Below are 72,089 nucleotides of genomic sequence, written 5' to 3'. Positions count from 1 at the left end.
AATAGGATATGTTGGGTTCATCCGCCCTCCAATAGGATATGTTGGGTTCATCCGCCCTCGAATAGGATATGTTGGGTTCATCCGCCCTCAAATGGGATATGTGGGGTTCATCCGCCCTCGAATACGATATTTTGGGTTCATCTGCCCTCCAATAGGATATGTGGGGTTCATCCGTCCTCGAATAGGATATGTTGGGTTCATCCGCCCTCCAATAGGATATGTTGGGTTCATCCGCCCTCCAATAGGATATGTGGGGTTCATCCGCCCTCGAATAGGATATTTTGGGTTCATCTGCCCTCGAATAGGATATGTTGGGTTCACCCGCCCTCGAATAGGATATGTTGGGTTCACCCGCCCTCGAATAGGATATGTTGGGTTCATCCGCCCTCCAATAGGATATGTGGGGTTCATCCGCCCTCGAATAGGATATGTTGGGTTCATCCGCCCTCGAATAGGATATGTTGGGTTCATCCGCCCTCCAATAGGATATGTTGGGTTCATCCTCCCTCCAATAGGATATGTGGGGTTCATCCGCCCTCGAATAGGATATGTTGGGTTCATCCGCCCTCCAATAGGATATGTAGGGTTCATCCGCCCTCGAATAGGATATGTTGCGTTCATCCGCCCTCAAATAGGATATGTGGGGTTCATCCGTCCTCGAATAGGATATGTTGGGTTCATCCGCCCTCCAATAGGATATGTTGGGTTCATCCGCCCTCCAATAGGATATGTGGGGTTCATCCGCCCTCGAATAGGATATTTTGGGTTCATCTGCCCTCGAATAGGATATGTTGGGTTCATCCGCCCTCCAATAGGATATGTAGGGTTCATCCGTCCTCGAATAGGATATGTTGCGTTCATCCGCCCTCAAATAGGATATGTGGGGTTCATCCGTCCTCGAATAGGATATGTTGGGTTCATCTGCCCTCCAATAGGATATGTGGGGTTCATCCGCCCTCGAATAGGATATGTTGGGTTCATCCGCCCTCAAATAGGATATGTGGGGTTCATCTGCCCTCGAATAGGATATGTGGGGTTCATCCGCCCTCGAATAGGATATGTTGGGTTCATCCGCCCTCCAATAGGATATGTGGGGTTCATCCGCCCTCGAATAGGATATTTTGGGTTCATCCGCCCTCGAATAGGATATGTTGGGTTCACCCGCCCTCGAATAGGATATATTGGGTTCATCCGCCCTCAAATAGGATATGTTGGGTTCATCCGCCCTCGAATAGGATAAGTTGGGTTCATCCGCCCTCGAATAGGATATGTTGGGTTCATCCGCCCTCCAATAGGATATGTTGGGTTCATCCACCCTCGAATAGGATATGTTGGGTTCATCCGCCCTCGAATAGGATATGTTGGGTTCACCCGCCCTCGAATAGGATATGTTGGGTTCACCCGCCATCGAATAGGATATGTTGGGTACATCCGCCCTCAAATGGGATATGTGGGGTTCATCCGCCCTCGAATACGATATTTTGGGTTCATCTGCCCTCCAATAGGATATGTGGGGTTCATCCGTCCTCGAATAGGATATGTTGGGTTCATCCGCCCTCCAATAGGATATGTTGGGTTCATCCGCCCTCCAATAGGATATGTGGGGTTCATCCGCCCTCCAATAGGATATGTGGGGTTCATCCGCCCTCGAATAGGATATGTTGGGTTCATCCGCCCTCGAATAGGATATGTTGGGTTCATCCGCCCTCCAATAGGATATGTTGGGTTCATCTGCCCTCCAATAGGATATGTGGGGTTCATCCGCCCTCGAATAGGATATTTTGGGATCATCCGCCCTCCAATAGGATATGTGGGGTTCATCCGCCCTCGAATAGGATATGTTGGGTTCATCCGCCCTCCAATAGGATATGTTGGGTTCATCCGCCCTCCAATAGGATATGTGGGGTTCATCCGCCCTCGAATAGGATATGTTGGGTTCATCCGCCCTCCAATAGGATATGTAGGGTTCATCCTCACTCCAATAGGATATGTGGGGTTCATCCGCCCTCGAATAGGATAGGTTGGGTTCATCCGCCCTCGAATAGGATATGTTGGGTTCATCCGCCCTCGAATAGGATATGTTGGGTTCATCCGCCCTCCAATAGGATATGTTGGGTTCATCCGCCCTCGAATAGGATATGTTGGGTTCATCCGCCCTCAAATGGGATATGTGGGGTTCATCCGCCCTCGAATACGATATTTTGGGTTCATCTGCCCTCCAATAGGATATGTGGGGTTCATCCGTCCTCGAATAGGATATGTTGGGTTCATCCGCCCTCCAATAGGATATGTTGGGTTCATCCGCCCTCCAATAGGATATGTGGGGTTCATCCGCCCTCGAATAGGATATGTTGGGTTCATCCGCCCTCCAATAGGATATGTTGGGTTCATCCGCCCTCGAATAGGATATTTTGGGTTCATCTGCCCTCGAATAGGATATGTTGGGTTCACCCGCCCTCGAATAGGATATGTTGGGTTCACCCGCCCTCGAATAGGATATGTTGGGTTCATCCGCCCTCCAATAGGATATGTGGGGTTCATCCGCAATCGAATAGGATATGTTGGGTTCATCCGCCCTCGAATAGGATATGTTGGGTTCATCCTCCCTCCAATAGGATATGTTGGGTTCATCCTCCCTCCAATAGGATATGTGGGGTTCATCCGCCCTCGAATAGGATATGTTGGGTTCATCCGCCCTCCAATAGGATATGTAGGGCTCATCCGCCCTCGAATAGGATATGTTGCGTTCATCCGCCCTCAAATAGGATATGTGGGGTTCATCCGTCCTCGAATAGGATATGTTGGGTTCATCCGCCCTCCAATAGGATATGTTGGGTTCATCCGCCCTCCAATAGGATATGTGGGGTTCATCCGCCCTCGAATAGGATATTTTGGGTTCATCTGCCCTCGAATAGGATATGTTGGGTTCATCCGCCCTCCAATAGGATATGTAGGGTTCATCCGCCCTCGAATAGGATATGTTGCGTTCATCCGCCCTCAAATAGGATATGTGGGGTTCATCCGTCCTCGAATAGGATATGTTGGGTTCATCTGCCCTCCAATAGGATATGTGGGGTTCATCCGCCCTCGAATAGGATATGTTGGGTTCATCCGCCCTCAAATAGGATATGTGGGGTTCATCTGCCCTCGAATAGGATATGTTGGGTTCATCCGCCCTCCAATAGGATATGTGGGGTTCATCCGCAATCGAATAGGATATGTTGGGTTCATCCGCCCTCGAATAGGATATGTTGGGTTCATCCTCCCTCCAATAGGATATGTTGGGTTCATCCTCCCTCCAATAGGATATGTGGGGTTCATCCGCCCTCGAATAGGATATGTTGGGTTCATCCGCCCTCCAATAGGATATGTAGGGTTCATCCGCCCTCGAATAGGATATGTTGCGTTCATCCGCCCTCAAATAGGATATGTGGGGTTCATCCGTCCTCGAATAGGATATGTTGGGTTCATCCGCCCTCCAATAGGATATGTTGGGTTCATCCGCCCTCCAATAGGATATGTGGGGTTCATCCGCCCTCGAATAGGATATTTTGGGTTCATCTGCCCTCGAATAGGATATGTTGGGTTCATCCGCCCTCCAATAGGATATGTAGGGTTCATCCGCCCTCGAATAGGATATGTTGCGTTCATCCGCCCTCAAATAGGATATGTGGGGTTCATCCGTCCTCGAATAGGATATGTTGGGTTCATCTGCCCTCCAATAGGATATGTGGGGTTCATCCGCCCTCGAATAGGATATGTTGGGTTCATCCGCCCTCAAATAGGATATGTGGGGTTCATCTACCCTCGAATAGGATATGTGGGGTTCATCCGCCCACGAATAGGATATGTTGGGTTCATCCGCCCTCCAATAGGATATGTGGGGTTCATCCGCCCTCGAATAGGATATTTTGGGTTCATCCGCCCTCGAATAGGATATGTTGGGTTCACCCGCCCTCGAATAGGATATATTGGGTTCATCCGCCCTCAAATAGGATATGTTGGGTTCATCCGCCCTCGAATAGGATAGGTTGGGTTCATCCGCCCTCGAATAGGATATGTTGGGTTCATCCGCCCTCCAATAGGATATGTTGGGTTCATCCACCCTCGAATAGGATATGTTGGGTTCATCCGCCCTCGAATAGGATATGTTGGGTTCACCCGCCCTCGAATAGGATATGTTGGGTTCACCCGCCATCGAATAGGATATGTTGGGTACATCCGCCCTCAAATGGGATATGTGGGGTTCATCCGCCCTCGAATACGATATTTTGGGTTCATCTGCCCTCCAATAGGATATGTGGGGTTCATCCGTCCTCGAATAGGATATGTTGGGTTCATCCGCCCTCCAATAGGATATGTTGGGTTCATCCGCCCTCCAATAGGATATGTGGGGTTCATCCGCCCTCTAATAGGATATGTGGGGTTCATCCGCCCTCGAATAGGATATGTTGGGTTCATCCGCCCTCGAATAGGATATGTTGGGTTCATCCGCCCTCCAATAGGATATGTTGGGTTCATCTGCCCTCCAATAGGATATGTGGGGTTCATCCGCCCTCGAATAGGATATTTTGGGATCATCCGCCCTCCAATAGGATATGTGGGGTTCATCCGCCCTCGAATAGGATATGTTGGGTTCATCCGCCCTCCAATAGGATATGTTGGGTTCATCCGCCCTCCAATAGGATATGTGGGGTTCATCCGCCCTCGAATAGGATATGTTGGGTTCATCCGCCCTCCAATAGGATATGTAGGGTTCATCCTCACTCCAATAGGATATGTGGGGTTCATCCGCCCTCGAATAGGATAGGTTGGGTTCATCCGCCCTCGAATAGGATATGTTGGGTTCATCCGCCCTCGAATAGGATATGTTGGGTTCATCCGCCCTCCAATAGGATATGTTGGGTTCATCCGCCCTCGAATAGGATATGTTGGGTTCATCCGCCCTCAAATGGGATATGTGGGGTTCATCCGCCCTCGAATACGATATTTTGGGTTCATCTGCCCTCCAATAGGATATGTGGGGTTCATCCGTCCTCGAATAGGATATGTTGGGTTCATCCGCCCTCCAATAGGATATGTTGGGTTCATCCGCCCTCCAATAGGATATGTGGGGTTCATCCGCCCTCGAATAGGATATGTTGGGTTCATCCGCCCTCCAATAGGATATGTTGGGTTCATCCGCCCTCGAATAGGATATTTTGGGTTCATCTGCCCTCGAATAGGATATGTTGGGTTCACCCGCCCTCGAATAGGATATGTTGGGTTCACCCGCCCTCGAATAGGATATGTTGGGTTCATCCGCCCTCCAATAGGATATGTGGGGTTCATCCGCAATCGAATAGGATATGTTGGGTTCATCCGCCCTCGAATAGGATATGTTGGGTTCATCCTCCCTCCAATAGGATATGTTGGGTTCATCCTCCCTCCAATAGGATATGTGGGGTTCATCCGCCCTCGAATAGGATATGTTGGGTTCATCCGCCCTCCAATAGGATATGTAGGGCTCATCCGCCCTCGAATAGGATATGTTGCGTTCATCCGCCCTCAAATAGGATATGTGGGGTTCATCCGTCCTCGAATAGGATATGTTGGGTTCATCCGCCCTCCAATAGGATATGTTGGGTTCATCCGCCCTCCAATAGGATATGTGGGGTTCATCCGCCCTCGAATAGGATATTTTGGGTTCATCTGCCCTCGAATAGGATATGTTGGGTTCATCCGCCCTCCAATAGGATATGTAGGGTTCATCCGCCCTCGAATAGGATATGTTGCGTTCATCCGCCCTCAAATAGGATATGTGGGGTTCATCCGTCCTCGAATAGGATATGTTGGGTTCATCTGCCCTCCAATAGGATATGTGGGGTTCATCCGCCCTCGAATAGGATATGTTGGGTTCATCCGCCCTCAAATAGGATATGTGGGGTTCATCTGCCCTCGAATAGGATATGTTGGGTTCATCCGCCCTCCAATAGGATATGTGGGGTTCATCCGCAATCGAATAGGATATGTTGGGTTCATCCGCCCTCGAATAGGATATGTTGGGTTCATCCTCCCTCCAATAGGATATGTTGGGTTCATCCTCCCTCCAATAGGATATGTGGGGTTCATCCGCCCTCGAATAGGATATGTTGGGTTCATCCGCCCTCCAATAGGATATGTAGGGTTCATCCGCCCTCGAATAGGATATGTTGCGTTCATCCGCCCTCAAATAGGATATGTGGGGTTCATCCGTCCTCGAATAGGATATGTTGGGTTCATCCGCCCTCCAATAGGATATGTTGGGTTCATCCGCCCTCCAATAGGATATGTGGGGTTCATCCGCCCTCGAATAGGATATTTTGGGTTCATCTGCCCTCGAATAGGATATGTTGGGTTCATCCGCCCTCCAATAGGATATGTAGGGTTCATCCGCCCTCCAATAGGATATGTTGCGTTCATCCGCCCTCAAATAGGATATGTGGGGTTCATCCGTCCTCGAATAGGATATGTTGGGTTCATCTGCCCTCCAATAGGATATGTGGGGTTCATCCGCCCTCGAATAGGATATGTTGGGTTCATCCGCCCTCAAATAGGATATGTGGGGTTCATCTGCCCTCGAATAGGATATGTGGGGTTCATCCGCCCTCGAATAGGATATGTTGGGTTCATCCGCCCTCCAATAGGATATGTGGGGTTCATCCGCCCTCGAATAGGATATTTTGGGTTCATCCGCCCTCGAATAGGATATGTTGGGTTCACCCGCCCTCGAATAGGATATATTGGGTTCATCCGCCCTCAAATAGGATATGTTGGGTTCATCCGCCCTCGAATAGGATAGGTTGGGTTCATCCGCCCTCGAATAGGATATGTTGGGTTCATCCGCCCTCCAATAGGATATGTGGGGTTCATCCGCCCTCGAATAGGATATTTTGGGTTCATCTGCCCTCGAATAGGATATGTTGGGTTCACCCGCCCTCGAATAGGATATATTGGGTTCATCCGCCCTCAAATAGGATATGTTGGGTTCATCCGCCCTCGAATAGGATAGGTTGGGTTCATCCGCCCTCGAATAGGATATGTTGGGTTCATCCGCCCTCGAATAGGATATGTTGGGTTCATCCGCCCTCGAATAGGATATATTGGGTTCATCCGCCCTCAAATAGGATATGTTGGGTTCATCCGCCCTCCAATAGGATATGTTGGGTTCATCCGCCCTCCAATAGGATATGTGGGGTTCATCCGCCCTCGAATAGGATATGTTGGGTTCATCCGCCCTCCAATAGGATATGTAGGGTTCATCCGCCCTCGAATAGGATATGTTGCGTTCATCCGCCCTCAAATAGGATATGTGGGGTTCATCCGTCCTCGAATAGGATATGTTGGGTTCATCCGCCCTCCAATAGGATATGTTGGGTTCATCCTCCCTCCAATAGGATATGTGGGGTTCATCCGCCCTCGAATAGGATATTTTGGGTTCATCTGCCCTCGAATAGGATATGTTGTGTTCACCTGCCCTCGAATAGGATATATTGGGTTCATCCGCCCTCAAATAGGATATGTTCGGTTCATCCGCCCTCGAATAGGATAGGTTGGGTTCATCCGCCCTCGAATAGGATATGTTGGGTTCATCCGCCCTCGAATAGGATATATTGGTTTCATCCGCCCTCCAATAGGATATGTTGGGTTCATCCGCCCTCGAATAGGATATGTTGGGTTCATCCGCCCTCAAATGGGATATGTGGGGTTCATCCGCCCTCGAATACGATATTTTGGGTTCATCCGCCCTCCAATAGGATATGTTGGGTTCATCCGCCCTCCAATAGGATATGTGGGGTTCATCCGCCCTCGAATAGGATATGTTGGGTTCATCCGCCCTCCAATAGGATATGTTGGGTTCATCCGCCCTCGAATAGGATATTTTGGGTTCATCTGCCCTCGAATAGGATATGTTGGGTTCACCCGCCCTCGAATAGGATATGTTGGGTTCACCCGCCCTCGAATAGGATATGTTGGGTTCATCCGCCCTCCAATAGGATATGTGGGGTTCATCCGCAATCGAATAGGATATGTTGGGTTCATCCGCCCTCGAATAGGATATGTTGGGTTCATCCTCCCTCCAATAGGATATGTTGGGTTCATCCTCCCTCCAATAGGATATGTGGGGTTCATCCGCCCTCGAATAGGATATGTTGGGTTCATCCGCCCTCCAATAGGATATGTAGGGCTCATCCGCCCTCGAATAGGATATGTTGCGTTCATCCGCCCTCAAATAGGATATGTGGGGTTCATCCGTCCTCGAATAGGATATGTTGGGTTCATCCGCCCTCCAATAGGATATGTTGGGTTCATCCGCCCTCCAATAGGATATGTGGGGTTCATCCGCCCTCGAATAGGATATTTTGGGTTCATCTGCCCTCGAATAGGATATGTTGGGTTCATCCGCCCTCCAATAGGATATGTAGGGTTCATCCGCCCTCGAATAGGATATGTTGCGTTCATCCGCCCTCAAATAGGATATGTGGGGTTCATCCGTCCTCGAATAGGATATGTTGGGTTCATCTGCCCTCCAATAGGATATGTGGGGTTCATCCGCCCTCGAATAGGATATGTTGGGTTCATCCGCCCTCAAATAGGATATGTGGGGTTCATCTGCCCTCGAATAGGATATGTTGGGTTCATCCGCCCTCCAATAGGATATGTGGGGTTCATCCGCAATCGAATAGGATATGTTGGGTTCATCCGCCCTCGAATAGGATATGTTGGGTTCATCCTCCCTCCAATAGGATATGTTGGGTTCATCCTCCCTCCAATAGGATATGTGGGGTTCATCCGCCCTCGAATAGGATATGTTGGGTTCATCCGCCCTCCAATAGGATATGTAGGGTTCATCCGCCCTCGAATAGGATATGTTGCGTTCATCCGCCCTCAAATAGGATATGTGGGGTTCATCCGTCCTCGAATAGGATATGTTGGGTTCATCCGCCCTCCAATAGGATATGTTGGGTTCATCCGCCCTCCAATAGGATATGTGGGGTTCATCCGCCCTCGAATAGGATATTTTGGGTTCATCTGCCCTCGAATAGGATATGTTGGGTTCATCCGCCCTCCAATAGGATATGTAGGGTTCATCCGCCCTCGAATAGGATATGTTGCGTTCATCCGCCCTCAAATAGGATATGTGGGGTTCATCCGTCCTCGAATAGGATATGTTGGGTTCATCTGCCCTCCAATAGGATATGTGGGGTTCATCCGCCCTCGAATAGGATATGTTGGGTTCATCCGCCCTCAAATAGGATATGTGGGGTTCATCTACCCTCGAATAGGATATGTGGGGTTCATCCGCCCACGAATAGGATATGTTGGGTTCATCCGCCCTCCAATAGGATATGTGGGGTTCATCCGCCCTCGAATAGGATATTTTGGGTTCATCCGCCCTCGAATAGGATATGTTGGGTTCACCCGCCCTCGAATAGGATATATTGGGTTCATCCGCCCTCAAATAGGATATGTTGGGTTCATCCGCCCTCGAATAGGATAGGTTGGGTTCATCCGCCCTCGAATAGGATATGTTGGGTTCATCCGCCCTCCAATAGGATATGTTGGGTTCATCCACCCTCGAATAGGATATGTTGGGTTCATCCGCCCTCGAATAGGATATGTTGGGTTCACCCGCCCTCGAATAGGATATGTTGGGTTCACCCGCCATCGAATAGGATATGTTGGGTACATCCGCCCTCAAATGGGATATGTGGGGTTCATCCGCCCTCGAATACGATATTTTGGGTTCATCTGCCCTCCAATAGGATATGTGGGGTTCATCCGTCCTCGAATAGGATATGTTGGGTTCATCCGCCCTCCAATAGGATATGTTGGGTTCATCCGCCCTCCAATAGGATATGTGGGGTTCATCCGCCCTCTAATAGGATATGTGGGGTTCATCCGCCCTCGAATAGGATATGTTGGGTTCATCCGCCCTCGAATAGGATATGTTGGGTTCATCCGCCCTCCAATAGGATATGTTGGGTTCATCTGCCCTCCAATAGGATATGTGGGGTTCATCCGCCCTCGAATAGGATATTTTGGGATCATCCGCCCTCCAATAGGATATGTGGGGTTCATCCGCCCTCGAATAGGATATGTTGGGTTCATCCGCCCTCCAATAGGATATGTTGGGTTCATCCGCCCTCCAATAGGATATGTGGGGTTCATCCGCCCTCGAATAGGATATGTTGGGTTCATCCGCCCTCCAATAGGATATGTAGGGTTCATCCTCACTCCAATAGGATATGTGGGGTTCATCCGCCCTCGAATAGGATAGGTTGGGTTCATCCGCCCTCGAATAGGATATGTTGGGTTCATCCGCCCTCGAATAGGATATGTTGGGTTCATCCGCCCTCCAATAGGATATGTTGGGTTCATCCGCCCTCGAATAGGATATGTTGGGTTCATCCGCCCTCAAATGGGATATGTGGGGTTCATCCGCCCTCGAATACGATATTTTGGGTTCATCTGCCCTCCAATAGGATATGTGGGGTTCATCCGTCCTCGAATAGGATATGTTGGGTTCATCCGCCCTCCAATAGGATATGTTGGGTTCATCCGCCCTCCAATAGGATATGTGGGGTTCATCCGCCCTCGAATAGGATATGTTGGGTTCATCCGCCCTCCAATAGGATATGTTGGGTTCATCCGCCCTCGAATAGGATATTTTGGGTTCATCTGCCCTCGAATAGGATATGTTGGGTTCACCCGCCCTCGAATAGGATATGTTGGGTTCACCCGCCCTCGAATAGGATATGTTGGGTTCATCCGCCCTCCAATAGGATATGTGGGGTTCATCCGCAATCGAATAGGATATGTTGGGTTCATCCGCCCTCGAATAGGATATGTTGGGTTCATCCTCCCTCCAATAGGATATGTTGGGTTCATCCTCCCTCCAATAGGATATGTGGGGTTCATCCGCCCTCGAATAGGATATGTTGGGTTCATCCGCCCTCCAATAGGATATGTAGGGCTCATCCGCCCTCGAATAGGATATGTTGCGTTCATCCGCCCTCAAATAGGATATGTGGGGTTCATCCGTCCTCGAATAGGATATGTTGGGTTCATCCGCCCTCCAATAGGATATGTTGGGTTCATCCGCCCTCCAATAGGATATGTGGGGTTCATCCGCCCTCGAATAGGATATTTTGGGTTCATCTGCCCTCGAATAGGATATGTTGGGTTCATCCGCCCTCCAATAGGATATGTAGGGTTCATCCGCCCTCGAATAGGATATGTTGCGTTCATCCGCCCTCAAATAGGATATGTGGGGTTCATCCGTCCTCGAATAGGATATGTTGGGTTCATCTGCCCTCCAATAGGATATGTGGGGTTCATCCGCCCTCGAATAGGATATGTTGGGTTCATCCGCCCTCAAATAGGATATGTGGGGTTCATCTGCCCTCGAATAGGATATGTTGGGTTCATCCGCCCTCCAATAGGATATGTGGGGTTCATCCGCAATCGAATAGGATATGTTGGGTTCATCCGCCCTCGAATAGGATATGTTGGGTTCATCCTCCCTCCAATAGGATATGTTGGGTTCATCCTCCCTCCAATAGGATATGTGGGGTTCATCCGCCCTCGAATAGGATATGTTGGGTTCATCCGCCCTCCAATAGGATATGTAGGGTTCATCCGCCCTCGAATAGGATATGTTGCGTTCATCCGCCCTCAAATAGGATATGTGGGGTTCATCCGTCCTCGAATAGGATATGTTGGGTTCATCCGCCCTCCAATAGGATATGTTGGGTTCATCCGCCCTCCAATAGGATATGTGGGGTTCATCCGCCCTCGAATAGGATATTTTGGGTTCATCTGCCCTCGAATAGGATATGTTGGGTTCATCCGCCCTCCAATAGGATATGTAGGGTTCATCCGCCCTCCAATAGGATATGTTGCGTTCATCCGCCCTCAAATAGGATATGTGGGGTTCATCCGTCCTCGAATAGGATATGTTGGGTTCATCTGCCCTCCAATAGGATATGTGGGGTTCATCCGCCCTCGAATAGGATATGTTGGGTTCATCCGCCCTCAAATAGGATATGTGGGGTTCATCTGCCCTCGAATAGGATATGTGGGGTTCATCCGCCCTCGAATAGGATATGTTGGGTTCATCCGCCCTCCAATAGGATATGTGGGGTTCATCCGCCCTCGAATAGGATATTTTGGGTTCATCCGCCCTCGAATAGGATATGTTGGGTTCACCCGCCCTCGAATAGGATATATTGGGTTCATCCGCCCTCAAATAGGATATGTTGGGTTCATCCGCCCTCGAATAGGATAGGTTGGGTTCATCCGCCCTCGAATAGGATATGTTGGGTTCATCCGCCCTCCAATAGGATATGTGGGGTTCATCCGCCCTCGAATAGGATATTTTGGGTTCATCTGCCCTCGAATAGGATATGTTGGGTTCACCCGCCCTCGAATAGGATATATTGGGTTCATCCGCCCTCAAATAGGATATGTTGGGTTCATCCGCCCTCGAATAGGATAGGTTGGGTTCATCCGCCCTCGAATAGGATATGTTGGGTTCATCCGCCCTCGAATAGGATATGTTGGGTTCATCCGCCCTCGAATAGGATATATTGGGTTCATCCGCCCTCAAATAGGATATGTTGGGTTCATCCGCCCTCCAATAGGATATGTTGGGTTCATCCGCCCTCCAATAGGATATGTGGGGTTCATCCGCCCTCGAATAGGATATGTTGGGTTCATCCGCCCTCCAATAGGATATGTAGGGTTCATCCGCCCTCGAATAGGATATGTTGCGTTCATCCGCCCTCAAATAGGATATGTGGGGTTCATCCGTCCTCGAATAGGATATGTTGGGTTCATCCGCCCTCCAATAGGATATGTTGGGTTCATCCTCCCTCCAATAGGATATGTGGGGTTCATCCGCCCTCGAATAGGATATTTTGGGTTCATCTGCCCTCGAATAGGATATGTTGTGTTCACCTGCCCTCGAATAGGATATATTGGGTTCATCCGCCCTCAAATAGGATATGTTCGGTTCATCCGCCCTCGAATAGGATAGGTTGGGTTCATCCGCCCTCGAATAGGATATGTTGGGTTCATCCGCCCTCGAATAGGATATATTGGTTTCATCCGCCCTCCAATAGGATATGTTGGGTTCATCCGCCCTCGAATAGGATATGTTGGGTTCATCCGCCCTCAAATGGGATATGTGGGGTTCATCCGCCCTCGAATACGATATTTTGGGTTCATCTGCCCTCCAATAGGATATGTGGGGTTCATCCGTCCTCGAATAGGATATGTTGGGTTCATCTGCCCTCCAATAGGATATGTTGGGTTCATCCGCCCTCCAATAGGATATGTGGGGTTCATCCGCCCTCGAATAGGATATTTTGGGTTCATCTGCCCTCGAATAGGATATGTTGGGTTTACCCGCCCTCGAATAGGATATGTTGGGTTCATCCGCCCTCCAATAGGATATGTGGGGTTCATCCGCCCTCGAATAGGATATGTTGGGTTCATCCGCCCTCGAATAGGATATGTTGGGTTCATCCGCCCTCCAATAGGATATGTTGGGTTCATCCGCCCTCCAATAGGATATGTGGGGTTCTTCCGCCCTCGAATAGGATATGTTGGGTTCATCCGCCCTCCAATAGGATATGTAGGGTTCATCCGCCCTCGAATAGGATATGTTGGGTTCATCCGCCCTCGAATAGGATATGTTGGGTTCATATGTTGGGTTCATCCGCCCTCCAATAGGATATGTGGGGTTCATCCGCCCTCGAATAGGATATGTTGGGTTCATCCGCCCTCCAATAGGATATGTAGGGTTCATCCGCCCTCGAATAGGATATGTTGCGTTCATCCGCCCTCAAATAGGATATGTGGGGTTCATCCGTCCTCGAATAGGATATGTTGGGTTCATCTGCCCTCCAATAGGATATGTTGGGTTCATCCGCCCTCCAATAGGATATGTGGGGTTCATCCGCCCTCCAATAGGATATGTTGGGTTCATCCGCCCTCCAATAGGATATGTGGGGTTCATCCGCCCTCCAATAGGATATGTAGGGTTCATCCGCCCTCCAATAGGATATGTTGGGTTCATCCGCCCTCCAATAGGATATGTTGGGTTCATCCTCCCTCCAATAGGATATGTGGGGTTCATCCGCCCTCGAATAGGATATGTTGGGTTCATCCGCCCTCCAATAGGATATGTAGGGTTCACCCGCCCTCGAATAGGATATATTGGGTTCATCCGCCCTCAAATAGGATATGTTGGGTTCATCCGCCCTCAAATAGGATATTTGGGGTTCATCCGCCCTTGAATAGGATATGTTGCGTTCATCCGCCTTCGAATAGGATATGTGGGGTTCATCCGCCCTCGAATAGGATATGTTGGGTTCATCCTCCCTTGAATAGGATATGTTGGGTTCATCCGCCCTCGAATAGGATATGTGGGGTTCATCCGCCCTCGAATAGGATATGTGGGGTTCCTCCGCCCTCGAATAGAATATTTTGGGTTCATCCGCCCTCGAATAGAATATGTTGGGTTCATCCGCCCTCGAATAGGATATGTAGGGTTCATCCGCCCTCGAATAGGATATGTTGGGTTCATCCGCCTTTAAATAGGATATGTTGGGTTCATCCACCCTCGAATAGGATATTTTGGGTTCATCCGCCCTCAAATAGGATATGTTGGGTTCATCCGCCCTCAAATGGGATATATTGGGTTCATCCACCCTTAAATAGGATATGTTGGGTTCATCCGCCCTCGAATAGGATATGTTGGGTTCATCCGCCCTCGAATAGGATATGTTGGGTTCATATGCCCTCAAATAGGATATGTTGGGTTCATCCGCCCTCAAATAGGATATGTGAGGTTCATCCGCCCTCGAATAGGATATGTTGCGTTCATCCGCCTTCGAATAGGATATGTGGGGTTCATCCGCCCTCGAATAGGATATGTTGGGTTCATCCTCCCTTGAATAGGATATGTTGGGTTCATCCGCCCTCGAATAGGATATGTGGGGTTCATCCGCCCTCGAATAGGATATGTGGGGTTCATCCGCCCTCGAATAGAATATTTTGGGTTCATCCGCCCTCGAATAGAATATGTTGGGTTCATCCACTCTCGAATAGGATATGTAGGGTTCATCCGCCCTCGAATAGGATATGTTGGGTTCATCCGCCCTCCAATAGGATATGTGGGGTTCATCCGCCCTCGAATAGGATATGTTGCGTTCATCCGCCCTCAAATAGGATATGTGGGGTTCATCCGCCCTCGAATAGGATATGTTGGGTTCATCCGACCTCGAATAGGATATGTTGGGTTCATCCGCCCTCAAATAGGATATGTGGGGTTCAACCGCCCTCGAATAGGATATGTTGTGTTCATCCGCCCTCGAATAGGATATTTGGGGTTCATCCGCCCTCGAATAGGATATGTTGGGTTCATCCGCCCTCCAATAGGATATGTTGGGTTCATCCGCCCTCCAATAGGATATGTGGGGTTCATCCGCCCTCCAATAGGATATGTTGGGTTCATCCGCCCTCCAATGGGATAGGTGGGGTTCATCCGCCCTCGAATAGGATATGTTGGGTTCATCCGCCCTCCAATAGGATATGTGGGGTTCATCCGCCCTCGAATAGGATATGTTGGGTTCATCCGCCCTCGAATAGGATATGTTGGGTTCATCCGCCCTCAAATAGGATATGTAGGGTTTATCCGCCCTCGAATAGGATATGTTGCATTCATCCGCCCTCAAATAGGATATGTGAGGTTCATCCGCCCACGAATAGGATATGTTGGGTTCATCCGCCTTTAAATAGGATATGTTGGGTTCATCCGCCCTCGAATAGGATATTTTGGGTTCATCCGCCCTCAAATAGGATATGTTGGGTTCATCCGCCCTCAAATAGGATATATTGGGTTCATCCACCCTTAAATAGGATATGTTGGGTTCATCTGCCCTCGAATAGGATATGTTGGGTTCATCCGCCCTCGAATAGGATATGTTGGGTTCATATGCCCTCGAATAGGATATGTTGGGTTCATCCGCCCTCAAATAGGATATGTGGGGTTCATCCGCCCTCGAATAGGATATGTTGCGTTCATCCGCCTTCGAATAGGATATGTGGGGTTCATCCGCCCTCGAATAGGATATGTTGGGTTCATCCTCCATTGAATAGGATATGTTGGGTTCATCCGCCCTCGAATAGGATATGTGGGGTTCATCCGCCCTCGAATAGGATATGTTGGGTTCATACGCCCTCGAATAGGATATGTTGGGTTCATCCACCCTCAAATAGGATATGTTGGGTTCATCCACTCTCAAATAGGATATGTTGGGTTCATCCGCCCTCGAATAGGATATGTTGGGTTCATCCACCCTCAAATAGGATATGTGGGGTTCATCCGCCCTCGAATAGGATATGTGAGGTTCATCCGCCCTCGAATAGGATATGTTGCGTTCATCCGCCTTCGAATAGGATATGTGGGGTTCATCCGCCCTAGAATAGGATATGTTGGGTTCATCCTCCCTTGAATAGGATATGTTGGGTTCATCCGCCCTCGAATAGGATATGTGGGGTTCATCCGCCCTCGAATAGGATATGTGGGGTTCATCCGCCCTCGAATAGAATATTTTGGGTTCATCCGCCCTCGAATAGAATATGTTGGGTTCAACCGCCCTCGAATAGGATATGTAGGGTTCATTCGCCCTCGAATAGGATATGTTGGGTTCATCCGCCCTCCAATAGGATATGTGGGGTTCATCCGCCCTCGAATAGGATATGTTGCGTTCATCCGCCCTCAAATAGGATATGTGGGGTTCATCCGCCCTCGAATAGGATATGTTGGGTTCATCCGACCTCGAATAGGATATGTTGGGTTCATCCGCCCTCAAATAGGATATGTGGGGTTCAACCGCCCTCGAATAGGATATGTTGTGTTCATCCGCCCTCGAATAGGATATTGGGGTTCATCCGCCCTCGAATAGGATATGTTGGGTTCATCCGCCCTCCAATAGGATATGTTGGGTTCATCCGCCCTCCAATAGGATATGTGGGGTTCATCCGCCCTCCAATAGGATATGTTGGGTTCATCCGCCCTCCAATGGGATAGGTGGGGTTCATCCGCCCTCGAATAGGATATGTTGGGTTCATCCGCCCTCCAATAGGATATGTTGGGTTCATCCGCCCTCGAATAGGATATGTTGGGTTCATCCGCCCTCTAATAGGATATGTTGGGTTCATCCACCCTCGAATAGGATATTTTGGGTTTATCCGCCCTCGAATAGGATATGTTGGGTTCATCCGCCCTCGAATAGGATATGTTGGGTTCATCCACCCTCAAATAGGATATGTTGGGTTCATCCACTCTCAAATAGGATATGTTGGGTTCATCCGCCCTCGAATAGGATATGTTGGGTTCATCCACCCTCAAATAGGATATGTGGGGTTCATCCGCCCTCGAATAGGATATGTTGGGTTCATCCGCCTTCGAATAGGATATGTTGGGTTCATCCGCCCTCAAATAGGATATGTAGGGTTTATCCGCCCTCGAATAGGATATGTTGCGTTCATCCGCCCTCAAATAGGATATGTGAGGTTCATCCGCCCACGAATAGGATATGTTAGGTTCATCCGCCTTTAAATAGGATATGTTGGGTTCATCCACCCTCGAATAGGATATTTTGGGTTCATCCGCCCTCAAATAGGATATGTTGGGTTTATCCGCCCTCAAATAGGATATATTGGGTTCATCCACCCTTAAATAGGATATGTTGGGTTCATCCGCCCTCGAATAGGATATGTTGGGTTCATCCGCCCTCAAATAGGATATGTAGGGTTTATCCGCCCTCGAATAGGATATGTTGCGTTCATCCGCCCTCAAATAGGATATGTGAGGTTTATCCGCCCACGAATAGGATATGTTGGGTTCATCCGCCTTTAAATAGGATATGTTGGGTTCATCCACCCTCGAATAGGATATTTTGGGTTCATCCGCCCTCAAATAGGATATGTTGGGTTCATCCGCCCTCAAATAGGATATATTGGGTTCATCCACCCTTAAATAGGATATGTTGGGTTCATCCGCCCTCGAATAGGATATGTTGGGTTCATCCGCCCTCGAATAGGATATGTTGGGTTCATATGCCCTCGAATAGGATATGTTTGGTTCATCCGCCCTCAAATAGGATATGTGGGGTTCATCCGCCCTCGAATAGGATATGTTGCGTTCATCCGCCTTCGAATAGGATATGTGGGGTTCATCCGCCCTCGAATAGGATATGTTGGGTTCAGCCTCCCTTGAATAGGATATGTTGGGTTCATCCGCCCTCGAATAGGATATGTGGGGTTCATCCGCCCTCGAATAGGATATGTGGGGTTCATCCGCCCTCGAATAGAATATTTTGGGTTCATCCGCCCTCGAATAGAATATGTTGGGTTCATCCTCCCTCGAATAGGATATGTAGGGTTCTTCCGCCCTCGAATAGGATATGTTGGGTTCATCCGCCCTCCAATAGGATATGTGGGGTTCATCTGCCCTCGAATAGGATATGTTGCGTTCATCCGCCCTCAAATAGGATATGTGGGGTTCATCCGCCCTCGAATAGGATATGTTGGGTTCATCCGACCTCGAATAGGATATGTTGGGTTCATCCGCCCTCAAATAGGATATGTGGGGTTCAACCGCCCTCCAATAGGATATGTGGGGTTCATCCGCCCTCCAATAGGATATGTTGGGTTCATCCGCCCTCCAATAGGATAGGTGGGGTTCATCCGCCCTCGAATAGGATATGTTGGGTTCATCCGCCCTCCAATAGGATATGTTGGGTTCATCCGCCCTCGAATAGGATATGTTGGGTTCATCCACCCTCGAATAGGATATTTTGGGTTTATCCGCCCTCGAATAGGATATGTTGGGTTCATCCGCCCTCAAATAGGATATGTTGGGTTCATCCCCCCTCGAATAGGATATGTTGGGTTCATCCTCCCTCAAATAGGATATGTTGGGTTCATCCGCCCTCGAATAGGATATGTTGGGTTCATCCGCTCTCGAATAGGATATGTTGGGTTCATCCGCCCTCGAATAGGATATGTTGGGTTCATCCGCCCTCGAATAGGATATGTTGCGTTCATCCGCCCTCAAATAGAATATGTGGGGTTCATCCGCCCTCGAATAGGATATTTTGGGTTCATCCGCCCTCGAATAGGATATGTTGGGTTCATCCGCCCTCGAATAGTATATGTTGGGTTCATCCGCCCTCCAATAGGATATGTTGGGTTCATCCGCCCTCCAATAGGATATGTTGGGTTCATCCGCCCTCGAATAGGATATGTTAAGTTCATCCGCCCTCAAATAGGATATGTTGGGTTCATCCACCCTCGAATAGGATATTTTGGGTTTATCCGCCCTCGAATAGGATATGTTGGGTTCATCCGCCCTCGAATAGGATATGTTGGGTTCATCCACCCTCAAATAGGATATGTTGGGTTCATCCACTCTCAAATAGGATATGTTGGGTTCATCCGCCCTCGAATAGGATATGTTGGGTTTATCCACCCTCAAATAGGATATGTGGGGTTCATCCGCCCTCGAATAGGATATGTTGGGTTCATCCGCCTTCGAATAGGATATGTTGGGTTCATCCGCCCTCAAATAGGATATGTAGGGTTTATCCGCCCTCGAATAGGATATGTTGCGTTCATCCGCCCTCAAATAGGATATGTGAGGTTCATCCGCCCACGAATAGGATATGTTGGGTTCATCCGCCTTTAAATAGGATATGTTGGGTTCATCCAGCCTCGAATAGGATATTTTGGGTTCATCCGCCCTCAAATAGGATATGTTGGGTTCATCCGCCCTCAAATAGGATATATTGGGTTCATCCACCCTTAAATAGGATATGTTGGGTTCATCCGCCCTCGAATAGGATATGTTGGGTTCATCCGCCCTCGAATAGGATATGTTGGGTTCATATGCCCTCGAATAGGATATGTTGGGTTCATCCGCCCTCAAATAGGATATGTGGGGTTCATCCGCCCTCGAATAGGATATGTTGCGTTCATCCGCCTTCGAATAGGATATGTGGGGTTCATCCGCCCTCGAATAGGATATGTTGGGTTCATCCTCCCTCGAATAGGATATGTGGGGTTCATCCGCCCTCGAATAGGATATGTGGGGTTCATCCGCCCTCGAATAGAATATTTTGGGTTCATCCGCCCTCGAATAGAATATGTTGGGTTCATCCTCCCTCGAATAGGATATGTTGGGTTCATCCGCCCTCGAATAGGATATGTGGGGTTCATCCGCCCTCGAATAGGATATGTGGGGTTCATCCGCCCTCGAATAGAATATTTTGGGTTCATCCGCCCTCGAATAGAATATGTTGGGTTCATCCTCCCTCGAATAGGATATGTAGGGTTCATCCGCCCTCAAATAGGATATGTTGGGTTCATCCGCCCTCCAATAGGATATGTGGGGTTCATCCGCCCTCGAATAGGATATGTTGCGTTCATCCGCCCTCAAATAGGATATGTGGGGTTCATCCGCCCTCGAATAGGATATGTTGGGTTCATCCGACCTCGAATAGGATATGTTGGGTTCATCCGCCCTCAAATAGGATATGTGGGGTTCAACCGCCCTCCAATAGGATATGTGGGGTTCATCCGCCCTCCAATAGGATATGTTGGGTTCATCCGCCCTCCAATAGGATAGGTGGGGTTCATCCGCCCTCGAATAGGATATGTTGGGTTCATCCGCCCTCCAATAGGATATGTTGGGTTCATCCGCCCTCGAATAGGATATGTTGGGTTCATCCGCCCTCGAATAGGATATGTTGTGTTCATCCGCCCTCGAATAGGATATTTGGGGTTCATCCGCCCTCGAATAGGATATGTTGGGTTCATCCGCCCTCCAATAGGATATGTTGGGTTCATCCGCCCTCCAATAGGATATGTGGGGTTCATCCGCCCTCCAATAGGATATGTTGGGTTCTTCCGCCCTCCAATAGGATAGGTGGGGTTCATCCTCCCTCGAATAGGATATGTTGGGTTCATCCGCCCTCGAATAGGATATGTTGGGTTCATCCGCCCTCGAATAGGATATGTTGGGTTCATCCGCCCTCGAATAGGATATGTTGGGTTCATCCGCCCTCGAATAGGATATGTTGGGTTCATCCGCCCTCGAATAGGATATGTTGGGTTCATCCGCCCTCGAATAGGATATGTTGGGTTCATCCGCCCTCGAATAGGATATGTTGGGTTCATCCGCCCTCGAATAGGATATGTTGGGTTCATCCGCCCTCGAATAGGATATGTTGGGTTCATCCGCCCTCGAATAGGATATGTTGGGTTCATCCGCCCTCGAATAGGATATGTTGGGTTCATCCGCCCTCGAATAGGATATGTTGGGTTCATCCGCCCTCGAATAGGATATGTTGGGTTCATCCGCCCTCGAATAGGATATGTTGGGTTCATCCGCCCTCGAATAGGATATGTTGGGTTCATCCGCCCTCGAATAGGATATGTTGGGTTCATCCGCCCTCGAATAGGATATGTTGGGTTCATCCGCCCTCGAATAGGATATGTTGGGTTCATCCGCCCTCGAATAGGATATGTTGGGTTCATCCGCCCTCGAATAGGATATGTTGGGTTCATCCGCCCTCGAATAGGATATGTTGGGTTCATCCGCCCTCGAATAGGATATGTTGGGTTCATCCGCCCTCGAATAGGATATGTTGGGTTCATCCGCCCTCGAATAGGATATGTTGGGTTCATCCGCCCTCGAATAGGATATGTTGGGTTCATCCGCCCTCGAATAGGATATGTTGGGTTCATCCGCCCTCGAATAGGATATGTTGGGTTCATCCGCCCTCGAATAGGATATGTTGGGTTCATCCGCCCTCGAATAGGATATGTTGGGTTCATCCGCCCTCGAATAGGATATGTTGGGTTCATCCGCCCTCGAATAGGATATGTTGGGTTCATCCGCCCTCGAATAGGATATGTTGGGTTCATCCGCCCTCGAATAGGATATGTTGGGTTCATCCGCCCTCGAATAGGATATGTTGGGTTCATCCGCCCTCGAATAGGATATGTTGGGTTCATCCGCCCTCGAATAGGATATGTTGGGTTCATCCGCCCTCGAATAGGATATGTTGGGTTCATCCGCCCTCGAATAGGATATGTTGGGTTCATCCGCCCTCGAATAGGATATGTTGGGTTCATCCGCCCTCGAATAGGATATGTTGGGTTCATCCGCCCTCGAATAGGATATGTTGGGTTCATCCGCCCTCGAATAGGATATGTTGGGTTCATCCGCCCTCGAATAGGATATGTTGGGTTCATCCGCCCTCGAATAGGATATGTTGGGTTCATCCGCCCTCGAATAGGATATGTTGGGTTCATCCGCCCTCGAATAGGATATGTTGGGTTCATCCGCCCTCGAATAGGATATGTTGGGTTCATCCGCCCTCAAATAGGATATGTTGGATTTATCCGCCCTCCAATAGGATCTGTTGGGTTCATCCGCCCTCGAATAGGATATGTTAGGTTCATCCGCCCTCAAATAGGATATGTTGGGTTCATCCTCCCTCGAATAGGATATTTTGGGTTCATCTGCCCTCAAATAGGATATGTTGGGTTCATCCGCCCTCAAATAGGATATGTTGGGTTCGTCCTCCCTCAAATAGGATATGTTGGGTTCATCCGCCCTCAAATAGGATATGTTGGGTTCATCCGCCCTCGAATGGGATATGTTGGGTTCATCCGCCCTCAAATAGGATATGTTGGATTCATCCGCCCTCGAATAGGATATGTTGCATTCATCCGCCCTCAAATAGGATATGTGGGGTTCATCCGCCATCGAATAGGATATGTTGGGTTCATCCGCCCTCGAATAGGATATGTTGGGTTCATCCGCCCTCAAATAGGATATGTTGGGTTCATCCGCCCTCAAATAGGATATGTTGGGTTCATCCGCCCTCAAATAGGATATGTTGGGTTCATCCGCCCTCAAATAGGATATGTTGGGTTCATCCGCCCTCAAATAGGATATGTTGGGTTCATCCGCCCTCATATAGGATATGTTGGATTCATCCGCCCTCAAATAGGATATGTTGGGTTCATCCGCCCTCAAATAGCATTTTATTTTCAAAGTTGTTGTTGAAGACAGACGCCCACCTGTATAACGAGAGGAATACCTTTCTGTCTTTTTATTTCATGTTCTAGGTCACCCACCAGTATAATGCGGGCATACATTTCTGTATTCATTTCATGTTCTAGGTCGCCCACCAGTATAATGCGGGAATACATTTCTGTCTTTTCATTTCATGTTCTAGGTTTCCCACCAGTATAATGTGGGAATATATTTCTGTCTTTTCATTTCATGTCCTAGGTCGCCCACCAGTATAATGCAGGAATACATTTCTGTCTTTTCATTTCATGTTCTAGGTCGCCCACTAGTATAATGCGGGAATACATTTCTGTCTTTTCATTTCATGTCCTAGGTCGTCCACCAGTATAATGCGGGCATACATTTCTGTTTTCATTTCATGTTCTAGGTCGCCCACCAGTATAATGCGGGAATACATTTCTGTCTTTTCATTTCATGTTCTAGGTTGCCCACCAGTATAATGCGGGAATACATTTCTGTCATTTCATTTCATGTCCTAGGTCGCCCACCAGTATAATGCGGGCATACATTTCTGTTTTCATTTTATGTTCTAGGTCGCCCACCAGTATAATGCGGGAATACATTTCTGTCTTTTCATTTCATGCTCTAGGTCGCCCAGCAGTATAATGCGAGAATAGATTTCTGTCTTTTCATTTCATGTCCTAGGTCGCCCACCAGTATAATGCGCGCATACATTTCTGTTTTCATTTCATGTTCTAGGTCGCCCACCAGTATAATGCGGGAATACATTTCTGTCTTTTCATGTCATGTTCTAGGTCGCCCACTAGTATAATGCGGGAATACATTTCTGTCTTTTCATTTCATGTTCTAGGTCTCCCACCAGTATAATGCGGGAATACATTTCTGTCTTTTCATTTCATTTCTAGGTCGCCCACCAGTATAATGCGGGAATACATTTCTGTCTTTTCATGTTCTCAGGCGCCCACATGTTTAACGAGAGGAATACTTTTCAGTCTTTACATTTCATGTCTCAGGTGCCCACCTGTATAACGAGAGGAATACTCTTCAGTCTCATACTGCAGATCTTGAAATCAGTAACCCACCAGAAGGCAGAAGGTTACAACAGGAATCCCAGCAGGAAACAATAAAAATCCCCACCACCGGAAAGCAGAAGGTTGCAACAAGAGGTCCCAGCACAAAATTCAAGCGCATGAGTCAAAAGGAAGAAAAGACGCGTCTTGAAAGAAGTGGCCTGTGAACATTAAATTATGCCCAGCATAACAAATATGATGAAGAAAGCCGTATCCCTAGAGGAACCGCCGAAAAGCTTAATGAAGAAAGCCATATCCCCAGCGGACCGAACAAAATGATGAAAACTGGTATTCAGAAAAGCAAAAGGCCAGTGTCATCCCCAAATTCTCGGAAGAAAAGCACCGGAAAAAACACAAGCCGACAAGAAAGCAAGGAAACAAGAACAAGTTGAAGATAGATGAGATCTTATGATCCGTAGTCTAGCCTAGCTTCTTGTTTTCTTTTAAGCACGGTGTAACAAGGAGATCGGTAAGCAGTGGTAATAGCATGCAACAGCAGTAACATTGCAGTCCCACGGTAGTCCCAGCTACCAAAACTTCCCGAACTACATTAACCTAATTCCTCTTTAGCTAGGGATATGTAGGAAACCTTTGAAGCAAAGGTTCGGTTAAATCTTTTTCAAAAATACTTCACACGGAGTACTCGGATGGGCAAAAAGCACTCACTTTATCTTTGCACGAAAACCCTTCGTATCTTCGGGCAAAGAGGGGCAGCTGTAAGCACGTGATTTTTGCCCTATGAAAGAATTACTCCCAAAAAATTTAAAATAAAACGATTTTCCTTGGTGCGCAATTTTGAGAATTTTTGTGGCATTTTGGATAATTATTTGAATTTGTCTGTGCATGTTTATTTGTTAAATTAATAAAAAAATACAAAAATATGTCTCATTTGCATTTAGGATTTAATTCTACATTAGGAATAATTAAGCTTGTTTTACAAGAATGAAAATTACAAAAATATGCATTGTTTGCATTTTTAGCATTTAATGTCCAATAGTACAATTTTATGCTTAATTATTACTTAATTGTGTGTTAATTGTTATTGGGAATTAATTTGCGCTTTTATAAATTAATTTAGTTCTATATAATAATTTAAGGATTTTTAGAATTTAGTTTTAGAAAAATAAAAGAAGAAAAGAGAGCAAAAATATAAAGAAAATCGGAATTGGGCTCTTCTTCAAATTCAAGCCACAAGCCCAAAAAATACCCAACCTTCCCCTTGACCCGGTCCACTTCAAACCAGGTCGACCCAGTCCATAACCCAAATACCCAACTCCCCTATCTTCCTACCTTACACTTTACAAAACAAAATAAAAAAAGAAAAAACCACAAAACCTAAACTAAACCCATCCGCCACCCCCTCTCTTCTTCTCCAAAAAACCTTCACCCCAAACCCTAGCCAACCATGGCTGCTCACCTTCACACACACGCACAACCCCTCCATCGACTGCTCTTTCCCCCGTCATCAAACCTACATAGCCACACCAAACGACCCCTCTGCCACTACTTCGTCTTATCTGTCGTCGAGCTTGAGCTCGACATCTATGGCTTCTTCAAGACTGTTGCTTCGTCGTCGTCACGTTAGCTCCGTCCTGTAGCTTCCTTGCCTTCACGTTGTCGATTGTGTCGGAGGATTCGACCTCAAGGGTGATGGTCTTACCCGTCAGGGTTTTCACAAAGATCTGCATCTTCGTTGTTCAATAGCAAAATGGCATTACTGTGCTTCATCTTCTTCAGTCGTTTCCCAATAGCTCCATCACGTCCAAACAAATCCCATGGCTATTGGTCGATGCCCCTAACGCCTCTCTTCTACTGCTTATGCTGCTGCCTCGTCGCCTTTGCTCTGAAACCAAGCTGCTTCTGCTTCTCCTGCTGCAGCCTCGTCGAGCAGCTGGTTCGAAACCAAACCCCATCGCCACCCTCACGTCCATACATGACCAAACAAACCAGCCACCTCCCCTCCTTCTCTTCTTCGCGAGCACCAAGGCTGTTACTTCCTCGTCGATCTCCAGCAGACCCAAACATCTCACCTTCCATGCTGCCTCGTCGAGCAGTTGGTTCAACAATGAGACTCAACTATCTCGTTTGTTCGAGCTTTGGTCGGGGTTTGTCGAAACAGTTCATACACAGCGCGTCGAGGTTGCCATTCGAACCCAGGTTCTTTATTTGTATTGGAGAAAATTTGTGTTCATGTATTTTTTTTAAGTTTGTTGCTTTTGAATTTTTCAAGTGTGTTCATAATGTCGAGTGTTTATTTTAGTTTGAATCATTCATCTTTGTTATGATGTTGTTAGATTTAATTTGAAGTTCAATTGTTTATTGAAGTTTAGTGATTTGAATCTATTTGCTTGTTATGATCAGTTGTTATGTTTGCTAAATCTGAAAGTAGGAGTGTTGTTAAAAATTGTTCAGTCAAAATAATTCCTGTTTTTGTTGTTCATCATATGATTTCAGTTTGCATTTCATTTCCGTTAATTGTGATTCATCTTGTTCCAGTTTATTTTTGTTGTTAATATTGTTGTCTCCTTGCTCATCCATTTTTGGTCTAAGTTAACGAGGATTGGTTCCTAATATGGTTAATTTATTCCCATTAATTTGAAGCTGTATGATTCATCTGTGTTCATGAGATTTGTTGTTGAATTTGTTTAGAAATTGGTCATATTTGCTGTATTTTGGTTGAGATTGATTAGGTGATTGTTATAGCTGATGGGGTAGTTTGGTAAATGGCAGTACGTTCAGGGGTAAAATGGTAATTTCAGTAAGGTCGGAGGGGTATTTTTGGAATTGAACATTTGAACAATTATTTAATCTGAATGCTTTGTCCACTAGGCACTAACAATATTAAAATAATACATTGTGGGGGACAAGACTTGAATTAGTGGAGGTTGATATAATTGTTTAATATAGTGGGGGACAAGACATAATGAAGTGGGGGGGGGGATAATGTAATTATTTATGTTAAGCATGAGGGACAAGATGTAATGGGGTGGGGTTGATATATTTATTTAATATAGTGGGGGACAAAACATGTGGGCATGGGGGACAAGAGTTTAAAATAAAGAAAACATTAAGTAGCGGGGACAAAGCATGCAATTGGGGGAATATTTCAGTTTGGGGATTCAAGACAAGAGTCTTGTTATAAATAGAGTCATTTGACACATTATTAGGGGGAACCCTTGAACTTGAAAGACTTACTTAGAGAGAGATTTTTGGAGAGAACATTTTAGGAAGACATTCTGAAAATCCCAAGAGTGTTAGAGAGTTTAAAAAGAGAAAACAAAAACAAAGTGAGAAAAGAGTTTAGTTTCGGGTTTTAATACACACGTGGGTTGTTGCTGTTTAGTTTGTTTACAAACTTTTGGGTTTGTTCTATTGAGCTTGTTTGGTTTTCTTCAAATTTTTCTGGGCCTTGAATCTGGTTCGAATTGCTGCTGTTGGGTTGTTGTTGCGTTGCTGTGTTATTACTGTTGCTGACTCCTACTTCTCTTCTTCTTGTATTGCCATTTCCAGGTACACATTTGTACACTCTTGGCTTGAGGCGAAATGAAATATTGACCAGGCTTTGCTCCTGTTGAATTCCTCCTGTTTAGATTTGTGTTTGAATAGAATTTTTCTTTCTTTGTATACAAATGTAGTTGATTGATTAATGAGTAATGGGGTTGCATATGTATAATAACTCCTTCATCTAATAATGTTAGTTTAAATTAATCAAAGAATAGTTAATTTGTTTTGATGTTATTGTGTGTCAATCTCATGTTCTAGTGTTATTAACAATTAGAATATAGAACGAAAGCAATCTCTCTTTGTACAAACTCGATTGCAATTTTCCATTTGCATTAGCCGTAAAATAATAACTAATAAGTTACGTCTTTTTCAGCATGTAATTAATTGAAAGATTTTCTTTTATTTTAGAGACAAACTTAATAGAAAAAATGTAGTCACTATAGGTTTATCCTTTTAAATAAAAATGAGAAGAGCCTCGCCAAAATGTATGTGTTAATTACTTAGAACTCGGGATCGGCCGCTTAGCGAACTCCACGGCCTTACCCAAAAATAATAAATACGTTAATCGTTTTAGGCGCGCATTTTAATAATCTTACCTTCTTAAACTCGGGTGTGCTTTTCATGCGACCCAAATCAAAATCCCAAAACATTGAATAAAAATGTGTTCCGGATTGCGGGTGCATTTCATGTGACGCAATCCAAAGACATGTTTTTAAACGATGTTCACATTCTTTTAAAATATAATAATAAAAGCGGTAAAGAGTTAAAACTTGCACATGAGCACATAATTGTATAAAATAAGATAAACAAGCCGAATATGACAGTTGAGCGACCGTGCTAGAACCACGGAACTCGGGAATGCCTAACACCTTCTCCCGAGTCAATAGAATTCCTTATCCGGATTTCTGGTACGTAGACTGTAATACAGAGTCATTCTTTTCCTCGATTCGAGATTAAATTGGTGACTTGGGACACCCTAAATCTCCCAAGTGCCGACTCTGAAATAAATAAACAAATCCCGTTTCGATTGTCCTTTAATTGGAAAAACTCCTTCAACCCTCGCGGGGCGGAAAAAGGAGGTGTGACAGTGTAAAATATAATAGGGCTTCTAGTATTATTACGCATGAATTACGCCGAGGACGTACGGCCCGATCCAAATATTCAAATACATATATTGTGTGTACTATCGAGATTCGAACGACACGAACCATAGATGCATCTATTAACCAGCCAAGGCAAACAACCCACTCCCATGAGAGTAGTGGCAATTTACCCCGCTCATGGAATATATTTGCAACGCAGTTGAACATAGATTTATCAAGTTATCATAATATCCTTCAATTCTTTCCAAAATAATAAATTCAACTAGAAACTTTTAAAAATATTGAAATCCTCAACCTTAGATCTATTCAAGGAAAATAGTAAGCATAATCAAATAAAGGTATCAACAAAGCATGGTGTAAACCTAAATTTACCCGGACATAGGCATAAATAATAGCAACGTACGGACTCTCGTCACCTCGTAGCCCCCACAATTAGAAGCAGATATTAATTAAGTTCGTCTATTGGGTTAATTCCCTTTTACAAGGTTAGAAAAGTGACTTACCTTGCCTCAAGCTTACGTTTTGGTCCAAAATCATGCTTTAAACCCTTTAACGTTCACATCCTAACTATTAAAGTGATCACGCAACCCCAATTGAAGAATTTCCAAAATTACCCCCGCACCACATGCCCAGATTCTGGAAATTTCCGACGAAAATTGTTACTCCTAACCTCATGAACTCAAATATGTGATTTTCACCAAATTCCATAACCATTTTTGTGGTCAAATCCAATTTTTATCCAAAACCAAGGTTTTTCATCTAAACCCTTGATTTCACCAAATTTTTTACATGTTAATCTACCCCTAATCTAGGTATTTAACTCATGTTGGGTAGAAATTACTTACCTCAAAGTTCTACTTGAAAACCCTATTCCTAGAGCTCAAAAAATCGCCCAAGAGATAAAAGAAAATGAGCTAAATGGCCTAAATTCCATATTTAATAGAGTTGTACACAAGTCGCAGATGTCGTATTTTCGACACCTGGTTTGCAAATGAGAAAAAATCATCGCAAATGCAAATCTGTGCTCCCTTTACCAAGGTCGCAAATGCGAACTCTGTCAAGGTTGCAAATGCGACTGGAATCTCGAAAATTCAAGCTATGCCCAAATCATGCTTCGTCACAATTGCGAAGCCTTTCTCGAAAATTCGAGGTTCAAGCATGCAAACCAATTCTCACATTTGCGATACTTACAAGACCAACAAGAAACACAAAAAAAAACATAAGCTTTCTCATTCTTCCGAACATGTCTGAAACTCACCCGAGCCTTAGGGGATCCACACCAAATATCTACACAAGTCTAAAAATATCATACGAACTCGCTCACGTGATCGAATCACTTAAATAACATTAAAAAACCACGAACCAGACGCTAAAATGCATGGATTACTCATGAACTCAAAAACTTCTAAAAAATACTTATGTTCATCCGATTCCTATCAAATCAATTCGGAATGACGCCAAATTTAGTGTGCAAGTCTTAAATGACATTATGGGCCTACTCCAACTTCCGGGACAGGAATTCGAACCCGATATCAAAAGGTCAACCTCGGTCAAACTTTCCAAAAACTTCAAATTTCCAACTTTTGCCAATTGATCCCCAAACGACCAACGGACCTCCAAATCCACTTTGGGACGCGAACCTAAGTCCAAAATCACCATACATAGACATTCCCAGGCTCGGAATCCCAAATGGACATCTATAATATAAAAATCCACTTCAACCCAAACTTATAAAATTCACTCAAAATGCCAACTTTCACTATTCGGCGCTGAAACGCTCCTAGGTCATCCAAAACATGATCAGAACATATGCCCAAGTCCAAAATCATCATACGAACCTATTAGAACCGTCAAATCCCGATTCCAAAGTCATTTTCTCAAAACATTGATGGAAATAAAACCTAGACTTTTTAGCCAACCTTAAGGAACCAAGTGTTGCGATCTCGACCCGAACCCTTCCAAATCTCGAACTAACCATTCCCGCAAGTCATAAAATAGTAAAACCACATACGAGAAGTCTTATTTAGGGGAACTAGCAAAATGACTGGTCGGTTCATTACATCTAATGCACCGTAAGTCTAAATAATCTGAGAAATTCAAGGTTTTTAAGACTTGAAATGGAGAAGCACCAAGGAAACATACTAAGTTACTGCAATATAATTGTAGTGGTGAGCACCTCTCTAAAGAGTTATTTTGTTACTTATCATAACAAGGGATTACATCTCAATTGTCTACACCAGAAACTCCATAATCGAGTGGTGTGGTAGAAAGAAGAAATAAGTCTATTTTAATGAAGTGTTATTCGGATTCGCTATGTTCATTTTAGGAATATTCCTAGAAATTGAAAATTGCATTCTGAATTCAGTTTCTTCTAAGTTAGTACCTTTGACATCTATAGAACTGTGGACTGAATGTAAGCACAGTCTGCGGCATGTTCAGATATAGGATTGTCCAACACATATGCTGAAAGAGAAAGTGAATATGTATGGTCGAACTAAGAATAGGTAGGTGCATGTTTATTGAATATTCAAGAAAACGAGTGGAGGCTTATTTTATTGTCCTAAAGAAAATAAGGCAATTGTTAAAACAAATGCATTTTTCTAGCTAAGGATTGTTTAATGAACCATGTTCCTAGATGTAAACTATTTTTATAGTAACTTGGCAAAGAAATAACTAAATATTCGAGAATAGTAAAACCCACACATTGGAATTGACGTTCCATTGCATTTAAGTATTGGGAGAACATTAATACTATAGTAAGAAGTCACTAATATTTCAATAACGTAAGGTAATGGAGGTAATATTAGTAATACTTCGTCGTAGTGGAAGAATGCTAAGGAAAATCATAGCTCGGTATACACTCTTGGGATAGTTTTAGTAACAGGATCCCTGAATAGTTTAATACCAAACTAGATAGTGAGAACAAAAAAATACTGGACAAAGATTGTATCAGAAAATAACTTGGCAAGATTCTTTAACAAAACCGTACATGGTGAAGACTTTTAATAGTCATGTAAAAAGAATGCCCAAGAAAGCTGTAGATTCATGGTTAAGAGTCTAAGTGGGAGATTGTTGGGGCATATACTATTAACCATGTGTTTGGATATAGTATATTCTTACAATTGTCATGGTTAAAAGTCTATGTGGGAGATTGTTGAGATGTATACTATTGACCATGGGTTTGGTTTAGATATAGCATTTATTATGAAATAATTATTTATTCAATTTTAATAAAATTCTAAATAGATCATATATTAGAATATTTTCTTTGCCTATATAGTAGATTATTTAGTGCATAGAGTTTAACTTATACACGAAAGATTAAATCATCGGTTCTTATAAGTATAAAGTTTGAGTTCACAATATAACGATGGAATTGGACAAACAATCATGGATGATTGTAGAATAAGATTAAATATAATTTATCTTGAAATGGTTTATTTTCAACTTCTTGTGCTAGTATATTTTGTACGTATTAAACGGACCAAATAGAAAATGGTATTTTATACCGACTTAATAAAATAAACTCTCTAGCCATTAAATGTACTTATACTCTTAATCTTGATATAATTATTATTATTTATGTATATTATTACTATTATTTTAATTTATTAAAAGTCGAGATTTATTAAACGTATAGCTAGCAAGGTGGCTCCTAACTGGGAAAGGTTTTCTAACTGCAAAGATGCAAACAACGGTAGAATATGGGTGGTCTGGGATCAAAAAATGTATGCTATTCAACTTGTTAAAGAGATAGCTCAACTAATTCAATGCCATGTCACTTGTAAGCATAATGGAATGAGTTGTTTACTTACAACTGTCTATGGCTTTAATACATTTGACCAGAGAAAAGAACTCTGGGATGACTTACAAGGTCTGGCTCCTAGAGAAAACACTCCTTGGCTCTTATGTGGGGATTTTAATGCTATTTTATATCTCCAAGATAGACAAGGATCTCTAGTTACATTAGCAGAATTACAAGATTTTACAAATTGTTACAACAACTTACTACTCAATGAAATTCGATGGAGAGGTGACTATTACACATGGACTAATAAAAAATAAGGATAAAACAGAGTTTGTAGCAAACTGGATAGAGCAATACCAAATGATGAATGGATGGTACAATATGGACATCTAACAACTTTATTTGTAGAGCCCTTTATTTCAGATTATATGCCCATATTAATACCATTTAGACCCCCCAAAAACAAGATCAAAGTACCTTTTATGTTCTTCAACATATGGACAAATCACATAAAGTTCAGGCAGATTATTGAAGAAGGGTGGTCAAAAATTGAAAATGGAGGGAAAATGAAAAGTGTATGGCTAAAACTGAAGCACTTGAAACCTGCTTTCAAACAACTCAATTCTATGGAGTTCAAAGAAGTTGCTAAGAAAATCTCCAAAGCTAGGGTCACACTGAAAGAATTCCAACAAGAAATGCAAAATAATTATTCTGATTCATTGGCTGATCAAGAGAAGGTGTGCCTGCAACAACTAGAAAAGTGGTCATTGATAGAAGAAAGTGCAATGCAACAGAAATCTAGAGTTACACGGATTAAGCTGGGAGATTCAAACACAAAATACTTTAAAATTGTGATGAAAGAAAAACAACATCAGAAGCAAATTCTGGAAATCACTTCTTGGGTAGGAATGAAATTACAATATCTCAAAGCTATCAAAATAGAGTTTGATAAATTTTTATAGATCCATGATGGCATCAGCTGCCACTACATTACCTAGAGTCAACATGCTGGTGATGAGAAATGGACCTAGACTGTCACATCGTCAACAGTTATAATTATGTGCCACAGTAACTGATACCGAAATATATAAGCTCTATGCTCAATTGGAAATCACAAACCTCCTGGAATTGATGGATTTAATGCTGTATTTTTAAAAAAATCCTGGCATGTCATCAAGAAAGAGGTGTGTGAGGCAGTGAAAGAGTTCTTCACCACTGGTGTCCTCTACAAAGCCATTAATTGCACTACACTAAATTTGCTGCCGAATATTGCAAATCCAAATAATGTGAAACATTATAGATTAATAGCCAGTTGCACAATGTTGTACAAACTAATTGCTAAAGTCCTGGCTGGGAGACTTCAAAAATTCATGAGCTACATAATATCAGAGAAGCAAGCAGGCTTCATCCCAAGGAAAAGAATAACTGACAACATTATTTTGGCTCGTTAGTTGGTCAAATCATATAGCAAGAAATATATCTCCGCTAGATGCATGATCAAGGTGGACCTACAAAAAGCTAATGATTTTGTAGAATGGGCATACCTTGAACATGTTTTGGAAGTATTGGCTTTTGCTGACAGGTTCATAAAATGGTTAATGACATGTGTCAGAACAGTCAATTACACTATCTTGCTTAATGGGGAAACAATAGAACCTTTCAATGCTGCTAAAGGTCTGAGGCAAAGAGATCCATTATCCCTTTCCTCTTTGAAATTGCTATAGAGTATCTGAGCAGACTTCTCAACGAACTGAAACAGGATAGAAGATTCAAATATCATCCTAGATGTGGAAAACTACATATTACTCATATGAGCTATGCTAATGATTTACTGATATTTTCCAGAGGAGACAGAGTCAGTGAAGAGACTGCATGCTTGTTTTATAACATTCTCAGTTGTATCTCGACTACAAGCTAATTTAGCAAAAAGTGCTGTCTACTATGGAGGAATGGAAAACAAAGTTACAGAAGAAGTTTTTCATTTGCTGGGTTACTCTCAATGACAACTTCCCTTTAAATATTTGGGGGTACTAATGGACACTAAGAACTTGACTATGATACAATGCAAACCATCCATCAACAAAATATTGGCAAAAATAACCTCATGGACAACAAAAAAGTTATCCTATGCGGGAAGGGTACAACTAATACAGACAGTACTATTTGGAATCCAATCCTACCGGGCTCAACTCTTCCCTTTGCCAGCTAAAGTGATTAAAGTGATTGAAGCTTATTGTATAAGTTACATGTGGTTTGGGGGGATGAAATTACAAAAACAACTATCATTGCTTAGGACAAAGGTTGCTTACCTAGGTCTATGGGATGCCGGAATCTGAGCCGCCTACAGGTGTGGAATGATGTTGCTATTGCCAAAATATACTGGGACTTGTCTCACAAACAAGACAAGCTATGTATCAAATGGATACATGCCTTTTACATCATAGAGCAGAACCATGAAATCACGCATGCACCAAAGACTGCAAGCTGGATGGTGAGAAAAATCTTGGAAATAAGGGATATTATCCATCAACTTCAAAGACCACTGGATGCTAAGAATAGTGCAATAAAACAAATTTATCTCCAACCGATACCAACCTACCCAAAAACTAGCTGGAGGAGTTTAATATGTCAGAATGCTGCTAGACCAAAAGCTATTTTCACTATGTGGCTACAGTGTCAAGGGAGATTATTGACTGTGGACATACTTAAGAAATGGGGACTTAATGTCAATAATACTTGTGTACTATGCCAATTTATTCCCGACAAAAGAGACCACCTGTCTGCTGAATGTAATTATGCTAGAAAATTGTGGGGAAGACTAACTCAGTGGGCACAGCTGCAGAACATAATGTGCAGTACATGGAATGAAAACCTCAATTTTATTTGTCAATACTCAAAGGGGAAAATTGCACCACGGAAGTGAAGCAAGTAAAGAGTATGCCACCATTTAACTACAAATAAGAGTAAATAGTACATTACGGAAGAAAATAGCAATTTACATATTTAGGGAAAGAAAAAGCAATCAAGACAAGTACACCTATAAAAAATATCAACAAGGCACTCCCGAGGTACCACCTCGTAGTCCCAAATCGTAAATAAACAAATAATTAAAACATATCAACAAGGGAACTCTCGAAGTACCACATCCTAGTCCCGGATCATAAATAAATTCACAATCTTTTTCTTATATCACCGGGGGAGCCTTTACATTTAGTTTTAAAAATCATTTTTCCCGAAATAACATCCCGCATTTTAGCTCACTGTATTACAATGCATTGCTTCTAGTAGTTCCCCTACTAGCCACACGTATCAAGCTAACTGTATCTCACCGCATGCGTTTCAACAACCTAACCTTATACCACCGCATGGGTATCAATATCACAATATATAATAAATTGCACCTCAAGTTCCCAAATATTTCTACTTGTCAAATAAATTAACAACAACATTATTTTCCACAATAAGGAGCTCATTACTCAATCAAATATATACAAAATTCTCAACAAAGATTCGGGAGTGAACAACTCAATAAAATAATATTTGATAATTTAACACTTTTATTTCACCATGACTTACGACCTTAACAATTTAATACCAATTTCAATAATAAATATTTCATAATTTAACAACTCAATTAAGGAATTCAACTTTCAAATAATGAACACAGAATGAAAAAAACAAAACTTTAACTAAACAGGTAAAGCGATTAGCAGGAAACAGGTAAAGCGGGTAGGACATGTGAAAAATAGAATAACGATGATGAATATAACATGATACAACATTTCAATTAATATGCGACAGGGATCTACATAATTTAAAGTTAGAATTCTCTATATTTAGCCTGTGTACACATTCATCACCTTGTGTACACGAATTTTAACACATCACAATTACCATATCAATACAAATCCTAAGGGAAATTTTCCCCATACAAGATTAGACAAGTCACTTACCTCAAATCACGCTGTCTCAATCCAATAGTAGACCTTTTCTTCGATTATCCAACTCTAAATGGCTTGAATCTAATCATAATTAGTTTGATACAATCAACACAAGCTATCAGAATCAATTCCAAATGATAAAAGACAGATCTTTAATTAAAACTCCGAAGTCAACCATACTTGAAACTTATACAGACATTATAGAATTCGATTCTAAGAGAGAAAATTTAGCCAACATACCTTGCTTGAGCTTTTCTTAAATTACTACAATATTTCGAAAATTTTAGCAACTTCAATCTATTTAAAAACATAACAAAATTGAACCATAATTAGGAAGAAGTTCATGGTCCAGGTCATTGGAGCATTTTATCAAACACTAGGTGTTCAATTTAGCTACAAGGTTTTTTTACATGATTTCCACCACTTCACAATCCAATATGTTCGTATTTGAACTCAACAATCTTCCCACAAACTTTATTGGTACATGCATGTGTAATAATACTCCCACCTACATGAATCACACTCCTTATTACCGAAAATCTGTAATTATAGAATTGGGAAAAGAAATTCTTACCTTTTAGGAGCCTTAACAAGTTCCTCTTGGTGAAATTCCACGGCTGGACTCAAGTTGATTAGTGAAATTCTTGGACCTCCCTTGTCTCTCTATAGAATAGCTCTCCCTTCTCTATTAAATATTAGATAATCTCTCAAAAATTACCTCTAGGGCTAAATAAAACGAGATGGAATTGGGTTATAAAATTAAAGAAAATGGTGCCCCGATCAAGATCTATGATCGCATATGCAACAACATAACAGTTCTGCAATCCGGAAATCGACCGCACCATTGGTGCTCCAAAACTGGGACCTTCGGGTTGGATCTGCGGCTGTTCTGCAGCTCGCAGACCTGTTCTGCGGTTGCGTAATGCACCGGAAAACTTTATTCCAAAAAATCTCCATGTTGGTTCTGCGATTGGTGTGCGGCCCACGAAACTATTTTGCGGTAATTGACCGCAAATATCATACAAAGTTCGCCCAGAGTGATTCTGCAGCCGCATAGTAGACCTCAAAAATGCTCTGTTCTATCAAAAGTTTTCTTCAACTTTCTAATTAATCTACCTCGGCACCACGAAACTTTAATTTCTTTAGCAAAAAATTTCCGCGTCCTTACAGTACATTGGCAAAATAATAGTTAGTTGATGGAATCCATGTCTCGGTTTAGAGATTGACGATACATCTTTATAAAAGCTTATAAGTTTTTATGTGTAAGTCATGCCGATGGATTTTATATCCGATACATGAAATAAGTTAAGCGAAAGTCTAAAGGAAATAATCAATAAATTAAATTGTAATTTATTTTAATTGATTAGTATCTGAATCTTAACATAAGGAGTTAAATAAGATTTAATAGATGAATTTTGAAATTGAATAAGGATTGCAATTACGAATTTTTAGTGGAATAATTTTTAATTAATTATGGTACATATTAATTTCAAAAATTACAAATTAATTCCAGAATTGGAAGCCTTGTTAATTAAATTGTGTGGTTCCTGTTGTGCCTAAATAGTAGGAAATAAAGGAATCCTTTTCCTGGTGAAAAAAAACCAATAGGTTTCGGGAAAGGGTTTAAACCCTTAAAATCTGTGCTATAAATACATAAGGTTTTCCACCTAGAGGGGAACAACATGGTGGACAAAATTTTCGGCCATACTTTCCTTGAAATTTCGCCCAAATGAAATTGCTATTTTCAGATATTATTTGGGTAAGACAGTAGAAGACCGTAGAACGTTCGCGAATATTTATCATGCTGATGGTGGAGATTTTATTGAGTTTCTATGTAATTGGAGGCTCACATGATAGAGGAGACTTGTTTACGCTTCAAGAGGTAATCCGTGAAATCCCGTTTGTACAAGTTGTCTAGATTACATGTGATTTTGATACTAAGATTGCTTCTGCTTCTTATTTGTAATGACCCGATCGGTCATTTTACTTTTTAGAACCTCGTTCCCATAAATAAGACTCCATGTATGTGCTTTTACTGTTTTATGACTTGCAGGGATGGTTAGTTCGGGATTTAGAAGGGTTCAGGTTGAAGTTGGAATAATTAGTTCCTTAAGATTGGCTAAAAAGGCTAAGTTTGACTTCGGTAAATATTTCGAGAAACTGACCTTGGAATCAGGATTTGACGGTTCCAATAGGTTCGTATGATAATTTTGGACCTGGGCGTACACTCAGATCGGGTTTGGGATGACTTAGGAGCGTTTCGGTGCATAATATCAAAAGTTGGTTCTTTGAAGGTTTTGGAAGTTCTTTAAATTTGGTTTGGAGTAGGTTTTTATGATATCAAGGTCCAAATGAAATTCTAAGACAAGGAGTAGTTTCGTATGCTGATTTAAGACTTGCCCGTCAAATTTGGTGTCATTCCGAGTAGTCTAAGTATGATTCGGTGCGTTCGAAGCAATTTGAAAACTTGAAGTTCATATTTAGATTCAATGTTGTTTTAGGGTGCGATTTTTAGTTCCGTTGTAGAGTTAAGCATTTCAAGAGTTTGAGCAGGTCCGTCGCGTTTGCAAACTTGTTGGTGTATTTGGACGGGGTCCCAAGTGGCTCGGGTGAGCTTTGGACCGCTCGAAGCCATGTTGTAAAAACAAAATGTTCTAGTTCTGGTTTCCTTCTTAGTGAATGCGGAAGGACTCTCATGTTCGCGATGAAGGAATTGGGGATGGAGGATTTTTATGCTACGCGTTCGCGATAGCTAGTCCTCATTCACGAAGATCTGGGACTTGTAACCTTTGTGTTTGCATGAGGCGACTTGTATTCACGTAGAAGATCCTGGGCTAGACATTGGGGCCGTTGTTATTCTTCACGTTCGTGATGGACCCCTCGCGTTCGCGAATGGTAAGCCAAGCCAGCCTCTGCATTTGTGAGGCCCCTATCGCGTTCGCGATGAAGAAGACAGCTGGGCAGTATGTTTTAAAATCAGGACTTAAGCCATTTTTGTGTTCATTTATTGCACTCTTACACAATTTTAGAACTTTAAAGAAGGGGATTTCAACCTATATTTTGAAGGTATGTAATTTCTACCTAATGTGAGTTTAATACATAGATTATAGGTAGATTTAACATGAAAATTTGTGGAAATTGTGGGTTTAGATGAAAACCCTAGGTTTTGATAAAATTGGGATTTTACCACAAAAATGGTTATAGAATCTAGTGAAAATCATATATTTTAGTTCATGAGGTTATGGATAACAACTTTCTTCAAATATTTCCGAAATCCGGGCATGTGGGCATGGGGGTGAATTTTAATGGTTGGAATACGATCTTTTGAGCATGTATTCATGAGGTTGGGTAACCTCTTTAATAGTTGGAATACGATCTTTTGAGCATGTATTGATTAGTTTATATACTATTTGATTAGTTTTGGGTGATTCAGCACCGAGTTGAGGATGTGAGCACATTCTTGACTGGGAAGCAGGCCTTGAGATGAGGTAAGTCTCTTATCTAACCTTATAAGAGGGAAATTAACCCCGTAGGTGAACTTAACAATATGTACTTCTATTTTTGGGGGATACGTACTCACGAAGTGACGAGAGTCCGTGTGTATCTACTATTCATTCTTATGTCCAGGTAGATTGAGGTTTACACCATGTTTTGTTGATATTGTTACTTGTTTATGCTTACTAATTGTTTGGATTAAAGCGGAGATTGAGGATTTCAATATTTTAAAGGTTCCTAGTTGAATTTCTTATTTTGATAAATAATTGAGAGATATTATGATAATTTGAAAAATCTATGTCCAACCGCTTCGCAAGTATATTCCGCGAGCGGGGTAAATTTCTACTGCTCTCATAGGAGCGGGTCGTTCGCCTTTGCAGGTTAATTGATGTATATATGGTTTGGGTCGTTCAACCCTCTGTAGTGCATAGTATATTTATATGTATATTTGGATCGGACCATACGTCCTCGGCATAATTCATATGCAAAGGTATTAGAACCCCTTTTATACCTAATATTATTTCATGGACTTGAAACGTGAAAGGATTAGATGAGAGAAATGATTTGGCTCTTACTTGAAATGAAAGGATTTTTTACTTATTTTATTGCTCTGAGTTCTATTAACATTTTATATCCCATGTTTAATTAGAACTTCATATTATTATATTTTTGGCCCATAGTATGAGTCGAAGTCGTCCCCTCGTCACTACATCTGCACTTGATGTGCAGAATCTGAGGTAGGTGCATCTGGTTATAAGTCTGGAGAGCACGCTTTACTTCTGGTTCGAGATGACACGGTGAGCTGCCCTTCCGAGCCGTCCAGCAGAAGTCGTAGTCTCTTTTTTGATTTATTTTCTGTCTATTCTATTTCAGACAATAGAGTAGAAATCTTTTGTATATTCTACTAGTAGCCCATACATTTGTAACACCAAATCTTGGCACACACTAATAGACTTGCGATTTTGGTTTTATTCCTATGGTCATAAATACATTTAGCTTCTTTCATTTTATCAATTTGAAATCTATTTCTTGCTAAATCTATTAAATTAAGGAACGTTATTTACTTGGAAAACTTCTTAAAATGGGAAACAACTAGATTGTTCACTGTTGGCTTGCATAGAAATGGTGCTGGGGCGCCATCACGACCTAAAATGGAATTGGGTTGTGACAACATAATATCGGAGATCTAGGTTCACGTAGGTCTCACAAGTTATGGCTAGGCCGAATAATGTCTTGTGAATCAGTGCGGAGAAGTCCATACTTATTTTTGAGAGGCTATAGGGTATTAGGAAACTCCTATTTATTCATCTTCTATAGTGCAGTATATGGTGTACTAAGTTTCTTCCTCTTATTCTCTCACAGATGGTGAGAACGCGTACGGTAGACGTTCCAGACCTGGGAGGGGCTGCTTCCCTGTTTCTAGAGGCTGAGGCTGAGGCTGGGGGAGGGCACCAGCCCGAGGTAGAGGACGAGGATGTCCTAGAGATGTCCTAGAGTTGCCCTAGTTGTAACACAAGCGAATCCAGTGGAGGATCCCATTGTTGAAGAGCAGGGCGAGGTGCTCGTAGCAGAGCCAACTCTGGTCAATTTCATGATAGCACCAGGCTTCCAAGAGGTCATGGGCCGTATACTACAGTTCATGGATTCTATGACCCATGCTGGTTTATTTCTAGCAGACTTGGCCATATCTCAGGCGGGAGGGGGAGCACAGACCCCTACTGCTCAAGCTTCTGGGTATGCAGCTGTTGTATATCAATACCCCGGGCACACTACCCATGGGCAGAGTTCAGTCAGTTGCTGCAGCTGTAATTGAGAGATGGATAGATGGACCAGGCTTTACCCTCCTATCTTCGGGAGTGAGCGACATGAGGATCCCTAGGACTTCATGGACAGGTGCAGGGACAGACTGCAAAACATGAGTAGAGCCCGTAGACTGCACAACTTAGAGTCTTACGGGGTAGATTTCACTACCTTTCAGTTAGAGGGTAGGGCCCGTAGATTATGGTAGTCTTGTCTTCTTGGCAGACCAGTGGGTTCTCCTCCTATGACTTGGGAGCAGTTTACACAGATTTTCTTGGATAGGTATATCCAACCCATCCAGAGGGGAGAGTTGCGGTGTCAGTTTGAGTAGCTCGAGCAGGGTCAGATGTTAGTGACCGATTATGAGGCGAGATTCTCTGAGCTGTCTCGCCATGTACATATGATATTTCCTACTGAGGCGGAGCGGGTTTCACTCTAGTGTTCAGGCTAGTATAGATTGGGAGGTTGAGATGGGGACTTCTTATCAGTTAGTAATTGAAGTTGCTTGGAGGATTGAGGGTTACCGTCAGAGGGGTAGAGAGCATATGCAGCGGGACAAGAGGTCCCGTTCTTATGGAGAGTTCAGAGGTGCCCCGGTTGGGGGCAGAGGTCATTTTGGAAAGGGTCAGCCTAGAAGATCCCCATATTCAGCACCACCACTTCCTCGAGTTGTTCCAGCACAATCCTATTTCTATGTTGTACCGGAGAGTTATTACCGCCCGCCAGCTATTCAGGATTCTTCCAGTGGGTACTCCAGTCATCAGGGTTCTTCAAGTGCCTATTTCAGTACCATGCCAGAGAGTTCATACCGCCACGCACTCTACAAGGTTCTTCCGATCAGTATTCGGGCCATCAAGGCAGCACTCCACCGCTCAAAAAGGTTTTTATGAGTGCAGGGATCCTAGTCACATGAAGAGAAATTGCCCCAGACTTCGGGGTACGGCAGTGCAACAGGGTCATCAGCCCATGATTACAGCACCAGCCATCCGTCCGCCTAGAGATGAAGGGTAGGCGGGTAAGGGTCGTTCCAAAGGTGGAGGCTAGGCACAGAGAGGTCAACCAGCTACTGTCCAGTCAGGCAGAGGCTAGCTAGCTGGCACTCCAACTAGGTTTTATGCTTTCCCAATAGACCAGATGCAGTGGCCTCATATGATGTGATCATAAGTATTATTTCTATTTGCATTCGGTATTTTTTGATCTAGGGTCTACCTATTCATATGTGTCATATATGCTTGCTCATTTTCTAGATATTCCTCGTGAGTCCTTGGGTACTCCTATTTATGTATCCATTCCTGTATGCGATTATGTTGTTGTGGATCAGATTTATCGGTCCTATGTGGTCACATTCTATGGTTACAAGACTAGAGCGGATCTTTTGTTTCTTGATATGACCCACTTTGAGGTCATCCTGGGCATGGACTGGTTATCCCCATATCACTTCACCCTTGATTGCCATGCCAAGACTGTTATCTTAGCGATGGCAGAGTTGCCTAGATTAGAGTGGAAAGGTTCGTCTATTAGTACATCTAGTCAGGTTATCTCTTTTATGATGGCTCGACACACGATCCAAAAGGGTTGTTTGTCTTATCTAGCCTATATTCAAGATAATACCACAAAGTCTCCGGCGATTGATTCAGTACTAGTAGTCCGGGAGTTCTCCGATGTGTTTCCTTCTGACCTTACAAGGATGCAACTAGATTGTGATATCAATTTTTGTATTGACTTGCATCCAGGTACCCAGCCTATATCTATCCCACCGTATCGTATGGCTCCGAAAAAATTAAAGGAGTTGAAAGAACAGCTTGAGAAGTTGCTAGCAAAGGGGTACGTCAGGCTAAGTGTATCACTTTGGGGTACACCAGTGTTATTTGTGAAGAAGAAAGATGGGACTATGTGGATATGCATTGACTACCGCCAGTTGAACAAAGTTACCATTAAGAACAAGAACCCGTTGCCGCGTATTAATGATTTGTTTGACAAGTTGCACGGTGCTAATGTGTTCTCTAAGATCGGGGTACTATCAGTTGAAGATTCGGGACTCAGATGTTTCAATGACTACTTTCCATACTAGATATGGCCATTATGAGTTTCTTGTGATGTCTTTCGGCTTGACTAATGCCCCAGCAGCATTTATGGACTTGATCAACAGAGTGTTCATGCCTTATATTGATTAATTTTTCATTATATTTATTGATGATATTTTGATTTACTCACGTAGCATGGAGGAGCACAAGCAGCATTTGAGGGTGGTGCTTCAGACCTTGTAGGAACAAAAAATATATGCTAAGTTCTCCACGTGTGAGTTTTGGTTAGATTCTGTGGCATTCTTGGGGCATGTTGTATCAGGCGAGGATATTAAGGTGGATCCCAAAAAGATTGAGGCAGTTCAGAGTTGGCCTCGTCCTACTTCGACGACTGAGATTAGGAGTTTCTTGGGCTTAGTAGGTTATTATTGCTGGTTTGTGGAGGGTTTCTCATCTATTTCAGCACCTTTAACTAGGTTGACCCAAAAGGGTGCTCAGTTTCGTTGGTACGATGATTGTGAGGCGAGCTTCCAGAAGATCAAGACAACTTTGACTACAACATCCTTCCTAATATTGCCTTCCGATTCGAGAATGTATAATGTGTATTACGATGCTTCACGTATTGGTTTGGGTTCGTGAATTGATGTAGGAGGGGTGAGTTATTACATATGCTTCACTCCAGCTGAATCCCCATGAGAAGAATTAACCTATGCACGATTTAGAATTGGCCACGATTGTTCATGCTCTTAATATCTCATGGCATTATCTTTATGGGGTGTCTTGTGAAGTTTACACTGATCATCACAACTTGTAGCATTTGTTCAAGCAATGGGATCTAAATTTGAGGCAGTGTAGGTGGCTTGAGTTATTGAATGACTATAACATCACCATTCTTTATCATCCGGGCAAAGGGAATATGGTCGCAGATGCCATAAGCAAAAAGGTAGAGAGTATGGGTAGCTTGGAATTCATTTCAGCGGAGAAGAGACCGCTAGCCTTGGATATTCAGTCTTGGCTAACAGACTTGTGAGGTTGGTATTTCAGAGCCCAGCCGAGTTTTTGCATGCATTGTTGCCCATTCTACGCTATTGGAGCAGATCAAGGCTTGACAATTTGATGATGCGCATTTGATTCTTCTCAGAGAAAGGGTACTATAGGGTAGTTCCAAGGAGGTTTCTATTTGCGAGGATGGTGTTCTGCGACTCCATGGTCGTTTATGTGTTCCAATTATCGATGACTTGGGGGAGAGGATTCTAGAGGAGGCACACAGTTCTTGGTATTCCATTCACCCAGGTGCCACGAAGATGTTTCGCGAACTGAGGCAGCATTAATGGTGGCGGCGGATGAAGAAATACATAGTTGAGTATGTAGTTAGATGCCTAAATTTCTAGCAGGTTATGTATGAGCACCAAAGGCTAGGTGGCATACTCCAGCATATGACTATATCGGAGTGGAAGTGGGAGCGCATTACTATGGACTTCCTAGTTAGGTTGTCGTGGAATTTGCGAAAGTTTGATGCAGTTTGGGTAATTGTCGACAGATTGACCAACTTGGCCCAGATTTATATTTAGGAGATAGTTCAGTTGGAAGGTGTGCCTTTTTCCATCATATCAGATAGAGGCCCTCAGTTTAATTCGCATTTCTGGAGAGCGGTATAGGGTGAGTTGGGAACCCATGTAGAGATCTGCACACCATTCCATCCATAGACCGATGGGCAGTTGGAGCAGTCAGTTCAGATCTTAGAGGACATGCTTAGAGCATGTGTGATTAACTTTGGAGGGCAGTGTGATCGATTCTTACCTTTCGCCGAGTTTACTTACAACGACATTTATCGGTCCAACATCGAGATGGCTCTATTTGAGGCTTTATATGGTCAGCGATGTCGTTCTCCTATCGGGTGGTTTGAACCCAGCGAGGCTAAGTTATATTGTACCGACTTGGTGATGGATGCCTTGGAAAAGGAAAATTTGATTCAGGAGCGACTTCTCACCGCACAGTCCAGACAAAAGAGTTATGCAGATAAGAAGGTACATGATGTGTCATCTATGGTGGGTGAGAAGGTTCTCTTGAAAGTCTCGCCGATGAAGGGGATCATGAGGTCCGGGAAGAAGAGCAAGTTGAGACAAAGGTTTATAGGCCCATTTGAGGTGTTGGGATGAGTTAGGAAGGTTACTTATGAGCTTGCTTTAGCTCTCAGTCTATCGGGAGTTCATCCAGTTTTCCACGTGTCTGTGCTCCGGAGGTATCATGCCGACTTGTCACATGTGTTAGACTTCAGCACGATTCAGTTAGATGACAACTTGGGTTATGAGGAAGATCCAGTTGCCATTGTTGATAGGCAGGTTCGCAAGTTGAGATCCAAGAGGATTTTCGCGGTGAAGGTTCAGTGGAGGGTCCAAATAGTTGAAGAGGCGACCTGGGAGTCCGAGGAGGACATGCGAAGCAGATATTCACATGTGACGACCCGGCCAGTCGTCTCATGATTTACCGCTCTGTTTCCCCCATTTCAGCTTCTTTATGCTTCGTTTTCCGTGTTTTGTGGTATCGGGTTGGTCAGATCGAGTCCGAAATGAGTTTGGTGAAGTTTGAGACACTTAGTCTCTTTTAAGAAGGCTTAAGTTGGAAAAGTCAACCGGATGTTGACTTATGTGTTAGAAGCCTCGGAAGTGAGTTCCGATGGTTCGGTTAGCTTCGGGAGATGATTTGTGACTTAGGCTTAAATTGGCGAAGTTGATATTTTGGCGGTTCCGGTGGATAGGCGAGATTTTGATATAGGGGTCGGAATGGAATTCCGAGAGTGACAAAAGCTTTGTTATGCCATTTGGGATGTGTGTGCAAAATTTTAGGTCATTCGGACGAGATTTGATAGACTTTTTGATCGAAAGCATAATTTAAGAGTTCTTGGAGTTCTTAGGCTTGAATCCTATGTTAAATTTGTGATTGATGTTGTTGTGAGTGTTCCGAAGTTTTGAACAAGTTTGAACGATGTCATGGGATGTGTTGGTATAATTGGTTTGAAGTTCCAGGAGTTCCGGGTAGGTTCCGGGATGTTTTAGGCCGAAAATCATAGTTGTAGCAGGTCCAGAAGGGTTGTAGGCCTCGGAACCCACCCATGCAGTTCGCACAAAAAGGAGTGTGGCCGTGGTATGTGTTGTGCAGATCGCAAAAAATGAAGTGCGGCCGCGGTAGGTGTTGTGCGGACCACACAAAATGTAGTGCGGCCGCGGTGGGGGACATTTCACTGGTCATACTTCGGAAGCTCATATCTTTTGATCTACAAGGAATTTTGAGATGATTCAAAAACAAAAGTTGTAGCCCTTCGCAATTTGGACATATGTAGTGAAAGTTAAGGAAAAAACACTAAAGCTTGTCACTGCAGAGGAAATCCTGTGCGGCCGCGGTCGTTTTTATGCGGACCGCACTGGCCTTGTGCGGATCGTGGTAGATTTTGTGCGGTCCGCAGAGGTGGAAATCTGTGGGGTACTCTATAAATACGAGGTTTTGGATTTTATTTGATACTTTGACCTATAGAGCTCGGATTTTGGCGATTTTTTGAAGGTTTTTCAAGAAATTCATCGGGGTAAGTGATTCTAACTCAAATTTGGCTAGAGTACTTGAATCTATCATTGAATTCATCATTTAATTCGTGATTTGGGATGGAATTTAGGGAGAAAATTGTGAAATCTTTCAAAAATGTTAAATGATGATTGAAGGACCAAATGGTATCGGAATTGGATAATTTTCGTATGGTTAGACTCGTGAGAGTATAAGGACTCTAGTTTTATGAATTTTGACAAATTCCAACATGTGGGCTCGGGGGTTAGGTTTGACCAAATTCTGGAATTTTGCGGTAATTCGATTGTTTTCATTTGGGCTTTGTTCCCTTAGCATTGTGATGTATTCGTTCTAATTTTGGATAGATTCGACGCGCGTGGAGGCCGATTCGAGTGGAAAAAGCGTCGCGAGTTAGAGATTTAGCCGGTTCGAGGTGAGTAATGATTGTAAATGATGCTCTAAGGGTTTGAAACCCCGTATTGCACAACGTAGTGCTATATTGAAGTGAGGCACACGCTTGATGACGAGCGTGGGGTCGTGCACTATTTGGGATTGTGACTTGGTCCGTCCCGATTGATGATTATACCGCGCATTTGACTGAAACTTATTAGTTATCATTAATGATTTGGGCTGATTGCCATATTTGGGCTTCGTGCTAATCATTTGAATCCTTCAGGGATTTTTATTACTATTTCCTCACTGTTTTGATTTACTAATTGAACTCAGTCATGTTATTTTCCACTTTTTTACTACTCAGCCCTTTTTACTCTGCTTTGAGACTTAAATGATATTTTAAATAATGTTTTGGGGCTGAGAAATACTATTTACTAATGCCCTAGGGGCTTGTGAGTAATTTTGACTGAGTAAGGCCGAGGGCCTAGTTGTGAGGAAAATTTGATACTGATTTAACGCCGAGGGCCTGAGATATGTACGCCACGAAGTGGCTTGTTGATATTGTTTATGAGGTCGAGGGCCTGAGATATATACGTCATGAGGTGGTTTGATTGTTATGAGGCCGAGGGCCTAGATTTGATGCCACGAGATGGCTTGATATTGCGCTTGGGCCGTAAGGGGCCCCTCCTGGTTTCTGTAAACCCCAAGTGAGAGCGGGTACCCATTGTGATGTGAGATTGAGCCCGAGGGGCTGACACTGTTCTGAGATTTGAGCCCGAGGGGCTTGTATTGTTACATGTGATTGCCTGAGGGGCTGGTACTGTTCTGAGATGTTGCCCGAGGGGCGGTTTTGTTGATATTGTGCCCGATGGGCGAACTTCTATTTGTTTACTTACCTGTCAATTACTTGTTTTACTTGTTAAAAAGGGATTTTACTCGATTCTTCACTGTCTACTGGTTGTAAGTGATTTTTACTGCTTCGGTATAGAATGCCTTGTATTTTACGTCTTTTCTTACTTTCAGTCATTATTTATATTTATTACTCACTAAGTTGTGTTGATACCTAATTTTTCCCTGTATATTTTTTATATTTACAAAATACTTTCAAAATAACACATGTATGCATATATAAGCATGCCCAAGTGTTTTAGTATTTTTTCCAATTTTTAAAAGATTTTTAAAACCAATTTATTGTCCATTTTAGAAGTACAAAATCAATTATTACTCCCAAAATTATCAATTTTGGTGAATAATTTATTTTATTCCATATTTATACCAGCATATATTTAAGTAATTTTTATATATTTTTACATATTTATTTGGTATTTTTAAAGCTAAATTGCATATAATTGCAATTCTAGTCTACTTTAAGATTTAATAGCATTTTTATAATCATAAAATAGGTTCCAGTATTTTTAAATTAATATTTATGTGTTATAAACTAATCCAGTGCTTTTAATTTGTTTTCAAAATCATTTTTACTATTTTTTGTAAAATAAAAGGGAAAAACTGGCTATGTAAATTTTAGCCTAATTTCGTTTCAATTTTAGCCCCATTACATTTCAATTTTAGCCTCCAATTGACCCAATCTTAACCCCCAATTGGACCAGCCCAATTTTAATTTTAATCCAACCCCCTTAACCCATTTACTAACCCACTCGGTCTTACTTTTAATCCAGGCCGTTGATCGTTTTGATCAACGGCCACGATCACCCCTTACCATTTTTAATCCACCGATCCTACCCTAATCCCCTCATTTCCGTCTCTCAGCCACCTTTGAATACTCTCCTCTCTCAAGCTCTCTCGAAGGTTCCATGGAACCATAGCCTCTTTTATCCTCTCTGACCATAACCTCACTGGAATCTATGGCTTCTCAGGCCATGGATGGCCTGTACTCATATCCCTCCGCTCTCAAACGTCTGGGGTTCGAAACTTTGAGGTCTGACCTCAGTGGTGTCCGTTCAGATCCTCTCAAATCCATGGTTTTGAAGCCTCTCCCTCCTTGCTCCGGCACATCTAAACCATTTCGAGCCTGGTTCTAACTCATCAGACATAAGATCAGATTTTTCTTCCAAGCCTTTCTCATTTCTAGGGTTTCTCTAAAACCCTAGCCATTCGAGGTTTTTTTCTGGCTGTTTTCTTAAATCTATGCTATATCTGTGCTCTACTGGAGTTTTAAAACATTTTCCCCAATTTTTTCTTTCAAAATTTATTTCTCTTCGATTTAGTGTTTCTGAAAAATTTTCGAAATGTTTCTCAGACTCTTCCTCTTTTTTTCTTTGTGTGTATCTGTCTATGTTATGTTTGTATGTTTTCTTTTCCTACCTATCATGTTATTCTCCTTTATCTTTATGTTTTCCTAATTTTGCATGTTCTTCTATTGTGCTCCATTCTTTCATCTACTGGTTTCTATATCATGCTTTCACATGTTTATCTTATGTGTTCGTTTACCCCTATGTTCCTTTTCTGTATTTTTTGATAAGCTTTTAGGTCTTTAGTTGCCTTCTTCTAGACTTTGTTTGAGTTCTTTAATAAACATGTTTCCTCTACTGTTCTATTAAGTGCTATACTATCTCATTTCTCTTCTGAAACTTGTTTAAGTTTCAAGCTTTCTTAAAATGTGTTCTTTATGCTTCAAATCAGCTTTCTCACTTTGTTGTTTCAAACTTGCTATTACATATATTTTTTTTCCTCATAAGTCTCTGAAAAAGACCTCTGAGCCTGTTTCCGTTATTTGTCTTCTTTTCTCTGTATCTGACTCGCGTTGAAAACCCTAGGGTTTGGGGTTTTTGGAGAGTTTCGATCTTGTGTTTGAGACTACGGTTCTATTTTGGAACTCTAGGTTTCTCTGACTTGTTTTGAGTCTTTGTACTAAACTCGAACTTCTTTGACTCTGAACTTTTCTATGCTAGGGTTTTCTAATTATCATGACATCTCTTTCTTGATTCACATGTCTGTGCACTTTATATATGATGAATTCTTCCTTCAAAAAAGGTTTTGCCAATTTTTGATTGATTCAGAATTCCTTTTAATAAGGATCGATTGATTGATACTGATTTTTCTTTAATTAAACCTTTCTTCACCTTTTTTGGTTGGATTCATTCATACCAAAACTCAATTTCTGATTTTTTTACTGGCTGTTGATTGATTGCCTTTCCTTATTTGCACAAATCGTGTTGCCATCAAACTCTTTCCTTAAATAACTTTTGTGTATTTACCCTTCTTGTGCTACTTTGGAAAAGAACTTGATCAAACTCTTTCCTTAATTATCTTGCCCGTTTGAAATCAGAATCCCTTAATTGAAGGGAGACCTTATGTGATTGATTTTGAAACTATTTTCTTACATTTTCTTACTTGCTTTCTGCACTATAAAGGGCACGACCCTTCTGTACTTTTAGGGACTTCCAATTCAATACTCTTTAAGACCTTGAGTTCAACACTTACACAACACTTATTGAAAACTTTCAATTTCAATACTCATACATTCTCAATTCAACACTCTACTATCTTCTGAAATCTTCTAGCTCTGTGTTTGCAATTTGGCTTTACTACTGCTCTTCTCTTCTTATTTTCCTGAAACTGGTATGTTCTAATTTAACTTTCGGCTTCATCCCTATGTGTTTGCTTTACAGTTTTAACAATCTTGTCTACTTTGTTGTTTATGTTCTGTATTGAATATGTTGTTCTCTTTGCATCTGTTGCTGTGTGAATTCCCCATACCCTTATTCCCTTCTATGTGTTTGAGTTAAGGTTCAGGCATGGCAGTATCCAAATTGCTGCTCATGTCTGGACATGATCCTTTAGTGGATCCTAACTCCCAAACAATGTGGCTAACAGGCTGGTTAGGGGTGTGCCAGCACTCCTAATTGCTGGGTATGACCACCAGCTTGTCTTCGCCTTCCCCAAAATCCCCTCTATGCACTTGCACTCTCTCTTAGATTCTACGTTCAGCCCCTTCCTATGAGCCTTGCTTTGGGACCTTGAGCTCCCTCTAGACTTGGACATTTGAGGGCTAGCCATTCCACACTGCACTATAATCCAATTCTGCAATATATTTGGGTGTAAGCACTGCTCGGAGTCCACTTGAGACTCTTAGGGAACTCTGACACATCCCAAATAGGAGAAAGGCTTTGGAATTTGATCTTTGGAGTTGGTTTACTTCATGCTTCAGACAAAAATCCAAATCAGGCTCTCCTTGGTTGGGATTTTAGCTTTCTGATGTAATTTTTACTCTCTTTTCTTCATTCTGGGCTGTAATAATTTGTAATAACTCATGGGGTCTTATAGTGAAAAGGGGAGGGGGTACTCATGTATGCATAAGGGTAGATATCATGCTCATTAGGTCTTTATTTCTGCAAATCATGGCAAGTTCTACATTTCGGCATCTTTGAAATCCTGTTTTAGGTTCTGCACTTCTACATTTTCCTATAGAAATCCTGTCTATAAATTTCTGCACATTTGCATCTTAGAAATCCTACATATAAGTTCTGCATATATATCATATCAATAGCTTTTGCATTTCTGCATCTCATTTAGAGAACATGACTATAGGATTCTGCATTTTGCATATCATATATAAAGCATGTCTATAGGGTTTCTAAATACTGCATATGTATCCATCACTATGCAAACGATATATAGGCTTAAATAATAAAAATCAGCATTTTAGACGCCATGCCTATAGGATTTCTGCATTTTCGTAAAGGTTAAAATCAGTCACACTTAGAAAGCATGCCTATAGGAATAAGCAACTAATCTGAATCCCTCAACTTGCTTATAAGTTTAAAATCAATAGTGGCATTGCTTAAACGCTTTCAGAACTTATGTTCCTGCTTAATAAATCTTTTTCTGAAATCAGTATCTTTCTCTCGTATTTAGATATCATGCCTATAGATTTCACCTAGGCAAGCTATAAGGTAAATTAGCTAAATGAATCAGACTCTATTAATTCCAACCAGTAGGCAGGTCTGATTCCGGTTTCTTATCTGAAATGTGTAATAGACCAGTCTGCCTCCTTAACGTTTAAGTTTAATTCAGACCATAACTAGTATGTGCAAGACATGCTAAACAATCTGCCTTTAAGTGCGGAGGCCTGTCTGAGCCTTTTAAATTGGTATGTGTTTCCCATATCTGCCTTATGTGTTATTGTTTGTCGCTTTAGAATTTTATCCTTTTAAACCTTACAACGCCCAAATATCCCTTCCCTTTAGGGCTAGTAGTCCCAAATGCCTCCGGGACTGATAGGATTGAGGCGGGTACTAGCATGCAATAAGTAAACGAAACCATTCCGCGTTTAATACCTCAATGGGATGGGAAACGGTAGATATGGATATGATGACCGGTGCGCTAATAACACGTGTAACCCCTCTTCTGAGGAGTGATTACCGGGTATTGCCTGATGTGATCCATATTATTTATAAACCTAGGACCCTCTTCCCTTTACTTGTTTATTTTATTACTTTCAAAATTTCAAAACTCTTTTTTCTCAAATTTCAGCTTCCTTGTTTACTCAAACTTTAACTTATTTGCAATCACAATGTGACAACCCCTTATATTTGAAACCCTTATTCGCTGATTTATTTTTTGTACTTAAGTCACAATTGTAGCATGGCCGGGAATAACACTAGTGGATCTTGAGGGGTGCCTAACACCTTCCCCTCGAGATAATTTCTAGCCCTTACCCAAACTCTGGTTTTTCTAAACAAATTCTTCCTAGTGTCCCAATGCACTTAATCATTAGGTGGTGACTCTTCAAATCAAACCTCCCAAATGTCATAAGCCCAATTTCGTGAGAAAAAGGGGACGCGACAGCATGGCGACTCCACTGGGGATTTCTTTAAGGCTTTTACCATTTCATGTTATTTGTGACTTTATGCTTCCTTGAATGTCTTTAATGCCTTTAAGTATTTATTTCGCTCTCCTACTTCGAAAACTGACTTGGCTCTTCATTTCTTCTCTTTATTTCTCTTAATGTTTTCTTTTACCACTTTCCTTTAATACTGTTGTGATTTTGAACAATTATTGTAATTATTAACTTATGAATGTGAAAATACATAACAATTTGTTTAATTATTGTAACTTCATATTCAATATCATATTCCACTCGTGCCAAACAAAATACCATAGCAACGCTTATAATGAGTGGTTGTGCCCTTCCGATATTATTACCCCTAAATTTGGCAAAGGCGTATTTGCGGTAAAACTAGTCAACCAACGGTGTAGCCGACGGTTCCATGTCTTTCACTCTTGAGTTCTCCACTCAAGGGTACCAGTCTAATACCCCATAGAAACCCTACTCTATTTAATTGTGCATGCATCACTGTCAAAACCTAGCCGAGTCAGTTATGTTGTCCACATAATGACTCTTTAAGATAGACTTGTCCAAAGTCCACTGGGTTTCCTTGGAACCCAAACGGACATTACCACGTTCTGTGCATTTATTTGGAGAACTAAATGCTGCTTATGCCAATTATTGGTATTTAATAGTCGAGTCTAGTGAGGTTAAGGGCCTAACCCTTTTGTCTTGCAGAAACATGAGGCACGAGGTCCCCAACTTCGGTATGGTTAGCACACCCTCACTCTTGCTGGACTAGTGGAGGAGTCTTCTATCAAATGGCCAAATCAACGAGTGTAAAGAGAGGACCACCAAAGCTAGAGAAAAGTTGGAATATCTGGAGTACAGTCTACTTGAATTGGAAGGGAAAGTGAGGAAGAGAGTAACCGACTGCCAGAACGCTGAAGGAAACGAAGGTGGACACCTGGCCAGAGCTTACTTGCTGCTGGGACTTCGTGAGCTGGTGAAGTTGTTCGACGGAGCCAAAGATGCCGAGTCTGGGGAAGGTCCTTCTTGGACCAAGTAGTTAGGATTCCTTTTCTTTTGCTTTAAATGTAATAAGGCCAATGGCCAGTAGTGACATTTTATCTTCTGCTATTTTCATGTCATTTTTGGGATTCGTCTTATTTTTATCAATAAAATGAGGCATTTAGCATTTTAAGTTCTCCAAATCAACTTGTCGCTAGGCCTACTTCCGGCACAACGAGGCTCCCAAATTAGGACACAATTTATATTCTCGCACTATGTGTTTAAATATCGCGACATCTTTTCCTTATAATCCACACTAACTTGCTACCTTTTTGTTTTTACTTTTGTTTTATTCCCCTCCCCAAAGGTTAGTTCATGCACTCTGGCATCGTCATCATACTCCACAAGATCCCAAGGCCATCCACCCACTCCTCCTAGTCCGTCATAAACAGGAACAAGGGAAAAATGGAAGATTTGAGCAACATCAGAAAGGAAAACTCGGTTGAACGGGTAGAAATCACTCAGGGTACTCATGTCTCCAAAGAAGGTGTCTCCAAACTCGAGTAGAAACTGCTGAAATTTCAGGAGGAACGTGATCAAGTCCGAAATTTGGCAAGCTTGTCGTTTTCCCTCACCACCCCAGATGTCAACTTTCCTAACACTCAAAACCCCACACCTCCACAAAACATCCCGAAACCACAAAACCATCCCGTTCCCCATCACCACTGTAACACTTGCCACACTTCCAACAACACCCCGCTACACATCCATGAACCACTGAACTCCGCAAATGATCATCTCCACACTCACCATAACACCCCCATCTATGTGGAAACCATACCACACTCCATTCCACCCATCTCAAGCACACATAAGTCTGATGACAAAGACTCCCTTATCAGGAACCTAGCTACAGAACTCAAGAAGTTGACTAGCCGAGTTCAGGGTGTTGAAGGAAGCAAGGGAATCGAGGGATTGAACTACAAAGAAACCTCCTACGTTCGAAATGTTTGATGGTACAGGGGATCCTAGAGTCCATTTAAGGACATACTGCGACAAGTTGGTCGGAGTAGGAAAGGAAGAAAAGATTTGCATGAAGCTTTTTATGAGAAGTATGAAAGGAGATGCTCTGTCTTGGTACATTACCCAAGACCCGAAGAAGTGGTCGAACCGGGTAAGTATGGCATCTGATTTCATGGACAGGTTGAGGTTCAATACGGAGAATGCACCAGATGTGTTCTACATCCAGAACTTAAAGAAGAAATGTCACGACCCAAACTGAAGGGCCATGACTAGCACCCGACCACACTTGCCGATCACCAACGTACATTTCATCTAACCTTCATTATTATCTTTTAAGGCTGACGAGATCAATATAAATGGTAGACCTAGATCATGGACAACCAACAATAAAATATGACGGCATGAACATACATAGCAGGGGATGACCAGACAATCAAGAAACTACATATAAGGTATGAGCTACCACGCTACTATGAAAGACTATACAACAAAAACTAGCCGACAAGGCATACCAAACTATACATGAGCCGACACCTGTCTATGAGCCTCTAAAAGAACATAAGTGTTGCAACATAGCCGGAACAGGGCCCCGACATACCCATAATGTCTATAACAAAAATTGCATACCAAGACCAAGGCAAGTCCGGAGAAGGGATCTCGCCAATCACCGCTGAACTGGACAGTCTACTGTGGTGGGGGAGCTGCACCTGCCTGTCTATCAGGACCTGCAGCACGACATGCAGCGTCCACAAATAAAAGGACGTCAGTACGAATAAAGTACTGAGTATGTAAGGCAAGGAACCATAAATACGATCAGTAATGTAAGCAAGGATAGAGAATATACAACCTGTAACATCTTAGTACCTCTGAGGGATACTTACATGAAATGCATGATACATATGTATAAATACATAAACCTTTAAAGCATTCGCCTCTGTGGGCATCATTATCATCATATCGTACCCGGCCATAATAGGCTCGGTAGAATCGTACCCGGCCACGTGGAGCTCGGTAAAACCCAACTGATCAGTGGTTGCACAATAGGTGTCGTACCCGGCCAACTATAGCATGGCTCGGTAGAGTAAAATAGATACATATATATAATGCATGCTCGACTCATGGAATCACATTCTAAACCTTTCATTATGTACAATCGGAGTCGTGCAAAAGAAGGAAAGGGATAGCCTCACATACCTTGTATATACTGCCCCAATCTCAAGCTATGCAATTGTCAAAACTCCTTAGTCTACAATAAGAGAAACGATACTATCGTTATCATTTAAGCGTCATAACTATTATGTATCGACCACAACCTATTTTACGATGAAACGGACAGCACCTCCCCTATATATATGACCTCACACCATTCAAAACAATCACCAAACAGCCCAAACAACATCAATAATAAACATATTGAGCCTCCCAAAATAGTCCACACACAGCCTAATCACTCCATACATACGACGACCACCGTAGTCGTGTCAAACAACCTGGAAATGTTACGAATAACTATCAGCCCATAACCCTACATATATATGGTGTTTCTCCACACCCTTCCTCCTCCAAAACTCCACAAGATAGTAGTAAAATACGCAGCCCAACAACAACGCAAAACAGTCCACAAAACAATAACATTACTTCCAAGCCTTTCGATATATATTTCACAAGTTCTAGCTTCAATGGCTTAGCTGCAACTTGGATAATCTTAAATACATATAGAGTAAGAGGTTCCTTACCTTTATACAGAAATAACAAACTCCAATTTGACCTTAAATTTCCATGAAATATCCCTCCAGTGCTGCCACAACAACAAAAAAGCGAAACTAGCGATCAATTAGTGTTTTTCGGCACTAGAATCACTTTAGAAGGCTTGAAATCACCTAGGATTGATATTAAGAACATGAGGGAGTATTTACAGAACATAAACCCTTTAAAACAACCTCCCACACGAGCTGGAACGACACAAAAATGAGCAACAACAAGAAGAACAAGAGACTTACTAGCGCCACGGAATTCCCGACACTTGATTTGTGTTGTTTGCCCTTTTTTTGGGTCTTGAATCTTGAGAGAACCTTGAGAGGATGTTCCTAGGGTTCTAAGGTCTGAAAATAGTGAAAATAAATGACTTAAAACGGGTTGGAGTCATCCTATATAGGTCCAAATATCTTAAACCGACTTAGTGGGCCCCATAGAGAGGTGCTTGGCGCAGTCTCGCGAAAACGCGAATATCTCTCTACTCCGAGATCGTATCGATGAACAGTTTAATGCGTTGGAAACTAGACTCCAAGATCTTTAATTTGGTTGGTAGATCACCCCGTAATTCCTTGTAAATTATGAGAAAAGATTAGAAACATTTGACCCAATGTTTAAGTAAAATTATGAACCTAAGTTGCGACAACTTTTGTCGACTTTTGTTTCATAACTCGTTTGACTTCAAGACTTATGATACGGATATTATATGATTAAAATACATTAATAAATGACCTCTTGAGTGTATTAAGCACCGCTAGATTACCTGAAAATACGAGTTACAACATCCTTGATTCGTTTAACTTCTAATACTGGTTAATCACCCTTATACACTCTTGTATCACTTAAGACCAATAGGATTGACTTCTTATCATCTAAAAGATAATTCCTTCTTGGATTTATGTTAACTAATATATGGCATGAACTAACACATGTGGATATGGGTTGTAACACCCTCCCCCCTTAGGAACATTCGTCCTCGAATGTAAGGGTTTATGGGGAGTTTAAATCATCGTGGATTCCAATGGAAATTTCCGATCAATTTTCCCCTATAAAATGGTCACTAGCAAAACTTGCATGTAATTAAGCCCAACATATGGCTTCACAAGGCTACACAAAGCATTATGCGTATTTACATTATCTACATATCACCATTTTGTATTAAGGAGGAGTATTCTCAAATTATTGCTTACCTCATAGAGCCGTTTCACCTTCCAATGTATCCTGTCTTCCACCAGCATCCTTGTTATCTTCATTCTGGAATAAGTAAGGGTATTTAGACTTCATCTCCTCTTCTGCTTCCCATGTCATTTCTTCCATATTTTTGTTCCTCCATAATACTTTGACGGAAGCTACATCTTTTGTTCTCAGCTTGCGGACTTGCCGATCTAATATCGCCACTGGCACTTCTTCATATGATAGGTCCTCTGTAACTTGTACATCTTTGATAGGGACGACTCGAGAAGGGTCTCCAATACATTTTCTCAACATAGATACATGGAATACCGGGTGGACAAATTCCAATTCGGATGGCAATTCTAACTCATAAGCAACCTGTCCAATCCGTCGAAGAATTTTATACGGCCCGATATACCTTGGACTCAGCTTACCTTTCTTCCCAAAACGCATAATACCCTTCATTGGTGAGATCCTCAGGAAAACCCAATCACCAACCTCAAACTCTAGATCACGACGTCGGACATCAGAATAAGATTTTTGCCTGCTTTGTGCCGTCCTCAATCGCTCCTGTATCACTTTCACCTTCTTAATAGCTTGGTGAATCAAATCTGGCCCATATAATTCTGTTTCACCGACTTCGAACCATCCAACTGGTGATCTACATCTCCTCCCGTATAGTGCCTCATATGGGGCCATTTTAATACTGGAATGGTAGCTATTGTTATAGGCGAATTCTATGAGTGGAAGATGATCATCCCAATTCCCCTTAAAATCTAGAACACATGCTCGTAGCATATCTTCCAGTGTCTGAATGGTACGTTCAGCCTGTCCGTCAGTCTGCGGATGAAATGCAGTGCTGAGATTTACCTGTGTGCCTAAACCCTTCTGGAAAGACCTCCAAAAGTTAGCCGTAAATTGAGCTCCTCGGTCTGATATAATAGATATGGGCACACCATGAAGCCTAACAATCTCCTTGATATACAACTTCGCATAATCTTCAGCCGTGTAAGTTGTCTTTACTGGCAGAAAATGGGCACATTTTGTAAGTCGATCAATTATCACCCAGATGGAGTCAAACTTATGATAAGAGCGAGGTAATCCAATAATGAAGTCCATATTAATCACCTCCCACTTCCAGGTCGGAATCTCTATATTTTGAAGCAATCCACTGGGTTTCTGATGTTCTATCTTTACTTGTTGACAATTGGGACACTGGGCTACAAATTCTGCAATAGACTTCTTCATATTATCCCACCAATATTGCTCCTTGACATCATGATACATCTTTGTCGAGCCGGGATGGATGGAATATCGGGATTGATGAATCTCATTCATAATCTTCTCTCGCAACCCTGCCACATTAGGCACACACAATCGGCTCTGGTATCTCAGTGCCCCATCTTTTCCGATCCCAAAAGCCATACTTTTACACTGTTGAATGCTTTCTCTTAATCGTACTAAGATAGGATCTTCATATTGTCGTGCTTTTACCTCTGCTACCAAAGATGATTCTGATGTATTCTGTACAGTAACACCTCCATCATCAGAGTCTAACAATCTGATTCTCATATTGGCTAGCTGATGAAGCTCTTTAATCAACCCCCATCTACCTGCCTCAATATGTACTAAGCTTCCCATTGATTTACGGCTGAGAGCATCTGCCACAACATTGGCTTTACCGGGATGATACAATATCTCGACGTCGTAGTCTTTCAATAATTCAAGCCACCTACGCTGCCTCAAATTCAACTCTTTCTGCTTGAAGATGTATTGTAAACTCTTGTGATCTGTGTAGATGTCAACATGGACGCCGTATAAGTAGTGCCGCCATATCTTCAAAGCATATATTACTGCAGCCAATTCCAAATCATGGGTTGGATAATTCTTTTCATGCTTCTTCAATTGTCTTGATGCATAAGCAATCACATTCCCACGCTGCATCAATACGCACCCCAAACCTATACCTGAGGCATCACAATATACCACATAACCTTCTGTTCCTTCAGGAAGAGTGAGCACTGGTGCAGATGTCAATCGATTCTTCAGCTCCTGAAAACTACATTCACAAGTGTCAGACCACTGGAATTTGGTAGCTTTTTGTGTTAACTTAGTCAATGGTGATGATATAGAGGAAAATCCTTCTACAAACCGCCTATAATATCCTGCTAGCCCTAGGAAGCTGCGGACTTCTGATGGTGTTGTAGGTCTCGGCCAATTCTTTACTGCATCGATCTTCTGAGTGTCGACACTAATACCCTCATCAGATATCACATGGCCAAGGAATGCTACTGAGTTCAGCCAGAATTCACATTTGGAGAGCTTAGCATATAACTTACGATCCTAAAGCGTCTGTAATACTATCCGCAAGTGGCCCGCATGTTCCGCCTCCGAACGAGAATACACTAGAATGTCATCAATGAATACAATCATGAACACATCAAGATAGGGACTGAATATAGTATTCATGAGATCCATAAAAAATGCTGGGGCATTTGTTAGCCCGAACGACATCACCAAGAACTCAAAGTGCCCATATCTTGTCCGGAAGGCCGTCTTTGGAATATCTTTCTCCCTAACCCTCACCTGATGATACCCTGAACGTAAATCAATCTTAGAGAAATACTTGGCACCCTGGAGTTGGTCAAACAGGTCATCAATTCTTGGAAGTGGATACTTGTTCTTTATAGTAGACTTATTCAACTGTCGATAGTCGATACACATCCGTAACGACCCGTCTTTCTTCCGCACGAATAGGACTGGTGCACCCCAAGGTGAAGTGCTAGGCCTAATAAAGCCCTTATCCAGCAAGTCCTTCAACTGCACCTTCAACTCTCGCAACTCTGCCGGGGCCATTCTGTATGGAGGAATAGAGATCGGTTGAGTGTCAGGCAACACATCAATGCTAAACTCAATCTCCCTTTCAGGAGGAAGGCCTGGGAGTTCATCTGGGAAAACATCTGGGAATTCGTTGACCACAGGGATTGATTGTAAAGTAGGCGGTTTCGCCTCCGCATCCCTAACGCGAACGAGATGATAAATGTAACCTTTTGAGATCATTTTCCTTGCCTTAAGATAGGAAATAAACCTACCTTTCGGTGTAGCAATGTTCCCTTTCCATTCAATGATGGGTTCACCCGGAAATTGGAACCTAACCATCTTCGTACGACAGTCAACATTTGCATAGCATGAGGCCAACCAGTCCATTCCCATTATCACATCAAAATCAACCATTTCTAACTCAAATAAATTTGCCGAGGTTTGACGACTACAAATCATCACAGTGCAACCTCTATATACCCTTCTAGCAATCACAGAATCTCCTATCGGAGTAGATACCGCGAGGGGTTTACTTATCAATTCAGGTTCAATGCCAAACTTATTAGCCACAAAGGGTGTAACATATGATAATGTAGATCCCGGATCAATCAACGCATATACATCATAAGAAAACACAGATATAATACCTGTAACAACATCTGGAGACGACTCGAGATCCTGTCGACCTACTAGAGCATAGGTTCGATTTTGAGCACCACTCGAACTCGGCACTGCACCTCTACCCCTACCACGACCTGTCGACTGCTGAAAACCCCGTGCTGGAGGTCGAACTGATGAGGAAGAACCAGACACAGATCCAGTCGGCTGAGCCATACCATCACCTCCTCTATTAGGACAATCCCGCATCATATGGCCAGGCTGCCCGCACGAATAGCATGCATCAGAACCTCGACGACACAGTCCAAAGTGGGCCTTGCCGCACTGATCACAATGTGGTGTTGGGGGTCTCATCTGACTAGTATCCCTGTGATGTTGCGAGCCAGATGCCCGCGAACTCTGACCTGGACCAGAATAGGATCGATCATATCGAGGCCTCTGAAACTGTGGAGGAGCACTAGCTACAGGTGGCGCCGAACTCCTCGAAAACTGTGGCCTGATGCGGCCTCTGAAGTCATCAGAATACCCTGCAAATCTCGCCCTCTTATGCTGGCCTCTATCCTGCTCCCTAACTGCCCTCTGCTGGCGCTTACGATCCTCTAGGGTCTGGGCATAAGCTTGAATACGGGAAATATCCATGCCCTCCACCAAGGAGGCTGTCGTACACTCATTTATTAGATGTGGTCCCAACCCATTCACGAACATATGCACCCTATCACTCATCTCGGCCACCATATGGGGAGCATACCTTGCCAAAGAATCAAACTGCATACTGTACTCTCGCACACTCATATTACCTTGTCTAAGGTTCAAGAACTTATCAGCTCTAGCTCGTCGTATCTCAACTGGCAAGTAGTGACGAAGAAAGGCCTCAGAAAATTCCTTCCACACAGCTGGAGGAGGGTTCGGACCCCTGGATCTCTCCCAACTATCATACCAGAGAATCGCTAAATCCCGTAGCCGATAAGAAGCCGACTCTACTACCTCTGTATCACTAACATGTATAACCCGAAGTGTACAATGAACCTGGTCAATAAAAGTCCGTGGGTCCTCCTTGGGGTCTGATCCGGTAAACACTAGAGGGTCTAAATTAATAAAATCACGAACTCTTGTACTAACTGGTTTCTCAGCAGCACCTGTATTCTGCCTCTGAGCCTGAGCAGCTACCAAGCTAGTCAATAACTGCAAAGCACTCTGCATATCCTTGTCTGGAGTGCCAGACGGAGGAACTGGAGGCGCTGGGTGCCTTCTAATATCCTCTGGAGGAGATGGAATAGATGAGGTATGAGAGGGCATCTCACTTTGAGCCTCACTTTGTCCTGCTCTGACTTGGGGCACCTGACTGGTACCCTCTCCCGTTGCTGTATCAAGCCGTCTACTAATCGTTTGCTTCCTAGTCGAAGGCATCACTGAAAAAAACAAGGTGAATATTAGAGACGAACACTTACGACTCAACTCTACGCACGATCTAGATTCAGGAAGAAGGTAACAACCCTAGATGTCATGTAGCCTCCTGATTATAAATGTGGCGCGCTACACATCCATAATCAAGACTCTACTAGACACGGCTCATAGACAACCCCTAGGACAGACTTGCTCTGATACCAAGTTTGTCACGACCCAAACTGAAGGGCCATGACTAGCACCCGACCACACTTGTCGAGCACCAACGTACATTTCATCTAACCTTCATTATTATCTTTTAAGGCTGACGAGATCAATATAAATGGTAGACCTAGATCATGGACAACCAGCAATAAAATATGACGACATGAACATACATAGCAGGGGATGACCAGACAATCAAGAAACTACATATAAGGTATGAGCTACCACGCTACTATGAAAGACTATACAACAAAAACTAGCCGACAAGGCATACCAAACTATACATGAGCCGACACCTGTCTATGAGCCTCTAAAAGAACATAAGTGTTGCAACATAGCCGGAACAGGGCCCCGACATACCCATAATGTCTATAACAAAAATTGCATACCAAGACCAAGGCAAGTCCGGAGAAGGGATCTCGCCAATCACCGCTGAACTGGACAGTCTACTGTGGTGGGGGAGCTGCACCTGCCTGTCTATCAGGACCTGCAGCACGACATGCAGCGTCCACAAATAAAAGGACGTCAGTACGAATAAAGTACTGAGTATGTAAGGCAAGGAACCATAAATACGATCAGTAATGTAAGCAAGGATAGAGAATATACAACTTGTAACATCTTAGTACCTCTGAGGGCTACTTACATGAAATGCATGATACATATGTATAAATACATAAACCTTTAAAGCATTCGCCTCTGTGGGCATCATTATCATCATATCGTACCCGGCCATAATAGGCTCGGTAGAATCGTACCCGGCCACGTGGAGCTCGGTAAAACCCAACTGATCAGTGGTTGCACAATAGGTGCCGTACCCGGCCAACTATAGCGTGGCTCGGTAGAGTAAAATAGATACATATATATAATGCATGCTCGACTCATGGAATCACATTCTAAACCTTTCGGAGTGACGTAAGGTCGGTATCCTCTGTACACGTTATTAGGACTAACTCTTCACTATGAACCTTATAAGAATCAGGAAGTACCAACAACATTGATAACATAAGAATAAGAGAAGCAACATTAACATCAATCGTTCCATAAGAGGGAAAACAATGTAAGTACTGCTAGCTTCTAAGAGTAGAGTATCTTTGGAAGCTCGTTCATTACATTATGTACAATCGGAGTCGTGCAAAAGAAGGAAAGGGATAGCCTCACATACCTTGTATATACTGCCCCAATCTCAAGCTATGCAATTGTCAAAACTCCTTAGTCTACAATAAGAGAAACGATACTATCGTTATCATTTAAGCGTCATAACTATTATGTATCGACCACAACCTATTTTACGATGAAACGGACAGCACCTCCCCTATATATATGACCTCACACCATTCAAAACAATCACCAAACAGCCCAAACAACATCAATAATAAACATATTGAGCCTCCCAAAATAGTCCACACACAGCCTAATCACTCCATACATACGACGACCACCGTAGTCGTGTCAAACAACCTGGAAATGTTACGAATAACTATCAGCCCATAACCCTACATATATATGGTGTTTCTCCACACCCTTACTCCTCCAAAACTCCACAAGATAGTAGTAAAATACGCAGCCCAACAACAACGCAAAACAGTCCACAAAACAATAACATTACTTCCAAGCCTTTCGATATATATTTCACAAGTTCTAGCTTCAATGGCTTAGCTGCAACTTGGATAATCTTAAATACATATAGAGTAAGAGGTTCCTTACCTTTATACAGAAATAACAACTCCAATTTGACCTTAAATTTCCATGAAATATCCCTCCAATGCTGCCACAACAACAAAAAAGCGAAACTAGCGATCAATTAGTGTTTTTCGGCACTAGAATCACTTTAGAAGGCTTGAAATCACCTAGGATTGATATTAAGAACATGAGGGAGTATTTACAGAACATAAACCCTTTAAAACAACCTCCCACACGAGCTGGAACGACACAAAAATGAGCAACAACAAGAAGAACAAGAGACTTACTAGCGCCACGGAATTCCCGACACTTGATTTGTGTTGTTTGCCCTTTTTTGGGTCTTGAATCTTGAGAGAACCTTGAGAGGATGTTCCTAGGGTTCTAAGGTCTGAAAATAGTGAAAAGAAATGACTTAAAACGGGTTGGAGTCATCCTATATAGGTCCAAATATCTTAAACCGACTTAGTGGGCCCCATAGAGAGGTGCTTGGCGCAGTCTCGCTAAAACGCGAATATCTGTCTACTCCGAGATTGTATCGATGAACGGTTTAATGCGTTGGAAACTAGACTCCTAGATCTTTAATCTGGTTGGTAGATCACCCCGTAATACCTTGTAAATTATGAGAAAAGATTAGAAACATTTGACCCAATGTTTAAGTAAAATTATGAACCTAAGTTGCGACAACTTTTGTCGACTTTTGTTTCATAACTCGTTTGACTTCAAGACTTATGATACGGATATTATATGATTAAAATACCTTAATAAATGACCTCTTGAGTGTATTAATCACCGCTAGATTACCTGAAAATACGAGTTACAACATCCTTGATTCGTTTAACTTCTAATACTGGTTAATCACCCTTATACACTCTTGTATCACTTAAGACCAATAGGATTGACTTCTTATCATCTAAAAGATAATTCCTTCTTGGATTTATGTTAACTAATATATGGCATGAACTAACACATGTGGATATGGGTTGTAACAAGAAACCTATAGAGACTTTCCGCGAGTATGCCACTTGTTGGAAATCAGAAGCTACTAAGGTCAGACTGGCTTTAGAAGAAGAACAAATGAACAGGTTTTTCGTCCGAGCTCAAGACCCACAGTACTATGAAAGATTGATGCTGATTAAAAGCCTGAAAATTTCCGACATCATCAAGCTGAGGGAGAGGATTGAGGAAGGTATCAAAAGTGGCATGGTCACAAACCTTGAAGCTTTGCAGGCTACCAACAAGACTCTACAGTCTGGTGGCATGTCCAAGCAAAGGGACGTGAGTGTCGTAATGGTTGCATAGAGAACCAAATCCCCTATCAAATACCAAACCTACCTGATGCCTCCACTCACATATCAACCTACTCCAAATTACCATGCACCCTCGCCCTCTGACCAAACTCCACCACCTATTTACCAATCACCTCCACCTCCCACATATCAACCTACTTCACTAAAATATTCCCAACCCGCACATGTCTACCCAAGCCTACAATGCTCAACCCTCTCACTATCAATCGCCTTCCACTCACCAAAACTTTCCTAGACCCCGACCGAATTTCGATTGCAGACCTCCCAAATAATATACCGCCATTGCTGAACCAATTGACCAGCTGTATGAAAGGCTCAAAGCCGCTGGTTATATCACCCCCATCCTTGCCATAACCCTCGAAAACCCCTCCCAATGGGTCAACCCAAACAAAATTGGTGCATACCATTCCGGCATGAAATGGCATAGCATTGATGAGTGCCGGTCTCTGAAGGATAAGATCCAAGCTTTAATTGACAACAAGATCATCGCGGCAAAAGAGCCTACTCCGAACGTCCGCAGAAACCCTATACCAGACCAGAAGGGTGGAGGCGTTCACATGATTGAGATAGAGGATGATTGGGACCCCAAAGGATCGATCGGATTAATCGCAGAAGGTGACGAGCCGAAGAAATCAACAGTCACCCTTAACCCGATTGTGGTCCAGATTCATCCTTCTGGGGACGCCGAGGTGAATATGTCCGTACCACTTGAGCTTAAAGCACCACCCCTGCAAATACGCCAACACCAATTGAGGTCGAGTTTGTGTCCCCAAAGGCACTCGCGCCATTCGAGGTTGTTGTGTTACCTTCCAAAGAAAGGGTGTCCATTCCGGTAGCAATGACAGTCATAACACCTTTCCACACAAAGGCCATACTATGGGATTACACAGCCGAGGCAAGAAGGAAAGGGAAAGCTAAATTTGGGGAAAGAGTTGCGGCACAGGGTATGACAAGAACCGACAGGGTTTATACTCCGGAGCATTTAGCTGAGTCGAGTAAGCAGGCCCTTGGACGGCCAACCATCACTAAAACTAGGCCCGACGACCTCTGGAGGAAGATACAAGCCAAAGAGCATTCAGTCATTGATCAACTGAACAAAACACTGACACAGATCTCTATCCTAGCTTTGCTACAAAGTTTTGATGCTCATAAGAATGCTCTGTTAAAAGTACCGAGTGAGGCATATGTACCGAGCAACATCACTGGAGGAGAGATGGCAAATATGGTTGGGCAGGTATTGGAGAGTCATAAGATCACTTTCCATGAAGATGAGTTGCCATTAGAAGGTTTGAGTCATAACAAAGAGTTGTACATCGCTGTGCAATACGAGGATTATTTCATCACCAGAATCCTGATTGACGGAGGGTCCAGCCTCAACATTTGTCCATTGGTAACTCTCAGGACATTATGAAAGGGATGCATGAGATCAATGACGGGGCCATCAGCCTGTGTTTACAGATGGGGCCTACTTGGTTTGATGTCGCTTTCAAGTAATAGACGTGCCGGCATCTTACAACTTGCTCTTGGGACGACCATGGATTCATGCCACTGGAGTTGTAGCATCAGACCTACATTAGGCAGTGAAATTTGAGTGGAATTACCAAGAGGTGATCATCCATGGCGACGGTAGCAATCCCATATACAGTCTCCAGACCATCCCAACGATCGGAGGGAGAAGGAAGATAGGCAGAGAAACCTATCACCATAACGAGCGAGTCAACGCCATTGATAAGGATAAATGGTGGGACAACAAAATCAAAAGCATATTGAACTGGTGTGGATATGAGCCAGGCAAGGGACTTGGCAAGAACCTCCAAGGAATTGCTAAGCCTGTCAAGCTGAAGAAACACGGTACCACCTTCGATCTGGGATACGAGTACACCTGGAAAGAGTTCAATGAATGGTTGCCTCCATGGCACGGGCCTTATTATCCACTAAAGCATCTGATACCTTGCTTGGAGAAGATTTTCCAGCCAGCTGATGTTATATATGGGTCAAAAGAAGAGGAAGCACTAGCAGAGATGAGGGATTTGTTTTAGGAAGAGGATGACATGGATTGTTGTGTCATTTTCGAGGAGGAGGGGGAGGAAGGACCTTGCAACAAGCCGTGAGCCAAGGAGCATGCCTCAACAATTGGTCCATCAGAACCACCAAAGCCCGGAAAGCCTCGGGGTAGCAAGGCTTAACAAGCATCATGCACTATTTTTCATTTTTTACTAGTTGACTTTCCTTTTGCCTTTTAATTTTGCAATAAGATCTTCAATGTTCAAAACAGTTATGGAATTTTTCAAAGTATTTCGATTTTTTCTTATGAATCTTACTCTTATTACTTTCTCTCATTTACTTTATTTACAGTGTTACTATTACTTATCTTGATAAACTAACGACTGTGACATGTAACGAGACAACGCGACAAACGGACTCAGAAGAAGATGATATACCAGAAGAGGTTGTTAAAGAGGTTGAGGATATTGAGAACAAACCTAAGTCCAACCTGGACGAGACCGATATTGTTAACTTAGGAGATGCCGAAAATGTTAAAGAAACTCGGATCAGCATTCATTTGTCACTGGCAGAAAAGGAAGAATACACAGAATTTCTAAAGGAATATGAGGACATATTCGCCTGGTTGTATGACAACATGACTAGTTTGAGAACATCTATTGTGGCGCACAAGCTGCCAACTGATCTGACATGCCCACCGGTAAAGCAGAAGCTCAGGAAGTTCAAGCATGACATGAGTTTGAAAATCAAGGAAGAAGTCACCAAGCAATTCAAAGCTAAGGTTCTTAGAGTAGTAGAGTATCCAACATGGTTAGCCAACATCGTGCCAGTACCAAAGAAGGACGAGAATGTTAGAGTCTGTGTGGACTACCGGGACCTCAACCGGGCCAGTCCCACCCTTGGCAAACATACACATTCTAATTGACAACTGCACCAAGCACGAGCTGCAGTCGTTTGTTGATTTTTTTGCTGGGTATCATCAGATTTAGATGGATGAAGAAGATGCTGAGAAAACGACCTTCATTACACCGTGGGGAATGTATTGTTACAAGATGATGTCGTTTGGGTTAAAGAATGTTGGGACCACCTACATGAGGGCCATGACTACCATTTTCCATGATATAATACACAAGGAGATCGAGGTATATGTAGAAGAAGTCATCATCAAGTCCAAGAAAGCCATTGATCACATGGAAGATTTGAGGAAGTTCTTCAATAGACTAAGAAGGTACAACTTGAAGTTGAATCCCACAAAATGTGCATTCGAGGTTCCTGTTGGCAAACTACTTGGGTTCATTGTGAGTCGCCGAGGAATAGAACTGGATTTGTCAAAGGTCAAAGCCATTCAAGAGTTTCCACCGCCAAAGAACAAGAAGGACGTAATGAGTTTCTTGGGAAGATTTAACTACATTAGCCGGTTCATAGCACAATCTACTATCATCTGTGAGCCAATCTTTAAGATGTTGAAGAAGAACACCGCTGCCAAATGGACTGATGACTATAAAAAAGCCTTCGACAGAATCATGGAGTACCTGTCCACACCGCCAGTCTTGGTCCCGCCCGAGCCGAGCAGACCTCTATTGCTCTACTTTGCAATATTGGATGGAGTATTCGGTTGTGTTCTGGGGCAACATGATGAAATGGGAAGGAAGGAGAAGGCCATCTATTATCTCAGCAAGAAGTTTACCCCATACGAGGACCGATATTCTCTGTTGGAATGCACCTATTGTGCTCTGACTCGGGTAGCCTAGAAGTTGTGTCACAATTTCTTTGCCTACACTACATACCTCATATGCAGAATAGATCCGTTGAAGTACATCTTTCAAAAGCCCATGCCCACTGGCAAACTGGCCAAGTGGCAGATTCTGTTAAGTGAATTTGACATTGTCTATGTGACTCAGAATGCAGTCAAGGGACAGGCATTGGCGGATCATCTTGCTGAAAATCCCGTGGACGGAGAATACAAACCCCTGGAAATGTATTTTCCTGACGAGGAGGTATCCTTCATAGGAGAAGACATTGCAGAATCCTATGATGGTTGGAGAATGTTTTTCGATGGAGCAGCAAATTTCAAAGGAGTTGGTATAGGAGCAGTTCTAGTATCAGAAACGGGTCAGCATTATCCGGTGTTCGCCAAATTCAGATTCTCATGCACCAACAACATGGACGAGTACGAAGCCTATATCTTAGGGCTCAATATGTCCATTGACATGAACATTCAAGAATTTCTAGTGATCGGGGATTCAGACTTGCTTATACATCAGGTCCGAGAAGAATGGGCAACTAAGAACTCCAAGATACTCTCGTATTTGCATCATGTACAGGAGTTGAGAAAGAGGTTCACAAAGACAGAGTTCTGGCATGTTCCTAGAGTCTAGAATGAGTTTGTTGATGCATTGGCTACCCTATCATCTATGATTCAGCATCTAGATAAGAACTTCATAGATCCTATTCCGGTGAAGATTCATGATCAGCCAACTTATTGTGCTCATGTCGAGGAAGAAGCGGACGAAAACCCTTGGTTTCATGATATTAAGGAATACTTAGCAAAAGGAGAATACCTAGAGCTCGCAAATCCCACTCAGAAGCGTACACTTCGGAGGTTATCTAACAATTTCTTTCACAACGGAGGAATCCTGTATAGGAGGACTTCTGATTTGGGATTATTAAGGTGTGTCGGCACAAGGGAAGTATCCGGGCTACTAGAGGAAATCCATGCTGGGACCTACGGTCCACATATGAACGGTTTTGACTTAGCCAAGAAGATACTCCGGGCTGGTTATTTTTGGATGACTATGGAAACGGATTGCGTCCAGTATGTCCAAAGTGCCATCGTTGTTAGATATATGCATACATAATAAAGGTGCCCCCAAATGAGCTTAATGCAACAAGCTCGCCATGGCCGTTTGCCGCTTGGGGAATGGATGTCATCGGACCTATCGAGCCCACCACATCAAACGGGCACAGGTTCATTCTAGTGGCAATTGATTATTTCACCAAATGGGTTGAAGCAGCATCATACAAAGCAGTGAGTAAGAAAGTTATGGCAAACTTTGTCCGCGACCGCATCATGTGTCGGTTCGGAATTCCAGAGTCAATCATTATTGATAATGGCTCTAACCTCAATAGTGATTTGATGAAATCCACATGTGAAACCTTCAAAATCAAACACAAGAATTCTACAAATTACAGACCTCAGATGAATGGAGCCGTAGAGGCTGCCAACAAGAATATCAAGAAGATACTAAGGAAAATGATAGAGAAGCATAAGCAGTGGCACGAGAAGCACTCATTTGCTTTATTGGGATACCGCACCATAGTCCGCACATCAACTGGGGCAACTCCCTACATGTTGGTATATGGTACAGAAGCAGTCATACCCACTGAGGTAGAAATTTCTTCCTTAAGGATCATACAGGAAGCAGAGCTCGACGACGCAGAATGGGTGAAGAGTCGTTACGAGTAACTAGCTCTTATAGACGGGAAGAGAATGAATGCAGTTTTCCAT

At 43.0% G+C, this 72,089-nt stretch overlaps 2 protein-coding genes across 2 annotated transcripts; both read left to right on the top strand.

The window, feature by feature from the left end:
* The first annotated feature begins 32,564 nt into the window (after positions 1 to 32,564).
* On the top strand, positions 32,565 to 41,516 carry LOC138874789 (uncharacterized). Its single transcript, XM_070153574.1, has 8 exons — positions 32,565 to 32,871; positions 33,010 to 33,488; positions 33,765 to 34,032; positions 34,120 to 34,260; positions 34,432 to 34,575; positions 38,581 to 38,670; positions 40,752 to 40,819; positions 41,385 to 41,516. Exons 1-8 carry the CDS (start codon positions 32,565 to 32,567, stop codon positions 41,514 to 41,516), a joined length of 1,629 nt encoding a protein of 542 aa, XP_070009675.1.
* A 4,177-nt stretch (positions 41,517 to 45,693) lies between these two features.
* LOC138874788 (uncharacterized) lies at positions 45,694 to 54,654 on the top strand. Its single transcript, XM_070153573.1, has 3 exons — positions 45,694 to 45,974; positions 46,044 to 46,188; positions 54,388 to 54,654. Exons 1-3 carry the CDS (start codon positions 45,694 to 45,696, stop codon positions 54,652 to 54,654), a joined length of 693 nt encoding a protein of 230 aa, XP_070009674.1.
* Positions 54,655 to 72,089: the final 17,435 nt, after the last annotated feature.

The sequence above is a fragment of the Nicotiana sylvestris genome, chromosome 8, assembly GCF_000393655.2.
Source record: "Nicotiana sylvestris chromosome 8, ASM39365v2, whole genome shotgun sequence".
In the NCBI taxonomy this organism is placed as follows: Eukaryota; Viridiplantae; Streptophyta; class Magnoliopsida; order Solanales; family Solanaceae; genus Nicotiana; species Nicotiana sylvestris.
Note: the sequence above shows the minus strand (reverse complement) of the source record. Positions and strands in the feature narration are given on the sequence as shown.

Excerpts from the sequence above, each read along its gene's own strand:
- LOC138874788 (XM_070153573.1), top strand. The coding sequence starts at position 45,694 with ATGGCTCTATTTGAGGCTTTATATGGTCAGCGATGTCGTTCTCCTATC. Across the intron at positions 45,975-46,043 it reads AAGAGCAAGTTGAGACAAAG|TCTATCGGGAGTTCATCCAG; the intron begins GTTTATAGGCCC and ends TTTAGCTCTCAG. Across the intron at positions 46,189-54,387 it reads TTGCCATTGTTGATAGGCAG|TGGAGGAGTCTTCTATCAAA; the intron begins GTTCGCAAGTTG and ends TTGCTGGACTAG.
- LOC138874789 (XM_070153574.1), top strand. The coding sequence starts at position 32,565 with ATGTATGCTATTCAACTTGTTAAAGAGATAGCTCAACTAATTCAATGC. Across the intron at positions 34,033-34,119 it reads TGACAACATTATTTTGGCTC|AATGGGCATACCTTGAACAT; the intron begins GTTAGTTGGTCA and ends ATGATTTTGTAG. Across the intron at positions 34,261-34,431 it reads ACCTTTCAATGCTGCTAAAG|AGGAGACAGAGTCAGTGAAG; the intron begins GTCTGAGGCAAA and ends GATATTTTCCAG.